This window comes from Pyxicephalus adspersus, chromosome 2 (genome assembly GCF_032062135.1).
Source record: "Pyxicephalus adspersus chromosome 2, UCB_Pads_2.0, whole genome shotgun sequence".
Classification (NCBI taxonomy): Eukaryota; Metazoa; Chordata; class Amphibia; order Anura; family Pyxicephalidae; genus Pyxicephalus; species Pyxicephalus adspersus.
This window is the reverse complement of record NC_092859.1, coordinates 99,318,639-99,390,727: the sequence shown is the minus strand read 5'-3', so window position 1 is coordinate 99,390,727 and position 72,089 is coordinate 99,318,639. Positions and strand designations below refer to the sequence as shown.

Here is a 72,089-nt window from a genome sequence, read left to right as displayed (position 1 = left end):
GTTGGTGTCAATCTTTATTTGTTAAATTTTTAAGCACCACGGTATAACTATGCATATTATATCTGACCATGGGGTACGGTTTACCTCCCAGTTTTGTAAATACCTGGACGTTTGTGCAGAGTTCTCCTTGACCTATCACCCACAGACCAATGGGCAGACAGAGTTAATCAGGCCTTGGACCAATATCTTTGTGCCCTTTTATCTGTCCACCATGACGACTGAGTAGCTTAGCTCTACTACCATGAGCAGAGTTTGACCACAATAATCACAGAACCACCAGCACCAAAGATTCTTAATTCTTCATTGTCTATGCCAAACATCCTCACCTCCCGTCTCCTATATCCTGTTCTCCTGAAATACCTGCACTCGGTGCCCTGCAGAGAGGCTTTATTCGTATCTGCTCTTCAACCTTTGAGCATCTGAAACACAGCTCTCCAACACAAGAAGTGTGCAAATCGGCATCACAGTAAAGTACCTCCTTTCCAACCTGGGGATAAAGTCTGGCTCTCCACAAAGAACATCTATTGCAAAGTCCCTTCTCTGACATTTGCTTCACATTGCATTGGACCTTATGAAATTTCAGCTAAGGTTAACCCTGTAGTTATAAGTTACCCCTTCCACACATCTCAAGTTAATTCTCAATTCTTTCCATGTATCTCTGCTTAAGTCGTTGGTCCTGAATTACTTTTTTTATTCCCCTCCTGCTACTCCTGTACACGTTTCCTCTCAGGAACATGAAATCAATCAAATACTGGATTCCAAAATTTATTGCAAAAAGCTAATATACCTGATTGGAAAGGTTTTTGTCCAGAGGAGAGATTGTGGGTTCCAGCTACAGATGTGTCTGCCTGGCTTTCCTCTTAAACCTCGTCCTCAGCAAGTGGGGAGGACCCATAAAAGGGGGCATAATGTCACAACTTTTCCTCGATAAAGTGGAGGCACCTCTCTCCTGTGCATGCAGGCAGTTCTGATCCTGGGCATGCCTGCCCTTACAAGTTTTGTCAGCATTGCTCTTCCAGCTGGCCAATCAGGAAATAGCTTATTAATCGCCTTTGGCTATTTAGCTGGCTCAGACACTCTGTGTTCATGCAACGTGTCCCCTCAAGTGCTGAGCCCCTAGCTCTGCTGAGCATTTCCTTTACATCTGTTGGTTGACTTAGTGATTACCCTGTCCAGCCATTGTGTTAACCCCTTGTCGCTTGTTGTTTCCCTGTCTGTTTCAGTGTTCCCCTGTATCTGTAGTGACCCCCGTGTCATCTGGGTTCCCCTGTCTCTTCAGTGATCCCGCGTCTATTCTCTGGATTCCTGGTACTTGACCCCTGGCTATGTTCCTGACTTTGCTTGTCTGTTGCCTGCTGCGACCCCTGCCTTTCTTGACTATCTTCTCTTGCTGATTTGGCACAGATCCTTCCCTTCAAGCATAACACAGCTGCACTTCCTGGTCTCACATGTCTGTGGGCAGTCATGCACTCCTTAAAGGGTCAAAGGCTATTTTAGCCTTGTCAGTAATGGTGTAGGTTACTGTGACTTTGCACCAGCCCATTAGCATTAGGTACTTTCCCTGGCGCACACCTATCCTGTACCTGCTTGCTGTTACCTGACTTCTTGTCCAAATACCATTGACCTTTTGCATTTGCCTGCCCTTACCTCTTGCTTGGTTACTGACATCACCCTGATCCCATGTCTACTGTCACTGCGCTACCTGTAACACTTGTATCTGCAACTGCACCTGACTCTCTGGCTGTCTCCCCACTGAAGCCTACCTCCGCTGATCTGCCCTTTGCTGGGGTGACCCCGTGGTCTGCGACCGCAGACTACTTCAATGTTGGCGGTGCAGCAACTGGGGACGCGCCTGGAGCCAATGGAGTGGTGCTTAGGTTTTACATGTTTACACGTCCAGGCCTGACTGCTGAAGTGCCTACCCTTGTCGTCCAGATCGGTAAGCATACAGTACATGCTTTGCTTGACCCCTAGAGCCTGTTCTCCTTAGTGCAGACTAACCTAGAACACCTGACCCAGCTCCAGGTAAGAGTGGTGTGTGTGCACAGGCACTGTAAGAATCACACTACAGCTTTTCTGTCCTTTGTGACAGGAACTGTATGCTATGAGGTTGCAGCTGGCCTACAAAATAACCTTGTTCCACAGCTGTTCCTTTGACCCAGTGTGCACGCTGATATTAGGAGTTTTAATGAGTCCTGCCTCACCCGTCATATTTCAGCTCTAATGCCCCACTTCTGTAGCTGGTTGGTGCCAGTGTCAGTAATCAGGGTACCATTTGAGCATATTGCAATGAACCTGATAGGGCCATTGGTTAATTCTGTTAGGGGGCATCCATACATATTGGTAGCCATGGACTACGCCACTCGGTATTCCGAGGCTGTCCCCTTAAGGACATTGCCCGTGAGTTAACATGTTCATTGGTACAGAAATTCTGAAGGAGATACTGACTAATCAGGGGATGCTGTTCATGTTTAGGGTGATACAGGAGTTGTGTAATTTCCTTCAGATCCAACGATTAGGCACCTGCTTACTATCCCCAAACAGATGGCCTAATGGAAAGGTTTAACAAGATCCTCTAAGGGGATCGGAAAACGGAAAAAAAAAAGTGGTCAGAAAAGAAAGAAATTAGGACTGCCTCATCCCTCCTCTTAGGTTTGCAATCAGGGAAGTCCCCTTGGCTTCTAAAGGGTTCTCACTCATTTCTGGATATGGCAAAAGAGACATGGTACAGTGAGTCTACCCTATATAAGACTGTGGTAGAGCATGTTGCTAACATGCAAGACTATCTGGCTTCAGTCATGCTCCTGGTGAGAGAACATCTGTTCCAAGCCCAGAAAGCTCAAAGCGTAGTGTATAAGAGATCTGCACTTGTCTGAATTCTTCCAACCTGGTGGCTGTTGGTCTTGGTCCCTACAGTGGAAAATACGTTCTTGGTCAAGTGTCAGGAAGCTGAAATTATAGAACAAGTAGGGAAGGTTAGCTATATGATTCGTTAGTTGTACAAGTGTAAAAAGGGGCAGATCTACCATGTAAACCTAATCAAGCCCTGAAAAGATCAAGAGGCCCTGTCTACATACCCTGCAACTACAGTGGTATAGACATTAGGAGTGCAAAAGTTGAAAGAAACTGGTGCCTTTTCTAAGAGTCAGAAACAGGAAGTAAGAGAGTTTCTGGTTCAAAGAAAATATTCTCAGACTGGCCTGGTCTGGTGAATATAATAAAACATGACAATGTGACTGAGCCTGGGTTTAGGTCCACATTAAACCTTACCTTATTCCTGAGGCTCAACGTCAGGAAGTTTCTGAGAAGATTAGGAGAATGGTGATGCTGGATAATATTGAAGTATCCCTCAGTGTGGGGTCTAGTGCCATTGTCCTTGTACCAAAACTAAATGAGAGCATATGATGTTGTATTCATTTCAGGAAATTAAATGAAGTTTCAAAATAAAATGCATACCCCATGCACAGGATGGATGAGCTCATAGAGAGGATAGGACCAGCCAGGTACATCATCAAGGGACCTCACCAAGGGTTACCCTTAACAGATGAGGGCAAAGAAAAAACTGCTTTCTCTCCACAAAAGGGGCATTGGCAATACACAATCATTCAATATTATCATTTGAATTGTACAGGGTCCCAGCTACCTTCCAGAGAATGATAGATTGCATACTTATAAAGAGACATAAAATAAATCACACTTACCTTTGCTTCAGCAGAATTCCCGATCCCAACCACACTTGGTCTTAATTTCATACTCTCTTTCATACTTAGTCTCATACTGTCCTGGAATCCTCCTTTATCTTGGTGGGGAGGAAGTCATCTTTTTTCTTCTTCTGCCTATGTCACTCAATCTCACACAGCACAGGCGTGAGACTGGGTGACAAATCTTTCTGTGAATAGAAAACAAGTGGCGATCTCACTGCGCCTACAGCCTCCTGGTTTATGTGATGAAGGTATCCAAGGAGGCTCTGTGCTCCCATTTAGTCTTTACCGCTGCCACGGTAAAGACTGAAGGGGATGGGTTTCCCTTTTTATTTATTTTTTTTAAAAAACACTTATGGTAAAAAAATTATAACCTTTTATATAAAGTAAAAATTGACGAGTGCAGGCGGTCCTGGACTCAATCTGGATGGCTGATCTAACGGCCAACCCAAAAAAGTGTTCAACGGGGTTGGAGGAGGTCCGCCACCTAAGGTATGTCATTGGGAGAGGGCTAGTTAAGGCCCTGTTGTCAAAAGTGGGGATTATGCAGGCCCCGTCCCAGGTAACTGAGCCCCTGGGGGGGGGGGGGGGGGAATCAGTCTGTGTCTGTCCATAGTTGCATTTTGTTTAGAGAGCAGCCAGGAAGCTGCATATTTTGTTTTTTTATGTACTTTTTATTTTTTGAGGAAATCCAAATGATGTTAGACCTTGGGGTTATAGATGTGCCCTGCAGTCCAGCCCTTATGACCCTATCTTCAAACTAGGCCTCAGGTTCTATAAGGACTTTAGGAAACTGAACAAACTCTGTAAATTTGATACATACCCTAAGCAATGGGTAGATGACCTAATTGAGCGATTTGGGCCAGTCTGTTATAGAACCCTTGACCTCACCAAAGGGTACTAGCAAGTATTATTAACTGACAAGATGAAAAGGAAAACTGCCTATTCTACACCAAAGAGACCTTGCCAGTAAAAAGATTTCCCTTTGAATTGCATGGGGCTCCAGCTTCCTTTTAGAGGATATTAAACCGCAGACTTAAACCCCATAAGAGCTATGGATCCACATACTTGGATAACATGGTTATCTTAAGTCCTGAATAAAAGAGTCACTTGCTTCAGGTGCAGGCTGTCAGATGCCATACGGAAGGTTGGTCTGACGGCCAATCCAAAAAAGTATTCAATTGGCTTAGAGGAAGCTCGTTATCTTTGGTATGTCATTGGGAGGGGGACAATAAAGCCGGATATCACCAAAATGGGAACTATACAAAGATGGACCAGGCTCATCTGAACCCCTGAAGAGAAAAGGTATGCTGTTGGAGAGGGGGTGTATGGCTATCAAGTGGGCCATGGGGAGCCTAAAATACCCCTCACAAGTGGATAGCACAAAATAGGCAAAAAGATGGAAGAGGTCTCTCATTGGTTCCTGACATTGTTGAACTGGTGTGAAACGGTGTCTGTATATAGTGATGCCCTTTTCTAGGCAAAAATCAGTCTTCCCGAGTCACACTTGGGGTAGTTTTTAACTAAAAAAAAAAGCCCACCTACCTTGTATTGTCGCTGTCCCCCGGTGTCCTGCTGGTCCCAGCAGGTTCTGGGGACACGTCCTGCTCCTCCGATCTCCAGCCGCGAAGTGCAGAGACGAGATCTAGGGGGTTTTCCGGTGACATTGGAGCACGTGCGGTTTGTGCGGGAGGATCGGTGGGAAATTTAAATGATTTTGTATCGTATTCAAAACAAAATAGCTGTATTGAGTCTAATACAAAGAAATATTCATATAATATATATATATATATATAATACTATTATATATATTATATATGCTTCTATACACTTACATTACATGTTTGAATATTTTTTTTTTTTTTAACAGATTTTTGTGTTTTGTTATTTAAAGTTTATTACATTTATTAAATGTTGGTGAGTTATGCCTAAGAATTATAGCCTACAATGAAAAATAAATTTCCATGCAAAAAATTGTATCGCTTTTTTGCGTGTAACTTTGGACTGAATTAGACCCCTAGGGAGGTTAAGGGAGATTTAGTTAGAGCCTATCTGCAATCCTTGGGTTTTCCATCTCTCCCAGAGGAGGTGGTGGAATCTCTTGGTGCTCCAATCACAGCAGAGGAATAATCCTTGGCTGTTTCTAAAGAGGCTACTGGGAAGGCCCCTGGACCGGATGGCCTGCTGCTTAAATGCTACAAAAGCTTTCACATTTTTTCTAAGTACTTTTTGGAAGCGTTTAACGCTTTTACTCAAGGAGCCGTCTTACCACGAGACACTCTTTCAGCCCATGTCTCCCCGAGTAAGGATCCCAATAGTTGTGCTAGTTACCAGACAATCTCCCTTCTCAACTGAGATCTTAAATTGTTCAGTAGTATTTTAGCCAGGCATCTTACCCCTATACTTCAAACCATTATTCATTCTGACCAAAGGGGGTTCCTCCCAGGGTGCAAAGCCCTTGATAACACCATCAGAATGCTGAATCGAATTGATTTTGTTTGTGCTAATGGAGTCCCTGCAATGCTTTTGTCAGCGGACGCTAAGAAAGCATTTGACAGGGTGGATTGGGAGTTTTTGCACCTTACCCTGATGTATATAGGGTTACCCCCGGCGCTCGTCCGGTGAATCCTATCTCTGTACTCTGCACCTACGGCCCGAATTCAAATTAATGGATCGTTTTCATGGTCTTTTTCAATAAGTAACAATACCAGACAGGGGTGTCCTCTATCACCACTACTGTTTATACTGATTTTAGAACCATTTCTTTGCTGTATGCGACAGAACCCAAGTATACAGAGAGTTGGTGTAAAGAGGCAACAACATAAAGTGGCTGCTTACGCAAATGATCAGCTTTTTTTTACATTACTTCCCCCAGGACCTCCCCTGTCTAATCTGTTAACTGAAATTCATGAATATGCAAGGCAGTCTAACTATAAAATTAATCTCCAAAAGTCGGAGGCATTGTCTCTTTCCCTCTCACAGAAGCTAATTAATGAATTATCTCCCAGTTTCCCATTTAAGTGGGCAAAAACAGTTACCATTGTTAAATTTGGTCAGGAGGGATTTGCAATGCTTGAAACAACATACACTCTCATGGTTTGGTAGATGCAATGTACTTAAAATGAACATAATGCTCCGTTTGTTATATTTATTGCAAACGATTCCAGTCCACATACCACAGGTGTTGTTGTACAGGTTTTGGCAGAAATTCCTCCACTCTGTCTGGGGGAAGTGACGATCCCTGAATTAGAAGGCAGATTCTTTGCATGCCCAAAGTGAAAGGGGGTATGTCGAGAAGCTACTCATTTGGCCAGATTGACAGATTGGTGTAGATATGGAAGGCTTTGGGTGGTGTTGGAGGATGCTTTATCGTCCACCCTGCTAGCTGGTGTGCTGTGGTCCCCTACGAACACATGTTCGGGGGAGTTGAAACTGCGCATTGGCCCTATAATAAATGTTGTGAAGAAAAACTTTAAAGCAGCCCAGTGGCAGATGAGTCCATCACCGCCATCCCCTATACTGGGTCACCCGCGCTTTTGGACAAGTCTCGAATACCCACGTTTTCGCTTATAGCGGAAACGGGAGTGTATCATGCCAGTCATTGTTACTTGGCGGACTCTACAACTGACCCATTTTCTGATTTTCTGGTTCAGTTTTCCTGTCTGGTTTCTCAGTTAGAATTTTCCTGCAATAGTGAAGGCCGCTAGGACAGTGGGGGACACTGTCATATATGTATCAATTGTTATTAGAGGGATCCCGCACCTTCTTTGCTAGGCCTTTATTACAAAGTGGGAACGGGACTTTGATATGGTCTTTTCACCAGAGCAGCTTGAACAAATTCTTTACTTTGGCCAAAAAGCATTGATAAGTAACTCCAAAATTTACCCTCAAGTTGACGCATCATGCTGGAGATGTTAGGCAGACGTTAGTAGCCTATTCCATGTGTTTTTTGGAGTGTCCCCTTTTACGGCCTTTTTAAAAAGAAAAAGTACAATCATTTGTTACCCAAGCATCTCCGTAATGCCGCAAAGGCATGCATTCCTGTAATATGGAAACAATCTTCTCCCCCAACAATATTCCAGTGGTTCAGTAGGATAAACAAAATCATGTCTATGGAAGATCTCATTGCAATCGGGATGGGCAATCTGATAAGTTCAATAAGACATGGTTTTACTGTATCCAATATACCACCACCCCTGCGTATTTATCTATTAGATATCTGAGTGATGTTGAAGACGATGTATAACCTGGGGCGTGCTCTGATTGTTGCCGGTTCCTATGGCCCGTATCAGTTTATGCTGTATAGCCATTTTTTCCATCCCCTACCCCATATGTCCATCCAGTACATTCTTCATTCTATCTGCTCTCCTCCCCTGTATTTTTGTATGTTTTCCTCTACCTATTATTCCTCATTTGTGTTCTCTAATTAAGTGTTTTTATTATGTAAAATTATACCAGTGACTGGTTACTGCATTACTTGATGCTTGTTTTGATGAGTTTAGGAGCGGGCGATAGGAGCCGACAACTGACATTCTTGGCAAGACTCGCAGTACCGCTTTACCTCAGCAAAATTCTGGGGTCAGAAAAACCTTTGACCTCAAGATACGTTATTGGGTCTTTTAGGCAGCATGGTGACCAAGGGCATGTCTATGGGCAATGTCTAACAGCATCCTTTGACAGGGCTGGGGTAAATTAACTTTTTTATTACTTCTATGCGCACCCTGTCCTCACGATACAACATTTCATTATTCACTGCAAAATGCGTAATAACATTTTTCCACCCCTGTGAACTAGGGAAGCCCATTTAAAACTTATTCTGTTCCCAGGCTCTGGCTAATGTTGAGTCTAAAAGCTGAGCGGTCCCAAAGTTGTCCAGCGAAACCTCCATCCCAAATCTTCATTGTCCAGCATTGCCAACTCCTTAGAAGTCTCTGGCTGCAATGTTGGGTCACCTATTAAAACTGCCATAGGAAAATCAACATCAGGTACATCTGTAGAAACTCCAAAAACATGTGCAACACAGAATCCTATAGCTCAGCATTACACACAGCAGTTTCAGTATTAGAGCTTGCAGATGGGTTTTCTTCCTTCCACAGTTCCCAAAACAGGAAAGTCTCGTCCCAAAATCACACTGTGCATTAGTGTCAAGGACACGCCCACTTCACCTAACTGGAATGCACCAATGTTACAAGACTCGCTGACTCTTGCAAGGCTTGTACTGTCTTATCACACACTTTGACAACAGACATTTGTAGCTCTAGTATCTGTGGTACATACTGGCCGTGAAAAAAGGGACTGCCAACGAACAGTGACACTCCATAGGTTCCACAAGCATGAGGGATCTAGGTGCAACATTGGTTGCATTGCAGCTGACCACAGGTTTCTGTTGAAGGCACATGGGCCTTTCCACCACTATCGGGACTGGTCCACTCTGTTGATCACCTTTAACCTCACAAGGATGAAGACTCTTTCCTGTTGCCATGGGCGATAATGGTTTTTGAGATGCAGGTCATTGAGGGGGCATCAGCGCCAGAAAATTCATGGCAGCTAGATAGCACTCAATTATATCCATTAGCTGGTCTGTGGATCTGCATGCGTCACCCACTTCCTCAGGAAGTGATGCATTGTAACTTTCCTCAGAATCTGAGATGCTGTGTCTCTGGCTGCAACCACTCCCCAGATGAACAAGGTCACGGAGGTAACCTCTCTGGCTGATAAGTCCCTTAATGCACTTGCTGAGCCCTCACAGCAGGAGTTACACCGTCATCAGAGAATCTCCATTTTTAATTTTTCATAGCTATTGGTGTCCTCCGGGGCCAGGTCAAAATATGCCTTCTGGGGGTCACCAGAAGTGGTGTAACCAGACCAGCTCACTAGGCTTGGGGCTAGGCTTTCCTCGCAGCGGCCCACTCAAATTTATGAAGGAAGGCCTTAATACCATTGTGCAGTGTCATTTTTTGAGGCAAATGGCTGGTCAACCAGCCCGCCACTATATTCCAGGCTGCCAGCTGCTGCACAACTCCATTCAGGGTTTTCTGGTTATGTTGTGCAGTTTTGTTTTTTTTAACAGGTGTGCTGCTAGCAACAGGTTGGTCTCTTACTGCACAGTCGCAGACTGTATCAGCTGAGCATTATTTTCTCTTAGTCTGTGCAGCATTAGCCTGCTGGTGTGCAGGCTTCCAGGTAAAACTCAATGCAGGCTCTGGCCTGTTTCTTTATTACAGCAAATGTCAGGAACAAGAGAAACAACAAAAGGTGGCTCGGCTGAGCAACTAACTGATTCACTGAAGTCCCTGGCTCTGGCCGGTGCTCCCTGCCACTGGGGTCCCTCTCCTGACCCCGCTCGGGGGGGGACACTGGTCAGAGCCACAGACCACCAGTTGGCGGCTGCTGATATAAATGAAGCACTCCTTACCCTGTCAAGCTGACCAGATACCACATTTTACTAGGACCAACCAAAAGGAAAATTAATAGAAAATATTAGAAGGGGAGAGATGTATGTGTTGTAGGATATCCAGTAACAACAGAACTGCTTTATGGATTTTTATACCCTACAGAAGAGCTGTTAGAGCTGTTGGAAATGTTTACCTGCAGCTGAAATGTGAAGCAATGAGCTAGAAACTTTTTCAGTTTGGATGAGTAGAATGTAGTCTTCCGCACATCTAGTTCCTCCTTCACTGGTTGCAAGTTATTTCGATGGCCAGATGATGAAAATTAGGATCAGACACCAAAAAAATTCTCAATGAAAGATCACCCCCATGTGTCTAGTTATACCTCTACCTGCTGTGGTGGTTTTTACTGAAGGCATTATTCAGATTGGAATGTCATATTCTCCATCTCCCAAATAGCAAAGTTTACAGGCTGGTTTTTGTACTGTTTTTACAGAGATCTGTAAGGATTTTGCAGGCACAGGATGCCCCAGATGATCTGTAATAGCCAAGAAGCTAAGGAACAGCATTTTCCACCTTAGCTTGCCAAAGGAATGGTCGTCTTTCCACATATGTAGCCTGATGCTGCTGGGCTTTTTTTGCTTTAGGATTTTCTTGTAAAATTAGATCTTACCCTCTGGTCATGTCATATTAAAGACTACTCTAGGCACCCCCACCCTGCAGCACTGGTGGCCAAAAAAAAAAATACACTTTTTACAAGCACACAGATGATAAAAGAAGACTTTCGGATTGTGGAGTGAAATGACTGAACCATTGTGATCCAGATGTGAGCATGCAATGTACAATCATTTGACACTTTATTGGGTAAACCTGCAGATATTGTCATAACTACCAGCTAAAGTTCAACCCAAGCATTAAAATGTGTAAGAGGATTTAAATAACTTTGAATGCGACATGGTTGCTGGTGCCAGGCATGTTGGTCTGTTGTCTATGAACAAATCATTTACAGAACATAAATTGAAAATATCAATTTAGTGGAAGGTCTCTGGGTGAAAATGCTATGTTAATGCCAGAAGTCAGATGAGAATGGGAAGACTGATTCAAGCTGGTAGAACGAATACCATGCATAACTTCTCATTACACCTTTGCAGAAGAGCATAATTTTGAATGTTGAAGCCGATGGGTTACAGCAGCAAAAAATAACACCAAGTGCCACTACTGTCTTCATGTTGGAAATTCTAGTCCGATTTCCTGGCTGTGTGTCTCGAGGTTCTGATCCTGCCTATCTTGGTTATTTTTTTTTTTTCAATTTAAAACAATAAAAGGTTGCTGACATTTTAAGGTTGTTGTATGCTACAGAAAGTAGATTATTTAATGCCTTAAAAAGTACCATTTTCCTGTTCAAATGGCCTGTAAAATCACCAGGTCTCAATTCAATAGAGCATTTTTGGGATGTGGTAAATCAAGATATTCACATGATGAATATGCAGCTGCCAAATCTACAGCAACAGATGTATGTCCAGACTCAATGCAAAAAGAAGTTGCCCTTCACCAGAGGTCAGCAAACCTTTTGAACTACTAGGCCATTTCAGGAGGTCAAGAAGGCACACTAGGCCAGAAGAATCAAGGAGTCCAATGAAAAGGTTTTTATTTAAAAATAAAGTACGATCGATGGGAAACATGGACCTGGCTAGGCCGTATCTGGCCTAAAGGCCGGAGATTGCCAACCTCTGCCCTACACAATACATTTATCACAGTGCCACGGGTACCAAGATATAGAGGGGAGGGCTGACTATAGACTTATCAGCTTTTTCAACAGGGTTTGCCTTTCCTGGATCAGTGGCCTGGATTTGTGCATCTCTCCACACTCTGCCATATAGCAGAGAGAATTCTGTGGGACTTTGCTGGCTGTGAAGTGATGTGGACTATGGTATAAAACAGATAGCAATATTGACAGTTTATTTTAAAATAGAACTTGAATATCAAGCAATAGGAGTTCAATCTGCTTTAAAGTGTAACTAAAATTATATTCCACCTTAAAAATTTGCAGTCAGTGCCAAAATCACTGAGCTGAACATGCACAGCACATCCCTACTTCCCATACAGCTGCTGGGACTAAATGAACTCCTGCACGTCATGACATGAGTCATGACATCTTGTATTGGCCGATCAAGATGGCCGAAGATCTCAACAAGAAAGAAGCTGGTTGCAACCGCAACAGAATCAAGACAGAGGAGTATGAACAGGAGTTAGTTCTGCTTCAAAAAGGAAACTCTTACAGGCATAATGTTGGTCTTCAATGTCTCTGATGGATGTATTCATTCAATTCACCTGCTGCTTGCAAAGTTTTGGACCAGGGACATCACATCCTCTCCCAAGTAAAATATTTTGCCATGTGTCCTTGACCTCTTTTTGTTGTTTACCCAGCATAAACATACATGTCTGGTAAAGCCAATGTAGTTCTCTTCTCTGTTGAAGATTCCATCCTGTACAACCTTAGTATTGGAAGCCTTTCTCACTTTCTGATCTTCCTGCAGCTGATGCTCCTCTGCAATGGTGTAATCTCTTGCCTTTAGGTAGCATGCCTCCTGTGATACTTGCATCCAAAGTGGCTTAAGAACAATATTCACATATGTATGAGCATACCAGCAAAGAATAGGGAATTTAATTTTTTTTCTTACAATTTTGGTACTGGAAAGAAAATAGTACAGGGGATTTCAATATTTTGCAGAAAGGTCCATTTTAAAGTGAAAAAGTTATTACATCACTGCACCAAGACCACCATCTTTTACCTCAGGATTGTGTGGAAGAAAGCATACCATTTCTAGCCCAGTATTAACATTGAGTGAAAAGAATATGAACCTATTACTTCTATATCAAACATTAGTTTACTATAGCAGGGTTTGGAAGCTGTGAGGGCCTACATTCCCACACCAACCTGTTCACGAGGGGGGGGGTGCGTCTGCCATGGCTAAATCACAAAAGTCATTCAATTACAAACCCGTGCGAACAAAAAGGGTCTCTTGAGACTCAGCCTCACCCCACCCAGGGTAAAGGCCAGCAATAAGCCGGAAACCCCATACTGAGCGAAAGCCACGCACCAAAACAAAGCCAAGCAATGTATGTGGTTCCTCCCCTACTCGATGTTTGTATGCGTCACGGGGTCTCCTGGGCGGAGCCTTCCCTCAGGCTGTAGTAGTTTATCTGTCCCTTCCGCGCGTTCTCGCGCCCTACAGCTGCTACTGCCACGCGCCTCCGCGCCCTCGAGGATGCGGCCATTTTGAGAACCTTTGACTCGTTGACGTAGCTGTACGCAAGTTGCGCTCCGCCTCTCGTCTTCATCTCGCCGTCGGACGGAGCGTCGCGGGAACGGGAGGGAGACAAAGCATTAAAGTAATGAATGGGGGCCGGCGAGCCGAGTTTCTTAGCTGCAAGCAGTGAGTGGACGGCAAGCGGCCGCGGCAGCCCATAGCTAGCAGGTGAGTGTCAGGGGACATGGCTGCGTGCGGGACAGGCACGGGCACCTCTGAGACCGGAGTCAGTGTATGGCTGGAGTTCCTGTTTGTGGAGCATTACTGGGAGGAAGGCCTGACCACACACACGTTGTGTGACCTACAATATGCACGTCCCTTTTGTGTGTTCTAGGCACTTGAAGGCTGGCTTGGTATTGATAACACAACGTGCACATGGCTCCAGTATTTACTACTGATCATCGTGTGTGCTGCTGGCACAGGGAAGCGTGTTGTCACCCCCTGTTGTATGGGCATGGAGGAAGAAGCGTGTTGTCACCCCGATCCCATGTCCTGGGATCAGGGGGAAGGCAGCATGTTGTCACCTCATCACCCTGCCAGGACGCAGCTCTGTGCTGCTACATAAATGATTCACAATGGTGTCAGGGGAGGCTTTGTGTCTCCTTGTAGTAAACTCTCTGCTTCCCACCTTCTGGAACTTCTGTTTGTCTCTTTTAGCAAACATTTAGATCTGTAGGTGAATTGTAAGATAACTTGTCATGGTTTAAAATATCCACAGGTAAAAGCGCTGAAAAAGTAAGATTTCAAGTGCAAATTTCCAGCGTGCCTTTATTATAATTTTTTTTGTCTGCAATGTGCCTTTAACATATTTTAGCAAATCTGACAGCTTCTCAAGATTTCATATCTCATTGCACATCAAAGCCTCTTAAGAATGTCTCTGTGCTGACCCAGCTCCTCCATTCACTTGTTTACATTTTATGTAGTAATTGTGAAGATTTGAGTGAGCTCGGCTGGTGCTGCCGACATCACTTTTAAGATGGAGGCACCCAGCTACAGATCTCAGGACTATGTCTGTACAAGGTAAAGAATATCATGAAATACTTGTAAAGTCTTGTTGAAATGATTGCCCCAATAAAGTTACTACTGCGATCTGTAAAGAAAGGAGATCTTTTCCTGTTTGGTTAGTATAGTCATGCTTTGCTGTGTTGTAGAGCTATGGTGGTTGACCCCTACTAATGGAAGTGGTAGGGTCTGACAGATGGAACCATTTCATGAAGCAGGGACCAGCTATAAAACTAACACGAACTTCAAAACAACTTTAAAAATTTAGGCGAACACATGTATGTCAAAATAGGCATGCTGAAGGTATAGGTTGTCTTTGAGTTTTGTCAGGATATATAGATAGTTGTACAGTTAACAAATATATATCTATTTATGCTTACAGTACATACACATTTCTCATCCTATCTGTTAAACATTCAATAGGGACACTATATATTCTATATCAAAAAGAGTGAGGGCACTTTCTATGGTGTCTGTGCCTCCTGGATCTGTGGAGTATGCAGGTACAGATAAACTGCTCAATTCACTTAAGTAGAAGTTGGGGCAGAGTTTGTCCATGGCAGACCTTTGTGGCTCCCCATGGATTTGAAATTACGTAAATTAAAACGATGACCAGGCAGGTCCTTTATAGCAGAAGGGAGAGTTTAATAAAATAAACATACCTGTCTGATTGCAATATTTTTAATACACGGATTTCCCTGTTCTGTTGTGGTTGCCGTTATCTTCTTCCCTTCCTGGTTTCCTGATCTTCAGCCATCTTGATTGGCCAGGTTAGAATGACATTACATTCATTAATTTCCAGCAGCCCCATGCACAGCTCTGTGTTTTTTCTTTTCAAAAGATAGAGAACAGTTAGAAAAGTATGTTTTATGGACACTGCCTTTCCCTTGTGCAATAAAGAGCTGCTTTGATTGCATTTGTTTGAAATTTGGGACAATCTTGTTTAACCTCCCTGGCAGTCTAATTATGTCAGTGTTTTTGTCAAAAGAGGTACATTGTTTTGCATATTGTAGGCCTGTGATTCTTAGGAATAACTCCCGAGTATGATAAAGTTTGAAACACATCATATATTACATAATGAATATAAATATTAATTATAAAAAATGAAATATAATATTTCCCACCAGGCCACGCATCCCCAGTGTACCGACGCTTCACGCATCACATCGATCAAGCCGAGGATGCGATGCAGAAGCTGGCTGGGGATCGCTGGAGGATGACGCTGGTTTGTGGGTAGGATTTTTTCAATGCTACCCTGAGTGTGACTTGGGGTTACTGCTTTTGGTACATAATATTCACCCCAAGCCACACTCGGGAATACCGACAGAGGGGTTGAGCACACTTTGCACCACAAATCAAATCTTTTTATTGCATGCCAAAACAATGTGATTAGAAAAAAAAACTGTGAGGAAAAACATAAAGGGTTTGGAGGGAAAGGGCAAGAATTTACATGGCTGACTTCAGAGGTCACAGTACAACACAGGTCATGCAGGTGGGCTCAGGATACTAGGTGCAGCTTCTTGTTTTAAAAGTTTAGTGTGGAGGAAAAAGTACTATTCCTTAATAAACATTTTAGGCTTCATGTAGTGTGTGGAGAAAAAGACAATTAGGTCAGCATTTAAAAAGCAACCATGTTTTGACCGTAACCTTTTTAATCTGCTTTACAAATATATATTGCACACCACAGTCTTAAATATTTGGCTTGTCATTGTGTTTGCTTTGCAGATATGGGAACCTAAAATGGTGTCGGGGAGTGTGTTTACAAAGTTAAAGTCCTCTCACCCTACATGCTTTCTAGAATTTTTACACTTCTGCCTTGTAATTGTTATTAAGAGGACAGTTTGTGGAACTTTAGAGCACAATACAAAATATGTGAAAAAGCACAATGGTACACTGCAGCGCTATTCATTTTAAATACCATCCCAGTAGACCATCAGTGTAGTACAGTGCACATGCTTTGCTGAACACTGGAAAACAAAAAATATGAAATACTTTTCATTGTTGCACTGCCTTGTGTTAGGAAGTGTTTGGGACTGTGTTGAACAGATCCTAGCCTAAACTGGAGGTAAAAAAAACATAATTGAATTATTGCCAATACTGACCAATCAAATTTCTTACTGCATTTTACCATGACCTTAATAGGTAAACATACAACAGGTCAACTTGTGTGCTAATTTTTTGTGGTTAATAGATGTGTCCATAGGCCCAAAACAGATATGTGCAGTTGTTATTTATGGGTGAGAGAAAGTAATTGTATGTATCTGATTAGTATTTGTACCAGTTATATTTAGAGTAATATGTAAATAGATGTCTTCAATGTAATACGCCATGCAAATTAAAGTTCTTGAAATCACAACTACCCTATTTTGTACATGAAGAGAAGGTTTGACCTTTCATAATACAAGCTGATTGTACAGATATAATACAAGTTTCTTTAAGCCTATTAAAACTTTGTAATATGGATGCCTAAACAATGTATCCAATTTGTATCCAGTGATTGTATCAGATTGTATGGTAAGCATAAGGGCTCATTTATGATAGACTTCCTGCATTGTGTTTTTACACAAATTGTGCTGAGTTCTTGAAACACAATAAAAGAAATTAGAGTTGTTGCTTATATCAATGTACTAGAATTGCTCAGAGGTTATCAGTTTGGCCTTCGCAGGGCTAGGTTCCAGGTTCAAATCTCGGCCAGGGCACTATTTGCGCGGAGTTTGTAGGTTTTCTGTGTTTGCGTGGGTTTCCACTCACATTCCAAAAACATGCAGGTAGCTTAATTGTCTTCGCCCCAAAATTGACCTTAGACAATATTAAGGACATGTGACAGAGGTAGGGACATTAGATTGCAAGCCCCTTTGAGGGACCGCTTGTTACATGACTATGGACTTTGTACAGCACTGCATAGTATGTGGACACTATATAAATACTGTATAATATAAAAGAATGGAAATTGAGTACTATTTATCCACTACATTATATTTGTACTTCTTTTTGTTTGTTGTCTAGTTTTTGATAAATTGGCCAGAGTCTAATGGTTTTTATTTTTTCATCTTTCTACCAGGTGATGCATTTGGACATTGTACCAACATTTTATTGATGATAGAAAATGTCTTCGGAAAAGTTTGCTCTAGGTATAGTATTATCAGATTTATCTGTCGATCATCTTACTATTTGCATACAGAGTGGTGTTTACAAATTGTGGTTAATCAACATTCTTTTTTAATATGAAATCTAGTATCAGATGAGTGATAACAAGAATATACATGCAGTGCTCATCCCAGGAATTTTTTTGAGCTTGGTGGGAAGAAATTTTAGGCGGGTGTCAGCCCCTGTATTGTGACCCAACTCTTCAGTAGCCACATAAAAACAGCCGGGTGGTTACTGAAAAGTGCCGGGTGGTGTGCCCAGCTAAAAGGGGCTGGGGGAGAACACTGACATGTATACACATAATTATAAACTCCTGTTTTTTTGGGCATGTGTTTTGAATAACATACTTTTATAAAAAGTTACACTTACCAATTTGTTTTTCTAAAAATATATATATTAATAAACGTGTTGACTTCACCTGTGCACCTCAGCGCCTTGGTGTAAATGGACCATAAGAGTGAAAAGTTATCAGACTACATTTATACAGTATTGCTGCAAAGTTTTATTCTTAACTCCTGGTAAGGTAATTTTAAACAAGCAAGATGATACTCTAGCATGTTCAGTAGGATTGGTTTTTAATGGTTGCTATACAATACTAAGTTAATTTTTTTTCTCTCCTTTTTCTTTGTGAAGCCTGGAAATGCTCTAGCTGACATCAATACTATTCATGTAAAGGGACTTCACTGGCTAAACCACCCATTGGCTTAAGGCATGTCTGTGTTGACCAAAGTGACTTTCTTCTGGTGACATTGGAAGACAAAACAAAAGATCCCATTATATGTGAAAGACGTTTCAATGACTTATCTTTGGATCTAAGTATAATTAAGGAGCCTCCTTCACAAAATGGAAAAAAGCACGAGCAAAAAAGTTGAACAAGATGAGGAAATGCATGATGATGTCAGCAATGCACACAACAAAATGGAAGCAACTGAAATAAAACAAGAGGAGAGTGGTGATGAACAAGACGACAAGGAACAACATTGCCCCGATACCTCACAAACTTTATCTACTGAAAACGAGGAAGATTATGGAGTTCTGTTTTCACAGTATACTACCACACTCTACGATGCAGCAATGGAAGCTGTTACTCAAAGCATACTTACCAATAAAAATATCAGCAATCGAAAAAAGTCCCCAGCTTGGAACCATTTTTTCATTTCTCCACGAGACAGTACCAAAGCTATATGCATGTACTGTATGAAAGAATTTAGTCGGGGCAAAAATGAAAAAGACCTTAGTACAAGTTGTCTTATGAGACATGTAAGAAGGGCACACCCTAGAGTTCTTGCCTCTGAAAATGGAAATACATCAGGTATCTCATATTCTCCTCCTACATTAGTACTACCTCTGCAATCTCAAGATGTTGTGGACACTAGTATCACACCTACAAAAATGAGGAAGCTTGCAACAAAGGTATCTCCAGAAAAGGTTGTGGATGAGCCTTCATCTGTTATTTCTTCAGATGAAATTTCTTCAGACTTGTCAATCAGTGAAAAAAACAGTAGAGAAGATGTCCCCTCTTCTCCCTCGGCTTTACCAAACAACCAGTCTGATGAAAATACAGAGAATTCCACAGAGAAACAGATTTCAAATCAAAAAAATTCCTCTGGCTCTAGAAGAAGATCTGCTGTCTGGAAACACTTTTATTTGTCTCCACTGGATAACTCAAAAGCTGTTTGCATCCACTGCATGAATGAATTTAGCAGGGGCAAGAATGGAAAAGATTTGGGAACTAGTTGCTTGATAAGGCACATGTGGCGAGCTCATCGTTCAATAGTTCTGCAAGAAAATAGTGGGGGTACAAGTCTGCCACCTCCTTATTCTGTTCCTCCTACACTCTTACCATCTCTTTTACCAGCAGATGGAGAGGTTTCCGCTGCAGCATCTCCAGGGAAAATGGGAAAGGACCCTGTTTCTGTAACGTCATCCCCTGATAGGGTCTCAGAAGATTTGCTGTACTGTACTTCTAATAGTGACCTAATTATTGATGATGGAACACCGGTTCTGCATTCTTCAGAAAATCTGGGAGAAGCTTTGTGTTCTCCTAGTAAGACAAATGAGTGTCGTAGTACATCGGGACATGATGCGCCTGCCTTTCAGCAAAACAAAAAAACTATGAAAAGGTTAAAATCTGAAGTTTGGCTGCATTTCAGCTTATCACCAAATGATAGTTTAAAAGCTGTCTGTAGGTATTGCAACTGCATGATTAGCAGAGGAAAAAATGGGGAATTCGGAACTAGCTGTTTAATGAGACACCTTTATAGACGGCACCCAGAAATAGTTTTAAACCAAAAAAGTTATGATATCAGTTTAGTTAATTCTCCATATGCTACGTTGGCATCTGCCGAATGCTCATCCTCAAAAATGACAGATTTGTCAGCTGTCAGAGTTCACGATAATCAGGTTGTTTTTCCTTCAAATAGTAAAAAAACCTCAAAACTGTGGAATCATTTTTCAATTTGTTCTGCAGATTCAACTAAAGTAATATGTATGCACTGTGGACGCACAATAAGCAGAGGGAAGAAACCAACCAATTTAGGTACTAGTTGTCTTTTGAGACACTTGCAGAGATTTCACAGCAATGTCTTGCAAACCAATGGTGTTTCAGAAGCTTCACCATCTTCTGAAGTACATCTGCCAGTAAATTCTGGTGTAACAGCCTCCTCTTTTGATGAAACCAATGATAAATTTAGTGACTCTCATCCTGTTGCCAAAAAAATTACAAGTCTTGTAGCTGAAATGATTGCACTTGACCTTCAACCGTATTCATTTGTGGACAATGTTGGTTTCAACAGGCTTCTTGAATACCTCCAGCCTCAATATTCATTGCCATCCCCATCCTACTTTTCTAGGAATGCTATTCCCGATATGTATGAAAATGTGAAACACATAATTGTGTCCCACTTGAAGGAGGCTGAAAGTGGTGTGATACATTTTACTGCAGGGATCTGGATGAGCAGTCAGACACGGGAATATTTAACACTTACTGCTCACTGGGTTACTTTTGATTCCTCTTTTAAGCCACACAATGAAGACTACCACTGTTCAGCACTTCTTCATGTTTCCCAGATTGACTGTGACTATAATGGGGTCAGTGTACAAAAACATCTAGAATACCTGTGGGAGTCCTGGATTACCTCATTTGGACTTCAGATTGGCATCACTGTTACTGATAATCACAGCATAGGCAAAACATTAAATGAAAATGACCGGTCAAGTGTTGACTGTTTTGGACACACTGTTGATCTTATAGTAAATGAAGCCATTAAGAGTCAAAGAATGGTTCAAAATCTGCTTAGCATTGCAAGAAAAATATGTGAACGTGTTCACAGATCAACAAGAGCAAAGGAAAAGCTAGCAGAACTCCAAAAAGAATATGGGTTACCTCAGCATCCACTGATTCAAGATGTCCCATCAAAATGGAATACTTCATTTCATATGTTAGAACGGTTAATTGAACAAAAAAGGGCAATTGATGAGATGTCAATCGAATGCAACTTTAGAGAGTTGATAAGCTGTGACCAATGGGAGGTCATGCAGTCTGTCTGTCATGCATTAAAACCCTTTGAAGCTGCCAGTAAAGAAATGAGTATGCACACGGCTACCTTAAGTCAGGTAATTCCAATGATTCACATACTTAACCGAAAGATTGAAATGTTGTTCGAGGAGACCATGGGGATAGACACAATGCTAAAATCTCTCAAGGAGGCTATGGTTTGTCGCTTGTCCTCCACACTTCATGATCCAAGATACGTGTTTGCAACACTTTTAGACCCTCGGTACAAAGCATCCTTATTTGCTGAGGAGGAAGCCGAGGAGTACAAACTAGGATTAATCAGGGAACTGGAAATACTTAATTCTACCTCAGATGATACTTCTGTTTTTAACGGGTGTAACAAACATTCTCCTAACCACAAGGAAGACAATATTTGGTCACTCATGGCCAACATTAAAAAGTCCAAGAATTTAAAAGAGAAATTACCTGAAGATATTGTGTTGGCATACTTGGAAGAGGAAGTCCTTGAGCACAACTGTGATCCACTCACTTACTGGAATTTAAAGAAATCCTCGTGGCCAGTTTTGTCTAAGCTGGCGGTCCGATTTCTTGGTTGTCCACCCAGCATAGTTCCTTCAGAGAAGCTTTTTAACACCTCAAATGACAGTAGCAGTTTTAACCAAACTAGACTAATGATGGAACATTTTGAGCAATTAATCTTTTTAAAAGTTAATCTCCCTTTAATTTACTTTCAGTATTGAAATGCTAGAATTGTCAGGTGCAAATCCTTGTTCTTTACCGAATTTACCTGTATTTTGTACATTTTGTTAATTAGCTCCTATTGGGGGCCATGTATGACACTGAATAAGTGACTAGTTTTTGTGTTACAACGTTTCGCTTTAAATATTGTCTACATGTGCCTTACTTAGTTTTTTAGGCAGCCCAATCTTGTACATTTTTAACACCTTAGAATGAATACTTGGTTATAAAATTCTGTTTAGTTGTCATTTGTAAATATGTATGTAAAATCCATTCTTTTGTTATAAGATGCGGGAAAAGATGTAAACAGTTTTATTCTGTAGTTTTACTTAAATTTTTATGTACAAAATGGAAAGGTACTGTATTTTAGTCATCTTGCTTTTGATAGTGATTTTTGTACTTCTGTGTCTTTAAATATCAGGTTATGAATTCATCTTAGGTGCTCATTTAATGTAGTCTTTAGTAACTTATTGCATTTTTGTTGCCTCAAAGTTTTTTAAAACTAGGTTCACTGTCGGAGTTTCAGTTGCTTGGACTACATTACATCAGTCACATAGGTTTGTATTTGAAATGGAAAAATGTTTACTGCTCTTTGTCAGTATAGTCTTTGGTGCATTTGTTTTGTCTGAAAACAAATAGCCAGAATGTGGATCAACATAATGTGTACAACTTCCTGCATTGAAAACTTCCAGTACTGTTCTACTGTAGATCTTATGTTGGTAATGTCTTATTTAATATTAAACATGTTATTTGTGAAATACCTTAAAAGCTGTGCCACTGAATAAAATGCAAATTCAGACCTGCAAATGCATACAAAAAAGAGACACTCCTTGTATGTATTTTACTATATGTTTGATCACTGCATTGTGCAAATGTTAACTTGAAGAAACATGTACATAGTCATAGTAAATTGACAATTTTTTTTCCGGTATCATTTTCTTTCACAGAATTGTAAACCCCAAAATCTGAGCAAATATTTATATGTGCTGCTTTCACAAACATCAGGAAATCACCATAAATGACCTAACATTTCCTTTATGTTGCTGTATTATATTTTGTTACTTTCTAACTGTATTTTTAAGAAAACTGTACTGAAGTCTGATCTTTTTTTAAACTGTGTATTTATAAACAGTGAACCAATGTTTCAGAATTAAATAATATACATCATTCTGGTGTGACTTGCCATGGTGGTTTTCTTTCTAAACTGCTTTCTTGTTTATTTTGGTAAAAATGGCTACACAGTCTTGAAAGTCACTGATTTATCCACACTTTACCTGCTCATAAGAAAACCGAGTGCAGCACTCAGGATTCATAATTCCCCTGTGGGCAGTGTCCCCGTAATGAAGACTGAGAGAGTGGACAAGACATGTCACATTCATCCCTTTTTGTGTCTACTTCCTTTTTAATGGAACCTGGTCCAGGTGCTGCTGAATATTGATGGCATTTTCTGTTTACTAGAGTGTGTGTAGAGAATATATATATTTATTTATATATATAAGAATTTGTGCAGTGGTGGAAAACTGGACAGTAACTAGTTATTCACCTTTCCGTGACACCAATTGCCAACCCCAGATAAACATAATTTAAAAGGGCAACAAAAGACGTTTTTTTTTTTTTTTTTTAGGCAAAAGAGTGAAGTGTGTGAAGTTTGTCGTACACAATGCAAATCATACAACTTTGTGCATTTGTATTCATATGTAGGCCATCAGCCATCAGGGTAGGTAATACAGTTCAAAATATCTATACAAGAAAAATATTGAAAGTTTGTGTCTGTGAATGTATAATCATGTCAATAGGTAAGTATGCAAAACAGTATTGGTTGGATATGGGAAATAATATAATGAAGGGCTAATCACCAAAAGTCCCATGCTATGAGAAGTTAAGCATACCTGCTGATAAAATGGAGGCAGGTAATCTGGATGAAATGGAGATGATTTCAGTGGTGAGCTGTGTAGCAGGACAGAGTGATCTGATCTGCGTGCAGCAAATGAAACGCTGGGGGAATCCCAGGGTCCGCCCCTATATATAGAGGAAGTGGCGTCCCGGGGATTCCCTGTGTGTATGTGCCCTTATGGATGGATCATGTGTGCCTATGTGACGCCACCGAGGGGCGAGGAGCAAAGTCCGTCCCCAGGATGACATCACAGATCAAAAGATGCCCCTTGCATCCTCTGACTCATTGCATGCACATAAAAGTCCCCGCTCCGCAAAAGGAGAACCAGCTAAAAAACAGATGCTCCCATCCTCGCAAGCTGGGGGAAGAAAGGGGGCGTGATCTGGAATGTTAGTGGGTGGAGAAAAATAAGTATGAATAGATAGAGCTCTAAAGGCTGAACGAGAAATGAATGTTAAGCAAAACCTCTTTGTTTTAAGAAAATAAAGAAATAAAATAGAAATAGATAATGAGATCTTCCTAAATTGTTTCAATAAACCAAGTTTGGCCCACGACTTTGTCTAATTTTTTAATTTTGGCCCTCTGTGTATTTGAGTTTTACATCCATGTTAGGGGGTATGAATGTTCAATAGTTAAGGAGAAATGAGAATGAAAAAAGAGCGGTTTGTGGCTAAAGAGGCTTCAATTTATTATAATTCTGTATTCAATGATACATTTCGTATACATAATTACACACGGTACATAAGGCACATCCATGGCCCATTAAACAGTGATGAAGTCTGGATGTTGGTATTTATTATACATCAGATTCCTCAACACAATACTTGCAACCGTGTTCGTTTTTGGAAGTATTATAACTGGTGAGTTTTGCCTTGGTGGGCTTCTTCAGGGGTGATATTTTGAAGTACGGTCTACATAGATGGATAGGTGATGCATCAAAATCATGTATATGTAGGTTCTCAAAATATAATATACATAAACATCAATATACTGTTCACAGATACCTATACATTGTATGTATTTGTAAAGTGACAAAAATGTTGATTGTCATAAGATAAGCAGAAATGTGCTATTTACATATTAGAATGAATATTCATACTATAGTTTAAGGAAGGTGTGAGGAATATATATATATATATATAATTATTGTTAAAAATTATTGTTAAATATTCCTATATATACATTTATTGCAATGTTCCTAAATACTAAGTTATAATTATCTCTGCTTTCCTTAATTTCTAAACTAGTAAAGGTATTAAAAAAACAAGGTATGTATAAGAAATATACAGGGTGTGTGAACATACATGTATACATATTCAAATAAATGAAGTTCACTTACTTTTATATTGATGTTTCTCAAAGGAAGTACAGGGTAAACTTACACGACAGTTCTTAATCAGAAGTTCAAAGTATGAATATAAAGTTAGCTGTGTACCCGTACTAACATATGTTGAAAATAATATATATCTAAAAGTAATAGATACATTAACTTACAAATGTGTGTGATCATTGGAATTCTTACTCCTAGGATCAGCTGTGTGGTAAATTTTGAGATCTATGAATGAAAAGTGTACATAAGGGGGAAATGTTAACAATCCATGTGAAGTTCCTATTTTTTTTTTTCAAAGAAGTATTAGGAAAGGGTGGAACAATAAATGCACACTGGGACCTGAGGGGGAGCAGTCCGTAGTCTGTGAGGGTATGAATGTTCAGGTTATGACAGTAGGTCAATATGATTACAAATTGTCCAAGCACAAAGTTGTATAATTTGTATTCTGTATGAGAAAATTATCAATAATTCAATACAAATCACTCTTTTGCCTAAAAAAAAGAAACATTTTGTTGCTATATATATTTATATAATATTACCTTTTGTAAACATTAAACAGTCTTAACTGCATAGTCAAATAGGTAAATCACCCACACACTCTATATATGTAATATATATATATATATATATATATATATATATTTGTGTTAAATGAAACTAAAGGCTCTTTTTTGTTTTTGCGTTATTTTTTGCGTAAGGTTTTACTTTGATTGCAACAGATAATACAGCTTCACTTTTTTAACTTCAGGTATTTTGTCTTTATTTGAAACTGCTATTTAGACTACTTATGGGATCAGAGTACTTCTGGAAATAAGAGAATTTTAAAATGAGAATCCGCTTGGTTAGTAAGAGACAGCAAATGAGGCATTTACTTTAGATAAATGCAAATTCACAATTTTGCCTATAAAGGGTACATCTGACTCAAAATAACACATTATGCTAAAAAAGCATAGCATAAGTCTGATTTGTTAAAGCCGAACCATTTATACTTGCCTGTACCTGTTCCGTTAGGGATACTGCCATGTTTTCCTTCTTTTCTTGCTCATTCCAGTGTTTGACCATCTTGATTGGTGCACAGAGTCACAAAATTCAGGCCTGGCCATTCAGTCCCAGCAACCTCAGAGGAATCCAGGACATGTTGGGTATCCTGGCAATCAATACTGAACTGTGCATGTGCAGTCATGAAAACTGCAGCAATTGTGAGGCATCAAACTTTTCCACAAAATCAGATTCCTGTGTCCAGTGAAGTACCATTAGAACAGCATCTGGGCAGTTCCAGCTTAGTTTGCAACTGACATATAGCTAAAATCATATGCTATTTGCATGGTAGAAGGACAGGGAATTGTTACATAGTAGGACGTGGAAAAAAGACATAAATCCATCAAGTTCAACCACTAGGGAAGTAAACATCCCAGATATAAAACCCTCATGGACCACCCCACATAGGAATACCGCCGGTGTAGGCGGCGAATAAGGAAGTTCCTTATATTTTTTTCTAGTTTGCCCTAGACGCCTGGGAATTAGCCCCCCCCAGCCGTCAGTTACCCCCATTTTCTAGTCTCCCCACTTTTCCTACACTTAATATACTCTGCACTTCTATATGCTAACTATGGTATCTGATCAGCTGAACACTTCTAGAAGCCTGAAAATACGCTCTCTTAATACCAAGGGACTTAATAGCCCTAATAAGAGATCGCAACTTTTATACGGCCAACATAAGGCTAGAGTGCATATTTTGTTACTTCAGGAAACTCACTTTTGCTCTCGAGGGATCCCATCACTACATAATTGCTACTATACTACTTGGATCCATAGTTCCAATCCAGCTGGTAAAACTAAGGGGGTTTCCATAGCCTTCCACAAAACTATTCCAATTCAGGTACTGGACACCTGCGTGGACCCACAGGGGAGATATGTTATTGTTAAGATCTCCTTGTGGGAAAAGAAATATACAGTAGCCTCGTTATACTCCCCGAATCACCAACCAACCACAGCGGCTATCCAGTTCCTGAATAAAATTGCTTCTTTTGCGGAGGGCACTTTGATAGTTGGTGGGGATTTTAATTTCCCCCTTGATCCTAGAGTGGATACGTCCTCAGGTCGTTCCTCTGTCTCTTACTCCAAATTGAACGCGTTTAAAGCTAAATTAAATGATTTTCAATTGATTGATGCGTGGCGGGCCTTGCACCCTGGCGACAAAGATTATACATTTTATTCCAATCCCCATTGCACTTATTCTAGAATTGACTACATTTTCATCAGCCATAGGCTTTTAGATTGGCACCCTGAGGCAAGTATTGATAGCTGCCCATGGTCTGATCATGCCTCGGTAACATTAAGTCTTCTAATCCCCTCGATAGGACCACACGAATGGACATGGAAGTGTAACGATTCGCTGTTCAGGGACCCAGTGTGTGAGCAGTTATAGATGCTATAAAAAATTTCCTGAAGGATCATGAGGATGATGAGACCCCACTGCCCTTTCAGTGGGAAGCTTTTAAGGCTGTCCTCAGGGGGGTCTTGATTCAACAGGGGTCTAGACTCAAAAAAATTAGATCTCAAGAGATTGCTCGCACGCTTGACAACATTACGCAACTAGAAAGATTACATAAACGGAATATGTCCCCAGATGTATTTGTTGATCTTACCTCTGCCAGAAGGCGCTTATGGGAGTTGTATGATTTTGCACATCAAAAATATAGAGATAAATAACGCAAACTGTTTTACCAATTTGGGGAAAAATGTGGTCGGTTATTGGCTAGGAGACTTCACCCGAGATCGCCTGTTATGTATGTTCCCCATATTAGAAATAATAAGGATAACATTACGGCCTTCCCTCGTGAGATTTTATCGGAATTTTGTCAATATTATTCTAGTTTATATAATATCCAAGCCGCACCACACACTTCCACTTCCCTCCTAGATTATGTAGAATCTACCGCGTTACCAGAATTAGATCCGGAAGTATCCGCTAGTATGGAATCTGTCTTTACAGAAGAGGAGGTATCTGCGGTAATTAAAAAACACCCCAGCTGGTAAAAGTCCCGGTCCAGACGGGTACACACCCAAATTTTACAAGTTATTTGCTGAACTCCTGGCCCCGTTTATGGCAAGAGTGTTTTCGTCTATTTCTGGTGACTCCTCCTTCCCTCCTCAAAGTTTAGCAGCACATATTACTGTTATCCCCAAACCCGGTAAGGATCACTCAATTTGTTCAAATTACAGACCCATCTCTTTAATTAACGTGGACGCTAAACTGTTTTCTAAACTGATAGCTAATCGCCTGTCTAGACACTTAACGTCCTTAATTCATACAGATCAAGTTGGATTTATTACTGGACGGGAAGCCAGAGATAACACACTGAAAACTATATTGCTCACTCACGCAGCTAAAGTAACCAAAACCCCTATGTGTCTACTTTCGGTTGACGCTGAAAAGGCGTTTGATAGGGTTAACTGGACATTTATGCATCAGTCATTACGCCAGATTGGTTTGGGCCCACAGATGTTAGCTAGGATAGCTGCCTTATACTCATCCCCTACAGCTCGGGTACGGGTCAATGGGGGTCTATCGAATCCATTCTCTATTACTAATGGCACTAGGCAAGGGTGCCCACTGTCCCCTCCACTGTATGCCATAGTGATGGAACACCTTGCGGTGGCGTTGAGGTCCAACCCGCATGTGCATGGGATTCAAATTGGGAAACATCACTATAAATTGTCTTTATTTGCTGACGATCTATTATTATATGTGTCTTCCCCACAGAGTACTATCCCTGCTATATTGGAAGAATTTGAGAAATTTGGGGTTCTTAGTCATTTCAAAGTGAATTTGGATAAATCCGAAATACTTAATATCTCCCTCAATTCGGTCCAGGTTCGATATCTCAGAGACCATACGCCTTTCCGGCAATGCAACGACAAACTCAAATATTTGGGAATTTTCATATCTGATGATCCAACTAAATTATTTAAGTATAATTATGATCCTCTGCTCAGTAAATTGAAGTTAGAATTGGCTAAATACGATTTACTCCCATTGTCCTGGTTTGCCAGAATTAATAACCTTAAAATGGACACCTTGCCCAAGTTGCTTTATATCTTTCAAACAGTCCCGATATACTTGCCCCAGGCCTTTCTTAATAAGTTACAGCTGCTCTGCAGGAGGTTTTTATGGAAATCAAGACGTCCCAGGATAGCCTTTGGGTACATTACTAGACCTAAAAATTATGGCGGGGTTGGGGTTCCCGACCTCAGATCTTACTACAGAGCGGCCTTACTAACTCGAGTTGTAGATTGGTTCCAAAATGGCGTGAGGAAAAGTTGGGTGATATAGGAAAATGTTTTATCCCCAATTGATCTTCGTTCTATACTCTGGGTGAATAGGTCTAGACTGCAAAGTCACCCTCCACTACCAGGTATTACTGTAGATCTTTTAAGAGAATGGGACAACCTCCTTAAGACAGATGGTGTGTCCTCCTTAGTGGGTCCTTTGACTCCTTTATTTGACAACCCCTCTTTCCCACCGGCCTTACATGCTAAAAAATTTCTCTCCTGGTCTGCTCAGGATAATAGGCAGATATACAGTATACTTCAGAATAGTCAAATCCCACCGTTCTCGTCGCTTGACGCCAGGATGCAGAGGTCTCCCTCAGAATGGATACATTATAACCAATTGGCTTCTTTTCTGTCTTCCATTTTGGCTCTGGGTCCCACGCAGCGAAGCCTCACGGCTTTTGAAAAGGTTCTATGCTCGCCAAACAGACCGATTCATGTGATATCACTGTTATATGAGATCCTGATAAAACATAACATTAGCAACGCCCCCACATACACTAGATACTGGGAAGCAGAATTGGGGGAGGCAGTCTCTCCATTAGATTGGGAGAAAGCTTTCACCCTGACCCACAAACTGTCTCTCCCTTGTAAGGTCCAAGAGACTAATTATAAAATTATTTCCAGATGGTATTTATGTCCATCTGATATTCATCGCATGTTTCCCTCCCTATCTGATAGATGTTGGCGCTGCCATTCCCACCGAGGTACAATGTTGCACATATGGTGGGACTGTCCCGCTATTCGTAAGATGTGGTCCCAGGTGGGAGATATTTATAACACTGCGTTTGGATCTGATTTGAGGATTACCCCTCAGATAGCCTTATTATCTATCCTTCCTGGGTCTATTAAGGCTAACAAGAGAGATGTATTGCGGCACTTTTTTGCGGCCGCTAGATCGATCATTCCCAGAAAATGGAAACAGACTGTAGCACCCTCTCTGAAAGATTGGTTTACAGAACTAGAACAGATACACCATTTGGAAAGGCTTGTAGCGGAGGATGACAACAAATGGGAACAATACAAGTTGGTTTGGTCCGCATGGGACTGGTTTAAGGAATCCACTCAATTTAAAGGTCTCTGGCAAGGTTCCCAATGAGAGCAGTGGTGCAGATTAAATTGTTTTGCATAAGTGTATGATAGTTAGTTGGAGTACACGGGCGCGAGGCCAGTCGGGTACCCCCCCCCCTCCCCTTCAGGGCTATTTTGTTAGTTCCACCCTTTCCCCTTCCCCCCTTTTGTTATTTTATCTCTACACCAGTGCCTTGTTGAATGGCTCCTCCAGTATGCCGGGGGCGCTATTGCTACTCGACACATCAGATCTCCATGTTTGGGTGGTTTTCCTGAGTCATTCCAGGGAGGTTATATGTTATATGTATTACATTTAGAGTTTCAATTACCCCCTGATATTTTGTATTAGCAGCTGTATTTCTTGACATCAGCACTGCCACATATTTAGAACTATTTGTACAAGTGTAAAATATTATTGTCAATTTTGCTAATGGATGTACATGTTGGACCAGTGGTTTTACTGGCCCTTCTTCTCTCCTTTTGTTTTTGTATTTGTTTTGTCCATTACTTGTACTGTATAAATATATGAAAATTCAATAAAACTGATTGAAACAAAAAACCCCATGGACATAGTTGGTCCAGAGGAAGGGATAAACCCCCCCCTGGTACAACTTGCTTCAATGGTCAAAAAATTCTTCCTGATTCCATGAGGCAATCGGATTTTCCCTGGATCAACAGTCTCTGTTATCTTTACTTAAAAGCCTTATTACCTAGTTATATTCTGTGCTTCTAGGAAAGCATCCAGTTTTTTTTTAAAGCAATCTATATTAGTTGCTGAAACTACTTCCTGAGGGAGCCGATTCCACATTTTCACAGACCTTACTGTGAAGAATCCCTTCCTTATCCGGAGCTTAAACTTCTTTTCCTCCAGATGCAAAGAATGCCCTTTTGTCCTTTGTAACAATCTCAAAGTGAATGCACCATTTCTATATTCATACAGGGTGATTATATCCCCCTCTTAAACGTCTCCTCTCAGGGGAGAATAGATTCAGTTCAGCTAATCTCTCCTCATAGCTGAGCTTCTCCATTCCTTTTATTAATTTAGTTGCCCTTCCCTGCAACCTTTCCAAGTCCACAATGTCCTGTTTGTGAACTGGTGCCCCAAACTGGACTGTATATTCCAGATGTGGTCTGACCAATGCTTTGTACAGGGCCAGGATTATGTCTCCATCTCTGCAGTCTATTCCTCTTTTACTACAAGAAAGTACTTTACTAGCTTTAGATATTGCAGTTCGGCATTGCATGCTGTTATTAAGTCTATGATCTACCAGAACCCCCGGATCCTTTTCCATTCCTGACTTCCCCAAGTGTATTCCCCCAAGACAGTATGAAGCATGCATGTTGTTAGCTCCCAAGTGCATAACTTTTCAGGTATCTAGATTAAATGTCATTTGCCATTTGGCTGCCCAATCAAATAGTACATCCAGGTCTGCTTGTAGATTATAGACATCCTCTATGGAATTATTTCCATTTCATAGTTTGGTGTCATCTGCAAACACAGACATTGTACTTTTAATCCCAAATTCTATATCATTTATAAACATGTTAAACAGTAAAGGTCCCAACACTGAACCCTGGGGTACGCCACTAATAACCTTAGACCACTCAGAGTATGAATCATTAACCTCCTGAGCGGTTCATTTCTGTCTGGATTTATATGTCTAAAATTATAAAAATTTTAATTATAGATATAATAATACTATGAGTATAAAAAAAGTTGGAAACACAAAATCATGTCAAAATAATAAATAAATAAATTTTTTTTTGTATTTTTAATTTTTTTTTAAATAAATCATATACTCATACTATTACATTATACTGTAAAATAAATGTTCATGCAAGACAATCCCTATTTAATGTACATCGCTGCATAATTTGTTGGCGCTATATAAATCCTGTTTATTAATATTAATAATAATAATAATAATAATGTACTGCTTTTACACATATAAATCCACTGTATTGCATTCAATACAGTTATTTAGTATTAAATGCAATACAAATGGATTTTGAATTTCCCGCCCCGCTGGCAACGTATGCACGCACCGACGTGACTCACCGGGTGCAGAAGACGCCGGAGGAAGAAGCAGAAAGAGAGAAGACGCAAAAGACGGCGCAGGACGCCCGTAGATCGGGTGGGACTCGATTTTTTTTTTTTTCCCATAGGTTTACCTCGGGGGGCTTTTTTCTACCCCGAGTCACACTCCAGGTTACTGTTCAAGAGGTTAATCACTACTCTCTGAGTGTGGTCTTTCAACCAGTTCTCTATCCATTTACATATTGACTTTTCTAAACCGATTGACTCTAACTTGCTTATTAACCATCTGGGGTACAGTGTCAAATGCTTTAGCAAAATCCAAGTACACTATATCAACTGCTACTCCACTGTCTACCTGTTTACTTACTTCCTCTTAAAAAGGGAGTAAATTTGTTTGACAGATTTGGACTTTCTTGAACCCATGCTTACTATCACTTACAATATTATTTTCTAGCAGAAACACCTCTATGTGGTTCTTTAGCAAACTCTCCAGGACCTTTCCAACTACGGATGTTAAACTAACCTGTCTGTAGCTATTTGGTAATGACTTTGCTCCCTTTTTAAAGATAGGAACCACATTGGCCTTAGGCCAATCCATTGGTACCATGCCAGTGATTAAGGAGTTTCTAAAAATTAGAATTTGTGCAGCAGATGATTTTGTTATTAAACACTCCTAATATCAACAACAATATACCATGTAAGAACCTTCACTGATAATCGCTGCTGTGTTAAAAGCAAAGGGTCCTTATGTCCAATATATATATTTTTTCTATACTAGACAAACACATCCAATTCTAATATATATATAAATATACACATTTGTGTTCTAAAAGCAACAAATGTTAACACAGCATAATAATATCAATCTTTCTTTACACCAATGTTTTGCCTTTTACATAATAACCACCTGGCCCTTAAATCCGACCTTGGTTTGGGGTACAAACACTTGCAAAAAGTGTTAAACCCGAACTTTTCTCAGGTGGTTAAACAAACGTTATATTGCAATCCGATCGTCATACATTGCATGACAATCGGATTACAACTGTAAGAATATACTTACCCGGTCCCCGCAGCTCCTCTAATTTTTTTTTTTTTTACATGATTGTGTGTTTCAAACATTTTTTATATTCATGATATCTACTAGAACCCTGTTCGGACATATTTCTGTTTGAAAAAAAAATTTCATGAAAAACAGTGTACCGCTTTTGGTACAGAAATCCAGACATCAGGGAAACACCCAGGAGGTTAAATGTAGCATTATTTTCATGAAACTTTCAATTGCCTTCTTTTTATTCATACATTTTCTTTTTTTTACAGAAATACGAGTTTTTCAAGAAGTTGTTTAACCCCCCTAGCGTTCTAATTCTGTCAGTTTTTGATGCAAAAAGTGATCCTATTTTTTTTGCATATAACTTTTTGTTTATATTGTGCGCCTATAATTCTTAGGATTAACTCCTGGGTATGGTAATTATATTTATGATATTATAATCATAAATTATAATAAATAATTATAAATAATAATTATAAAAAAAAATGAAATAATGGACCACAACAATGTAATTTATAAAAAAAAAAACTAATTTATCAAAAAATTTCAAAAGGTCAGGGTTAATAGTGGGCAAAATGTAAATCAGGGCAGTGGGCAATGATGTTTAGTGCACTTTATGTACTTTTATTTTTATTATATGTTGTGTGTTTTTTTACTGTAAAAACTATTTAAAAGCAGATTACATTGTAATCTGCTTTTAAGTTTCCAGCCCGGGCCACACCCCCCGAATACATCACAACTCGCATCACCAGGAAGATGTCACATCTTCTGGGTGATGTGAGTGGCGATGTCCCATCTTCCCTCATCCCCTGCATCCACCAACGCTGCTGCTGCTCGCATATCCAGGGAGATGCAAAGCACAATGCAGGACTTCCAATAAAATGGGCCAATCTCTGGGCCATGGACCAGTGCCGGTCCATGGCTGGTGAATTGGGGACCACAAATGTTGTGAAAGCAGGAGTGCAACGAGTGGGAGAGCAATGGCTCTTCTCACACTGCTTACACAGAAGCTGCTGAGAATGGTAGAGCATTGTATGTAAGGCTTACACTTCTGTGGAATTCCCAGCAGCTCTCTTACACTAAATACTATGCTATTCTCAGCTAGTTTGCTGACAGGAGGTGGAACTTCTGAGAATAGCAGAATAGTGTAAGCTGTACATATATTTTGGAGAAATGTATTTTATGTTACTGGGCCCTGCTGTCAGAAATGTTGGGGACCACTGTTGTAATGGGTAAGTTCTTTGGAGCATGGTGTATGTTCAGATCGCCTTTTTTGCTGTTGCCAAGTTTTACTATCCTTTATGATTCCGTTACCATCTTTCTGCTAGGTTTTCTGTTTTTGGGCTGAAGTTGGTGGGTCATAAGGGGAGGTGTAACTTTTTACGCTCACTGGCCTAAGACGTATCAGGACACCGTTTGGGTCCCAGTCTTGCCACTTACAGCCACAGTTGTTTAGCAGCCTGACTATCCCGCCACTGTCCTAAGCCACGGGCTTGTTTTTCTACTAACAACCATAGCTCTGTGAGTACATCAAACAGTATTTTGTTGTGGCAGGTGATGGTGTCCTGCAAGAATAATTTTGCATATGTTAGCCTTTTTGCCCCCATTAGTTTTGAAATGTCTGGCACAAGACAGCATTTGCCATGCAGATGCAGTGGAATATGTTTACTCCCCTTTATGTTACAGACAGAACTAAAAGTTCTGTCTGTAACATAATGACAAGGACAGAATGTTTGTTTTGTACTTGTGTACAAGAACTGTGCTCATTTTTGCATACTAACCTTTCCACCTGTTCTCAAAGCCCCTTACAAGCCTTCTTTGTTACGAAGGACCTTATGTCCAGGCTTTTGCAACTTGTAACACAATTTGGCAGAAGTGGCAACAAGTTCCATTTCCTTGTAATGTCAGACTTGGATATGATGATACTAAATCTGAAGCTGGGTTGTCAATGGAAACCTTACGCGGTCTTAGCTGAAAGGATATAAATAGTAACCTGCAGTCCTCTGGCATTGTCAGTTTTTTTTCTACTTATTAACATGGTTCTATGCACACCTAAAGGAATAGGTGGATCATTCAACTTATCTAGTAGAGTTTATGATACAGTAATGATTCTCATATACCAAAGCTGTCTATTAGGGTCACTTGCTTTAATGACTTTATCTACACTGGCTGTATAGGCCATACTTAGCTCGAACTTTTGTTAACTTTTTATCCTTGAGGTGGACTTTGTGAAGGTTTGGGGTACAATAGGCTGTGGAGCATAATATTCCTCAACCTGTACAAAGTTCTGAACACCTGCTCTTAATAGTTGGTGTCATACTTTAAGTGCTATGAGGTTGTTCTGTAACCACAAACCTGCCCACCTTTTCCATGAGGTACGAGCTGCCTTTAAACTGCACATGTATTATGAAAACCTGTAAATTAAGATGACTCCTCTGCTTCCTAAGTTACAAATCTCATGCCATTTGTTTGGGTGACATCATATAGGCTCTGCATCATCCATACTTATTCTATCATAGTCCAAAATGTTATCCTCAAATAAATATATAACATATTGATATCAAAATATTTTTATTTTATATATTTTAATTTAAAAAGAAAACATACTAAAGCTCAATAATCATAAGTTGGATGAATTGCTTAAATAATATTTGCTGCCTAGGTAAATCTTGTAAATCGTCTCTTCATCGCACAGTAAATCAATACCATCCAATAAACAAAGCTGATCCAGGAAGTCAGAGGTATCATTACTCCTGTGTCCACGGTTCATTGTGTGTTGTTTTCTAGAAAGTGCAAAGTGCTGGAATTCCACATTCTAAACCATTCTAAAAGTGACTTTACAGAGCTACATTGTTTATTTGGAGACCTTTATTAAAGCAGACCTATCACCAATTTGTTTACATTATATAAAAGGGTGGCTTACTACATATACATAAATATATATATATATATATATATATATATATATATATATATATATATATATATTAATTAGATTTGAAGGGGAGGCCCCTTCTATACCGACTGCTGGACCAACTGGACTAGGATCACAGAGGGATCAACATTGTTCCACCTATGAAGGCAAGTGTCTCCCGTGCTTGAAAGGCCCCACTTGAAAATCAAAAGTGTACAAACTTTAAGGAGCAGGTACAATAAACATTAAACCTGGGGCCTCTGTAAAACAATTAATTTTGTTACTAATTTGAGAGAAAAAGGTGGAAATTTATCAAAATTAAACCCAAATCCATCAAAGCCAGATATATGACTTAATACTTTGTAAGTCTTTTTATACTGAGATAAATGTGCAGCATCAAATTCCATTATGATGTGTGAGTAGAGTTTCATAGCTTCATCTGTTGGAGAGACGTCTTCCCTTTTGTCATACCTTTACAGCAAAGACAAACTTGTTAGTGTCATAATCAATATTCACACTGACATGAATTCACTTTATACAGCTCAAATGAAAATGGGTAAATAGTAGTGTATTAAAATGACAGGTACTTTACCAGAGGAGTGTAGCTTAATAATGCTATAATTTACATGATGCTACACACCTCTCTTTACTAGAATAAAAGAACAGTACATATGGGTGAAGTCCTAAGAATTCAGACCTGTCAGTTAAACTTAATGGTCATTACAATTTCTGCTGTGTTTTTCGGTAAAAAAAAAAATACCTGGCTGTATTTATCCTGACCACAGGATATAAAAAAAAAAAAAAAAAAAAAGGAAAGATACCAAATCCCAACATATACATACGGTACACAGGCTGGAGTGCTGGATTGGGTATCAACCAACATTTTGTGTCTAAAGAGTGGACGAGTGGCATTGGAAGCATCTAAGTGTGGCTTAGTGAAATAGACATCCTGTGTAGTTGAAATTTAGCTACAGATCCCTCTAGTCTTTTTCTTTTGACCACCATCGAATATGCTTAACCAAACAACATCATAACCTATAGAAAAATGTTATATATTTTTTTTTTTTAAATAACCACATACCTCCAATGTGAGTGAAATTGTAAAAATCGGGACACTCCAGTTTGGGAAGCTGCCACATCTATATGTACAGATACATCTAAAGGTATACAATAAAGGAAGTTGTAATAACTCATTTAACCACGTTAGCCTTTTTTTGTAATTTATGAAAAAAATGTATATATTTGTGAATTTTGGCAATATTTTAGTCTTCTGTATATTTTAAGGCAAACATATCTAAACAATATATAAAATACACTGTGTCAAAAGTAGACCAGTGGCAGTTTATAAGTATTCTTACTATAAATACACATTTTATTTATCAATGTCCAGCTAATATCAACTCACACCAGTATATTTTTAGTACAAAGTCTAATAACGGTAATTAAAACAGATATATATATATTACTGTAACATGTACATTGTATTTAGTTGCTAGGCTCAACAAATACCAACTCGATTCATAGGTAGTTGATAACCAGAAGATGTAGCAAAAGAAAAACCACCAGTTTAGGAAGAAAACCATACCTGTTGAAGGAGTCACTAGTTTATGTAAGGCATCCATTGCAACACCTCCAGGATAATTGAAATGGGACACATATAAAGATCCTGCAGAATAGGCTGCATTACCCAGAAGATGGGCTATTACACATAAAGATCCAAATTTAAAAAGCCAGGATTTATGGTAGTTTTGAAATCTGAAAAATAATACCACAGTTATCTATTGTATTCATTTACTTTAGACATTTCCACTACAATATATAAGCATATGTTATGATTCATAAACACATCTTTAAAGCAGAACAAAACCTGTGGTCACAGGGTGCTGCCATCTTCCTCCTTTGCGCCATGTAGATGACTTTTTGGGTATCTTGATTGACTGCTCCAGGATGAGCAATCAGGCAGGAAAGAACAGCTGTTGCAGAAGGGACATCTCCTGTCCCTTCCTGCAATAAGCACCTGCCTGAAATGCTAAAGTTGCGCTTTACAGACCAGCAACTGGCACCCTGATTATTAATGAGAATAATCAAGGTTGTAGATTATAACGTAACTATGACATTGTGTTTACAGAGAATAAGACAGAGACATAACCAACTAACTATGTGTCTTACAGAGAATAAGACACAAAGTTATAGCACTACCTGTCATCCAGCTACTCCCTGTAATTTCTGGAAGCAAGGAATAGTAATCTATTAACGACGGATTTCAGATCAAATTCTTATGTAAAGCCTAGTTCAGATAATTATTAGTTACTAATGGAAACAATCAATGGTAAGCAGATATGAATGGATGTTGGATCAACAGGGTTGTTTTGCAATATTGAGAGGGAAGGGCGACCCCACTGCTTCCTACCCACAGCAACAATATCAGTTGTTAGTGGTCTGTTTGGCAATCTGACAAAGCAGTTTGTTAAAAAACTTTGTGCTATTACTGTACCCACACTAGATTTTCATTGATCACAATTAGAAACAATCATCTCAGGCACCAAAAGTATAAGATCTGTACAAGTATATTGCAGGAGCAATGGAATTTGTACCTTTACACTTTGTGCCTTAATATTTTGTAAATCTTTTAAACCTTTTGCAAGTTAAATTTGGTAAATACTTGGAAATGTGCAAATTACATTAATATTGAACTGGGAAAAGATTACAAACATTCATTTCCCTACCTTCATGCAATTTTATCTAAACAACACCTAAAAAAAATAAAAATATGTGTATTTATATCTGCTACTAAATATGCATGTGTGCTAAATTTGCACTCCAGCCACCATATCCAAGGACTGGTAAAGTGACATCAATAACAAGTTCTGTTCTTGGGACTAGATACATCGAGGTTGCAAGCCAAGCACCCCTTCTTTAGATTTAGGTAGAGAACACACGAGAGAGAAAAATGTGCATCTATTGGTCTATTTGTACTTACTAGGCATCTAACAGAGTAAACCTTCTCTGCATTGAGTAAGTTTCCTTTGTACTTACATATATGAACATCCTTTAGCAGCCACAACGTTTAAAACAGGAAATGTGTAAATGATAAACCGTAGTTCTTTGTGGGGAAGGAAAGAGTACAAAAATATGAAACCCACAACTGGTGCAATCAGGATACGCAGTCTTCTGTCAAAAAGGCCAAATGGCAGGAAGAGAATGCTTAATGCCATTGCTCGCGGTATGACTGAATATAAATACCACAGAAATGGTGAAGTCTTAAAGATATCAGATAAGGAAATCTAACTATTCAAGGTGTGAATGAACTGTTTAAATTTATCTATATGAACATACAGTTATTACACCTAGTGCATTCTTCAGGCATTAAAACAAGTCTAATGATCAACATTTAACTGTCATTATTTTCCTTTTTAAAATTTTTAAAGGAATACAGATGTGTGGAAACACTATTCATTGCAGTTGACCAGTCCATAGCTGGGTGTTCGTGTGCAGCATGTTTTTTAGTTAAATAGAACACTCCTTGCAGAGTTTTAATTTTTAATTAGCTTGAAAGCACTTATAAAAGAAGAAACCACGATAGGATACATTTTGCAGATGCAAAATGCTGCACCATCTAGTCTTTACATCATTTAAGAAAATTGACAATAATGCAACACATTGGAAAAAAAAAAAAAAATCAACAATATGACAACATGCATACATCGTAGGCCGTCTATAGAGGATTGAAATGTTCCTGCATGTTTAGGATTTCTATTTTGTCAAGAGAAATCTAAATAATCCTGATTGTAGGATGACCCAATAAATGTGAATTTGTGATATGCCTTAGATTTCCTGGTAACAATGGCGTTCACTCACTCCCTTGTAGTGAATCTAGTGTTTATTCCCCAGCTACAGTAAACACTTCATGGTTGTGGTATAATACAATACCTAGCTATAACAGTGTACATCCATGTGCCAATATTAATGTAATCACCATTACCTCACCATAGGGATGGATGCATCACAAATTTCTGATATTTAGTCAAAGCAATACACTACACAGAACAAACAATTTTCTTGACCTAATAATACCCAAGACAAAAGAAAACAGACAAGGAGAAAAAAAGCCAGATGTAGGATGTCAGCATCCGTTGGTGATAACAGTCAATGTATGACTATTTTCTGAGAAATCCATATTGGGTGCCAACTGGTTATATTTTAGAAACGTAGTTGTGTGCAAATGTGTCTTTTTTTTCATTAGAGAGATATCCCATCACATCATAATTAGGAGGAAGTGAAGGTAAATCTACCCAACAGAAAAACAAGCAGCAAAAATTCCTGACAGGGCTTCCCACTCTCCCCAAGACAAATAATGCTTGAGCTGGGCCTTAAAAACCAGAACATCACTAGTACGAAATACTGGACTTTCAGGCAACTGAATAATACAATATTTTTAAAAGGATACTCCCCAGTTTGAACTTTTATTCAAAACTGTGTTATACCACAAAACTTCTCCCTCTGGCCACAAAACACGTTTCCAGAATACGGAATCTACAGCAATGGTTAAACCTAAAGTGACAGAAAACAAAATGTAAAATCTAAAAGTGGTTACTGTATAATGAGTACCTGAATATTTCTTTATATCAGCTTCCTGTTATCCTAGACAGCAGAACTCTACTGGGAGGGGAAGCAGTCCAAGCCAACCATGACTGTATTGTACTGCACATTGCTGTCAAGACGGGAAAGAAGAGGCGACTTAACAGTGTACTGCTGCTACCTCACTGTCCAATCAGTTGACTTGGGCAGAGAGGAGACACCACTCGAGTCCTAAAAGTTTATTTCTATCTAAAACTTTGTTTTTAGTTTTGGTTAGAATAGGAAATGATTAGAACTCTTATGTGTGTTTGCTGCTGTTAAATGCTCTGTTGCAGATTCCCTTAATTTCTGTCTATTAAAACAGTTGTCCCCATGGCAGAAATAGAGAGATATATTTTCGAACATAAACACACAAGAAGAAATGCCCTTATTAAGTTAAATATGAAACTACTAGAACCTCCATGAGCTTTGAATTGTTGTCAGCTTTTTCCTTATCTCCTGCCTTGAAAAAGGCTGTGTCATGAAGTGAGGGCAAATTTCCCAGTTCACTAGCAGTGCAACATGACAGGGGTTCTAACTTTTCTGCATTCTATCCAAATCAAATAAAAAAATGGGGTATAGATACACTGTGCCCCAAAAAATAAAATGAAGCAACACTGTTCTAGCCTTGCAGTGTGGCTAAAGTATTTAAAAAGTGGCCAAGTGGAAGCACACTTTGTAGCTAATACATTTCACAAATGTTAGCAATGTATGAATAGTAAGTCATGTGACTGCAGTTTAGTACATTTATTTGAACTGCAATAAAGCATGAATACTCGCTTAAGTGGAAGAGACTTCAGGTGGTGCAGTGGTTGACCTGAGGGCAGTAAAAATGCAGTTAATTAAGGTAAAGTGTTTTGCTAGGCTCAGCTGTACACAGCTGCTGTCCTGGCTTTTGCCATTTATTACTTGTACAACTTTTAAATTTTCTATAATTAATGGGCAAATCATACAAAAGTTCAGTCCCAAAATACCTTGCATCAGATTGCATACTGCATTTGAAGTGCCTTCCTGCAGGTTTTTTTTTTGAAACAACCAATCATTTTTTATTATAAAGGTCTGATGAGTGCATCTCATACCCTAAGGGCTATATAATGCTGGATGTCCTAAAGGGGTAAAATTAGCCAAGCTCTATTTGACTTACTGCATCCTTTTCCAAACTGTGAAAAGCTTACAGTGCACTTTAAAAATCAAATCTGATGGACTTCTGAGAATTATGGTTGGAAACAATCTTTTGTGACCATTTACAGTAACAAATGAATGAGCACTGTAGCACTGTACACAGAATTCTGTTCTATAGAGAGGGGAGTTGAGCAAGAGGCACCCCTGCTGTGCTCTTCTCCACAGAAGTGATAAGCAGTCATTACTGACTGGTCATTTATGGATTAATGGACAATATCAGGGAACTACTTTACACATGTCAGGTTTTCACACGAGATGAGCAGAACCATTTACCACTCTCCAAATGGAGTCATTTAATCAAACATTACTGTACTGGTCTAGCTCCCCCGTCATGGCTGGGTTGTATAGCCTCGATTAAGATGAATGTCTTGCGTAGGATTTTATACCTCTTTCGCACACTCCCAATTCATGTCCCATTCTCGATTCTCAATTCCCTTCAATCTAAGATCATGAATTTTATCTGGGGCAGTAGACGGAGCAGAATCTAAAAAAACACCATGTGGGCTCCCAGGTCTCAAGGTGGTTTGAGGGTCCTCCTCCTCAATTAATACTATATAGCAGCTCAAATCGCACAATTATGGCGTTCCACGTTACAGGGGGTGAGGCCACAATGGGTAGAGTTGGAAGAGTCTGCTTGCACAGACATGGGGGAATCACCTCCTGCATTTGGTCCCCTAAAGAAAAAACTAAAGTGGTCCCGGGGTGCTTCTCCTTGTCCTACTCTCTTTTAATTTGAGGTAAGCTCCGACACTTTGAGGGTTTGATCTGCTCATGTTCGCTTACTCCGCTATAGACCATTATTTGGTCAGGGAAAGGGAACTCCCGAGACAGGAATTCTTCCCTTACAGACAAATTAAATCATTCATCTGCTCTAAGATCAGACAGGCCCCTATGTGTTCTACTCCATTTGAAGGTTCCTGTAGATCCATTGCTGATACCAAGGTCAAATCTCAATAATTCATGCTATCCTGGCATCCCCACGAAGTAGCCCTCACTCTTTCTAAACTTTCTCTCAATTCATCATTAGTAGAGGCTAATTATAAAGTTCTCCTCAAATGGTACTTAGTACCAGACAGACTTTATAAATGTCATCCCTCTACCTCCCCACTGTGCTTCAGAGGTTGTGATGCCAGGGGCACCATGGTACATATGTGGTGGTCCTCCCCTACAGCCCAGAACTTTTGGTAAAAAATATTCCAAATAATTTTCAGGGTTTTAAAGAAAGATGTACCAAGTACCTCGGAGAGTGCTTTAATTTAGTAAATGTGATGCTGGGGTTTCCAAATACTCTTTGAAATTGATAAAATGTATTCTGTTAGCAGCTCGCATCACTTTGGCTAAAACGTGGAAATCTAATGTGATTGATCGAATGTATTGGCGTCATAGTATCACATAAACAGTCTCCATCCCAGTGTTCTGCTACCTTTATTATTAGCTGGCCAGCAGAACAAATGCCTTTACTTTGTCCACGTTGCTCTCAGCCAACAAAGGAGTGAAAGGAACCCGGCCCCAACAAGTTTAAATTAAGAAACTTCCGGAATACATTTGAGGAGGAGGCTCTTACTCTTATACCTTTTTTTTGCTGTGCCCAACCAAGGCAGTCAGAACTTATGTGTGAACAATCAAGGACACAGATCATGTCATCACAAGAAAGAACCAAGGCCAAGAACAAACCTTGTGGTAAGTTTTAAAAGGTCAATGATACAATGTTTGCACACAAAGAAGCATGTTTTGTTTTCTCTGTGGCATTTGCTAGCTACTTGGCACAAAGCACAAGATTGTAATAGCAACAAGAAGGATGTATGTTGATGCTAGACGATATAACCTTGGCTTAGAAAAATATAATGTGAGAATTGAGTTGTGGCAGAGATATAGGAATACAGCATCACATCAGAAAGGGATTTAAACAATAACAACAATGAGATGTTTTTTTTTCCATAATTGCAATTAGACATGATAGCTGAATCAGGACATGAGAAGCACCATCAGACCTCCAGAAATACATGTTGTTTCATGTAACATGTGTTGATTTGTCATGACAGCTTATTAGACCTTTATTTGTTCTAGGTCCTACTCTTTCAAAAAACAAACAAGGGTCCAATAAGTACCTCTAAGGCAGATATCTACACCTAGATATTAAAGTCAATGCAGGTAATAAAGACTGTTAAAAGAAGTTTCACCCTGCTTTAAAGTATAAGTATTAAAGTAAGCCAGCATAATTTCATATACCCACCAAGGGAACCCTACACACCTTTAGAAAAAAATCTGCTCCAATACTCTTGTATTTTAGTTACTGAAAAAATAAAATAAATAATATCTAGGCAAACATATTTACCTAACCAGACAATTCCAGCAGGCACTGCATGTGAGAGGGCTGTAAAAACTGAAAAGCTTCTCTTCAATAGAGAGATTAGCAGCATGAGTCCCATTAATATACTCAGTTCAGATCTGAACACAATGATGGCAAATGCCGAAAGCCAAATAAATGGACCAGGTTTCTGTTTCATCCAGTATTTGATAGCCAGCAGCACTAAATTTTAGGAAACAAAAGAACAAGAAAAATTGTAAATGCATCTATAATTATTTGAAAGCAATCAAAAATAAGAGTTGTTTTTGGAGCAAGAAATGAGGACAAACGAACTATGCAAAAGTCCTAAATAACACTTCATCTCACTTTGAGCAACTACCTCTCATGTACTGCTGCATCCCCTATGGCAGGATGTCAACTGAAATCTAGAGCTTTTTAGTGGCAGATCAGGCAGCAGGGAATGGTGGCAAAACAAAGGCAAAAAGAACCAGTCACAAATAATTTTTGCACATTTGTACAGGTAAAAAAATGTTTTATAGTATGTCTAAATCTAATAAATAGACCAAATGAATACTTACCAAAGGGAAGTGCAAATATATTAGGAAGAGTTCGAGTACAGTAGAACATCAAATGAAATTGGGATGTTGTTATTAGGCAGAACAATGTAGAGACAGTGGATCCAAACTGTTTCTGGATCTCTTTCTGTAATTGCCATAGTGCAAAAATCACAGTCACACCCAAAGATCCTCGAACTAGTAAAAGAAAAGCAAAACAGTTTTTCACATTGTAATACATTTATAAAGTTTAAATCAAAGAATGATCCAGTCATACTTTCCCATTACATATTTGTGTTTCTTTTAGAGTTTTGCAATAGAAGAGACAGCAAAATACAAAATAGGACAATTAAAGAACCAAAACACATAGGGCCGAGGCGATCGAGACAGAAAGGGGAGGTGCTGCACCTTTTTGTGGTTGTCTACCCTTTGATGTAGAGTAAAGTTTAGGTCCGCTTTAATATGATCTGAAAGAAGACCTGTGGAGAGATTCTGGTAGAGGGAGAAAGACAGATCTGTCAGGGAATTTTAGACAAACTGAATAGGGGAATAATTTATAAATGGAGCCCATAGTTTTAAAAAAGACTTGAAAGAAAAACAGCAATGACAGAAACAAAGTAAAATGTGTGTCTCCTCTCAGAACCTAGGCCAAATACTAGGACTCAAAACAGATCAGGTCACATATACATGTGTATACTGTACCATACAAGCATAGCAAATGATCAGCTTATACTAACATAACCAAATACCTATCCAAAGTAGTGGCAGGTTAACATCAAGAAATATTTAATTGATTCATATATGCTAAGGACTCCACATTTACCAGCAAAGTATTTTAATTTCTGAAAATAGCTGAAAAATGAGCTGAGCATATGTAGAGCAGCGCTGGTTGTTGGGATATCTGGCACATCCTGGCTTCCCTTGCAGTTGCCCAAAATGAACTCCCATGCGCCTTTGCAGAACTTACATTACCCCAGCACAGCCACTCAAGATGGCCAATGATCGAAACAAGGAAAAGAAAAAGGAAGATGGTGGGGCCCCCAGCAGAACACGTGAGTATAAAAAGAGTTCTCCTTTAAGGTTGGGACCTGGCTAGGTTAGGTGGGTTAAGGTTTGATACCAAGAAGGGGAGTTAGGGGTTAAGATTAAGCAACATCATGGGATTCTAGCAATGGATGTAGCAACAATTGAACACCTTCATGACAGATCACTAAATAACATTGGGGGAGCAGGAGATAAGAGTGCTTTCCTGGAGACATTACCCTGATGGTATTTTAGGTAATATTTCCAGCATGAAGTGCACCTTGTGGTGCTGGCCCTGTGCATGGATAGGATGGAAAGTAGAGTCATGTGATCTGGTGAAGTCATGTGACAAGATTTCCTCTCCATTCATTAGAATGAATAGTGCTTTGATCAGAGTCCTGCCGCTATCACATAGCGAATATTAGACCTCCTCCAGACACATTCCACCCCCCATGTCTGTGAAATGACAGAATGATCTCACCTATCAGCTGACTATAGAACCTGGACAGCTGGAACATGGAGGACACAAACACGGCCGGAGCAGACAGAAGAGTGAGGAGGATCGGGCCGAGGAATGTCCTGGGTACCACCCCGGGGAACTCCAGGTGGTCATACTAAGGGGGAGAAGACACAGGAGTTATCAATATGGTCGCTATACACCGCCCCCCCCTCTCCCCTCCCATTACAGTACCTGCTCCAAGTCCAGCCTGTGATATAAGAGGTCATGTGAGGCTTGCAGGTTAAAGCTCTCCTCCACCTTGGTGTACGGACACACGCTCAGGTGTAGCCATGCCACGGCCAGGTAAAGCAGCAGCAACACGCGCCCGCCTCGTCTCCCCTTATCGGCCATATTGGACGAGTCAATGCACCCCATCTAGTGGTGGCATGGTATACTGCACCGAGACTTTAGCCCAGAGCTTGAATATTACATACAGCACAGACAGAGGGCACCAGAATCATCACACCAGGGACAGATAGAGGGAAACAGGGATACTACCCCAACCACAGATATGGGACAAGGGTTATTAAACCAGGCACAGACAGAGGAGAACAGGGCTAATACCCCAGACACAGACAGATAAAGGGAAACATGGATAATACCCCAACCACAGATAGGCGACAGGGATTAATATACCAGGCACAGACAGAGGGGTCAGGGATATTATATCTGATAAAGAGGGCACCATGTACAGAGGGAACAGGGATAATTTAACGGGTACAGAGGGGACCAGGGTTAATATAACAGGTACAAAGGGACCAGGTTTATTATAGCAGGCATAGAGGGGACCAGGGATTTTATAGCAGGTATAGAGGGGACCAGGGTTTATTATACCAGATACACAGGGACCAGAGTTTATTATACCAGGTACAAAGGGGACCACCGTTTATTACACCAGGTAAAGAGGAGACTAGGGTGATTTTATTATACCAGGTACAGAGGGGACTAGGGTGATTATACCAGGTACACAGGGACCAGGGTTTATTATACCAGGTACAGAGGGAACCAGGGTACACAGGGACCAGACCAGGGTACACAGGGACCAGAGTTTATTATACCAGGTACAGAGGGGACCAGGGTACACAGGGACCAGGGTTTATTATACCAGGTACAGAGGGGACCAGGGTACACAGGGACCAGGGTTTAATATACCAGGTACAATGGGGGCCAGGGTTATTATACTAGGTACAGAGGGGACCAGTGTTATTACACCAGGTACACAGGGACCAGGCTTATTGAAAGGATCTGCTTTTACTTCTAGTTCCTCGAATGCACCCTGACTTCTCCTGCACCAGAGAGACAGACGTCTGGAGAGATATCCCAATAACACACACGCACACAGTATGGTCTTAGGAATAGTCTCTGATCTTGTCACGGTGGTCTTTTTATACACATTCAGTTTTGTTATTTATGTACAGCTATTTACGTTTTAACCATATATAGTGTCACTTGATACATTGCAAGGCTTACATTGTACTTCAAAAAGCTTTCGTCATCTGGTTACCTGTACACAACACCCAGCACAGATAGGGGGCAGTGTTTTTACCCAGTGTACAGGGGCTAAGGATTATTAATACCAGACATAGTGGGGATTGGGATTAATATACCCAGCACAGAGTGATTTTAATAGCTAACATGTGGGTGGGGGCAGGAATTATTCTACCAGGCACAAACAGATGAAGACCAGGATTATTATACTAGATACAGACTGAGTAGGTCTGGGATTATTAAACTAATAAAGCAGACAGTGATTTTCAAACCTGACATAAAGGGTATTATATCTGGCATAGTGAGGACCATGATTATTATATCTGGTGGGGAGGGAACAGAGAATATTATATATGGTACAGAGGGGACAGGTATTATTATTACCAGGTGCAGATAAAGGGCAATTGGAATTATTTTTCCCGGAACAGATTGAGGTCAGGATTATCCCCAGTACAGAGTAGACTGGGATTTTTGCACCCAGTATAGCAGGGGTAAAATTATTGTTTAACCAGTATAAAAGGGAGTGGGATTATTACATACCCAGTAAAGCGGGGGTATGGATTATTATTTTACCCAGTAAAGCGGGGGTAGAGATTATTATTTACCCAGTATAGAAGGGACTGGTAATATATACCCAGTAAAATGAGAAAATGGATTATTATATACCCAGTATAGTGGGGGTATGGATTAATATATACCCAGTGTAGAGGGGGTATGAATTAATATATACCCAGTGTAGAAGGGGTAGGGTTTAATATATACCCAGTATAGAAAGGACAGGGATTATTATATACCCAGTAAAATACAAAATGGATTTTTATATACCCAGTATAGTGGGGGTATGGGTTATTAATTACCCAGTAAAGCGGGGGTAGGGATTATTATTTACCCAGTATAATGGGGGTATGGATTATTATTTAGCCAGTGTGGAGGGGGTATAGTTTATTTTATACCCAGTATAGAGATGACAGGGATTATTATATACCAAGTAAAATTAGGAAATGGATTATTATATACCCAGTATAGTGGGAGTGTGGATTATTATTTACCCAGTAAAGCAGGGGTAGGGATTAATATTTACCCAGTATAGTGGGGGCTATGGATTATTATATACCCAGTGTAGAGGGGGTATGAATTATTATATACCCAGTGCAGAGGGGGTATGGTTTATTATATACCTAGTATAGAGAGGACAGGGATTAATATATACCCAGTAAAATTAGAAAATGGATTATTATATGCACCCGACGCTGGAGGGGGAGATCGACGCTGGAGGACGACGCGGGAACACGGACCCGACGCTGGATGAGCACAGCGGGACCAGGTAAGTGAGATTTTAATATAGTGAGAAAAGTACGGGGTTAACGATAATTGCAACTTTTTTTTGCACGGAAAAGTACGGGCTTAACGGTTGGGAGGTTAATATATACACAGTATAGAAAGGACAGGGATTATTATACCCAGTATAGCGGGGGTGGGGATTATTATATTCCCAGTATAAATGGAAGTGTTTTTCCTAAATTTGAATACATCAGTTATTATAGGAAACAACTCCTGTCTGATATTCTCCATATTTAATGATGGGAATGTGTCCCTCCAGTTGTGGTATAACTATCAGGTTTGACATGATACAGTGGGGGTTAAATTCCCACAGCAGCTCTAGAAGAAACAGCACAGTGACATGCATGATAACAGCAGATATGATTTATGTGGATATATGTATTTGCTGTTTTTATTGCTGAGTAATTTGGAAGGTGCTGGGGCTAAACTATGACTGATTTGACCTGCAGCATCCTCTCCTCAGTCAGGTGTCATGAAGGAGTTTATTCTGTGTCTATTCCGTATTATGTTAGGATGGTATGTTATGTCGGGGCAGTGTGTTATGGTATGTTGGAGCTCTGTCAGCCTCTCTCTGGCTGGTTGTCCTGTACAGACATTTTCCAATCTCCCTCCACACGCAGCATCCTTTGGGTTTCCACACACAATCTCTCAGTACGCGTGGGAAGATGATTGGCCCGAGCGTGGCGGCAGCGGATTCGTCCACATCCTGGATTATTATCTCAATCAGCCAATCAGGGTGCACAGAGGGCGGACACGGAAGTGACAGGCCGGCTTGCAATGAATCAATGTCTGTGTGTGCAGAGTGTGTAGTCGGGGTTGTCGTGTCACCTCGGTGTTGTTTATTTGTGTGACCTATGGGTTTCCCAGGTCGCTGCTAATTATCCCCTATTATGGCAATCAGAGGAAGTAATAGGAGTGCTGTGTCTATATAGCTGGCCGCATGGCTCCTCACTGTGCTCCTCTGCACCTCCACAGCTGCGAAGAAGGACCCGTGTGACACGTGTAGAAGGCTGGTGGACAGGTTCCACAAGGTAAACAAACATCCCTCGTCATTCATGGGTGATGTACAGGCAGGCACATTAATCCAATTGCTATATATACATATGTATGTAAAGCAGGAGCTTTAATAACATTTCTTTTCCTTGTTATTAACATGGCAGGCTGCATCATCTTTGTTCTTAAAGCTGAACTCCGGGATCTTGATTTAATTTGTGTGTCTGATTTGCTTTACATCCAGTTTTGCAGAAGTGATTTGTAATAAAGACCATTCCCTCCTGCTGTCCCTGTGTGTGCTGGGTGACTGGTCTTGTATCCGCCCCTTTTATAGCGTATATTTTCTCTGCCCCAGCTATATGTTAATTGCAGCAATGGTGTCACTGCCACTTTTATATATGGGTTTGCAAAGACAATGCACACAAAGTGAATTTATCCTTTTCAGCTAGTTTTGCTGAAAGGTTTTTGTGCACAAAGTTAAAAAGTGAAAATGATATATATATAACATGATATAAAAGATGGTATCAATTAAAACAAAAACATTGTAAAAATCAGAATATGAGTTTTCTCTTCCAGTTCCCATAAACTTTCTACACTTTAATCTTTTGTGCTTATATTCCGTGTCAGTCTGTGTAACAATTTGAAGATAATGCCATTTCAATCAGATTAGTATGTATGAAGTGTTTAAGAGGTTTGGCTTAATCATCCATGCACAGCAGGCTTATTTCCTAACGCTTAATAAACATTAATAGCTAACTGGAACTAGAAGAGTTTCTAAGGATCCTTCACTTATGGCTATTCCGTCCTTTACAGAGACGCATGCAGCCTTATGTGACATATTAGGTCTTGTCCCATACATACTGGTTGCACGTTGGTGATCAAGTCTTGGTGGGCACTAGGAACACTGAATTCCTATTATTTCTTCTAATAATTATTTAATCAAAGTGTTGTCATTGACACTTGAGAGCTAAGTCATTTGACAGTTTTGTAAATCTCAAGGTGATTTCCTGGTCACCCTTCTGTCCTAGCCAATATGAGGGGTTCCATCACAACCAGTATTTTTTGCAGTAACCAACATATGATGCAGCGCTTCAGAAGTCATGTCACTAGCTGTCCATCTAAAGGGACTCACAATCTAATGTTCCTACCATAGTGATATGACTTTCATACAGTCTAAGGTCAATTTCGGGAGAAGCCAGTTAACCTAACTGCATGTTTTTGGAATGTGGGAGGGAACCAGAGTAGCCATGCAAACACAGGGGAACCTATCCATGCAGACAGTGTTCTGGCTGAGATTCAAACCTGGGCCTAGAACTGCAAAGGCCAGAGTGCTAACCTCCGAGCCACCACACTCCCTGGATAAGTTATATTATGGAGAGTGTAAAAGGAGAAATGAGAAGGCTGACAACCCCCCTTTAAAAGTATAAGCTATGTGTGTGTTTTAGTTTTGAACCACAAATCATGGTGCAAGACCAGTAGCTTGGGACAAATATTGAAATTGGGGCATGAAAAGGTTGGTTCCTATAAGGCATGCTAGAAGGGGTTGATGTCACGATTTAGGTGATAGGAGATTGAAGGTTAGGTTTTGGAGTGTATCTTTTTGTTAAAACCTAAGTCCAGGGCAGCAGCTAAAAAAGATGAAATACATATGTAAACTAACTCCCAAAAATAACTCATTATTTTGCAGTTAAGCAATACATCTTGGTCCTCCATATGGATTGCAGGCTCAGGGCGCTGGGTGGGTTGTGTCTCTGGACTCAAGCCGCCCACCCTCCCATCGCAGGTCTGAGAGTGGGTGGGTTCTGGCATCATGACGTCACTCTGTCGAAAGTTTCTTCCCCTTTGGTTGACACAACTCCCTGCGTGGTACTTTTAGTGGTTCATAGGTACCAAAAGGTTGGCGACCACTGGTCTAGTATACACCCCAGTCAACAAATGGCCAAGGATGGAGAATCTACACACAGAATTGGGCATTATCTTGCTCCATATTATTTTCAGGAAGCTCCCAGTGTTATATAGACAGCACCGTGCCATATAGTATACCCCTGACTGGCTCAGAGTCATTTCAGACCTGTAGTGAGCCACGGGAAGAAGAGGGATTGTTTTTGGTATGTTTAAAGTAAATAAGCCCTTAAATGCTAAACTAACTAGTGCTTGAATAGAATGCTTACTTGCCAGATAAGGCATGTGAGGGTCTGTTACCACTAGTGCATTGCACGTGTTAATGCAATGCAAAGCACATAAATTTGTATTGATGTACTTGTTTGCATTTTATGTTAATAACTTTTGTGTGTTATGGTTTATGGGCGGCAAATGAATGGGCTCCCCTAACAAAGTGGGTCTCACCTATTTACATTCTTCAAAACTAGAGAATATAGAATATCATAGGTGCACCTGGGTGATCCAGCAAACCTGGAATCAGTCTGGTGCAGATTTTAAATAAGGGGTTTTTAAAAATTTTATTCCAAAACTGCTGGATCACCCAGATCTTTCCACGATAGTCTATCTTCTCCAGTCTTTGAGAGCTTTAATAAATCAGGCTCAATGTGTACTAACATTGTGTGTTGCCGGTTGGCAGCAGCAACAGAAATGGCAGCATGTCACAAAATGCCATTTTCAGTCTAGGTGGACATTGAAACTTTTATAAGCTTAGTCAAGCATCCCAAGATATATCACCAGGGATACAGGCATAATAAAGCTGATTTCCAGAATTACCTTGATTTAGAGAACAATTGTATCAAAGTGACCATGGTCATCTTTTGCTCAAATTTATCAGTGCCACCTTGCTATAAGTTTCTTACACATGGGCCTTTTGTATCAACAGGTGCTATCAAACCATCAATGACACATACTAACATAACAGGCTCCTGTCCAGGGAACTTGGTCATTTTGGCTCTGATTATCTATTTCACACAAAAAACACAAAGCAGCAGGGAAATGGTTACTCAACAAGGACAGATTACAGGAAAACCATAGATAATATTCTAATCATAAGAAACACTGGTTTACGGAATCTCTTCTAGGTTGGGAAGGTTTGGAGTCTTGTACTTTGTTGGCTATTGATTAATGCAGAAGGTTTGTAGGTCAAGCAATGCCCTTTTTTGTTAACATATGATTTTATAAATGCAATTTCTGATGGCTTAGATGTCTTCTTCAGGTATATATACCTGATTTAAATAGGATGTAACTTTTGGATTGACTGCCATTTGTAAGTATAACTAAATACTGGAACTTGATAGGGCACACTCATAAAATTAAGGTAACTAGGTGTGTTTGTCCTAAAAGCTCAGCTTTCAGCACTTGACTGACTTGTGCAGTTGAACAAATTGAACCATTTATTGTCTTTACTTTTTTACAGGGTCTTGAAGAGACATCAAAAAAAAATTTTGGAGGAGGGAACACTGCTTGGGAAGAAAAAACGTTATCAAAATATGAAACTAGGTATCAAACCTAAAAATTACAAAGTAGCATTAGTATTGTACATATTTTGTACCAACTGGAGATGTATAAACATTATTTATATATTTTATTACTTTATTATGTCTTTATAGAGTTCAATTAATTTCCTTATTCCTGTGTTTTTTCCATAGTGAGATACGCCTTGTGGAAATTATAGAAAATCTTTGTGACGCCAGTGACTTTGAGTGCAATATTATGGTAGAAGAACATGAAGAACAGATTGAAAAATGGTGGTTCAAAATGTAAGTTGTGATTTTGTGTTTGGCGTTTCTAATTTGTTTGAACTTGTTTGAATGCCTAGGCATAGGTAGACTAAATGACAGATTGGGTCTGGTAATGCTGCCCATGTTTTCATATAATTTTCCATATCTTTTAGTAATTGCAATAAAAAGAAAGGCAATTTGATCAAAAAAACTATTGTTTGTCAAAAACAAAAAAAATATAAAAAGGATAGTTGCTCCTGCTGGAATGTCTGATCCTATTCCTCTTGTCAGGCAAGCATTTCACATCAGTCAAAAGTTCATTTAAGACTGTTTGGTCAGTTTATATGAAATAATTGTGTATGAACAGAAATTCCTATTAACAAAAGTTGTTTGAATTTGTATAATCTATAATATTGGTTTAACCTCCTGTACCTATGCAAATAGAAGGATAAAGTGCCTGGGCGGAACATTTGCCCATTTCTGTGAAAAATTACCATTACCACCTTTCATTCTCACTCTCTTCAACTCCTTTTCCCATTAGCTGAAGGGTTACTAAAGTTTCCCTTTAAAGTTACCTTGTCATGAAGGAAGTTTAAGCTGTATAAGTATAAGCCAACCTCCTTCTGAAAAAGCGGGATGCCTGGTGACGACTAACTTTAATTTGTTTTAGTCAAAGTCCTGGAATGCTGCAACTCAGTATCAAAAAAGTGTCAGAACTGAGCAAAGCAACAAGTGTTCTCAAAGGAGAGTTCAGTTTTGGTAGTCCTAATTTTTCTGTAATGATAGTTTTCCTTTAAAGAGCATGACAGAATAGCTTCACCTTAAAACATTGCTTTTTGACAGTATTACTGTCATTTTAAATCACATTTTTTTGTATTTTCACAGGAGGAAGAAGTATCCAGATTTACAGAAATGGTTTTGCATTGAGACTATAAAAGTCTGTTGTCCTTCTGGGACATATGGCCCTGACTGCCTAGGTAAAATGAAAGTATAGACTGCAAGCTTTGTAGGGATAAATACATGCTGCATCCAGCTGTGTTAAAATAGAATGTATAATATTATGAGCATGTCATTTTAAAGGGTCAGCAAACTCAAAAATGATATTTTATTTTTTGTTACATGCCAGATAATAGAACCACTTTATATATTAGTCTGTCAAAGATTTAGGAGCCGAAAGGTTTGCACGCCTTCTTTAATGATTTAAAGGAAATGGTTCATTTTATTGTGTTTTATATATTGATATTGTGCAGTTCAAAGACCAGGGCAGCCTACATAGACAATAAATCTAAAACAAATGCAAATATTCCATGATTTCACAAAAATTCCAGCATTGTTGTATTAGCCTTGCCAGTATGATTAATAGACAGAAAATGTGTTTGCAGACTCCCCTTCCCCAGTAAAAAATACATTGACAGCTGACATGTTGATCACATGATCAGTTTGACTGGTTCCTGAACTTCAGTAGATAGCAGGAGCTGTCTCTGACAAAGCAGTCTTGAAGTTAGGAGCTTTACGCAGATTACATTGATTAACTGGGTAATATTGAAATAATATGGTACTTTTTGTTAGCAAAACAGACCATTCTATACTCTATGTTGTGTTTTAGCTTGTCTAGGTGGATCAGAACGTCCATGTCATGGGAACGGTTTTTGCAGTGGTGAAGGTACCAGGGGAGGAGATGGAACTTGCAACTGCAAGACAGAGTATACAGGACCATTTTGTCTGGAATGTGCAGATGGATACTACAGCTCTGAAAGAAATGACACTCATTCTGTATGCAGTGGTAATTGCTGTTTGCATTATTTGTTAACTATTTACTTGTAGCCAGGCACATGTGGGGAATAAATGACTATCACAGCTTCAGAGGAAAAAATAAATAGCTTAAAAGGTGCTGCACTTAGGAACTAATTCTCTTCACAGAATCAAGATCACATTTTCACATTTTAATAAAATTAGTGGGATCTAGAATCAAAGTATACATTCATTGTTCACGGAGCTGAAAAACACTTACTGATTATACATATACAAAATATACATATATTCTGAATCCTTTAAATCCTACAAAAACCCTAAAGTTTCAGTACAGTACAGATCTTCTCCCCTCTCTGTTTTTGCTGCCTCGACTATATAAACAGCCCAAGAAGATGAATATAAGACTTTATAACTGTTGTAAAATCTAAGCGGTGATTTATCAGTTTCTCACTGAGAAAGGAGAATCATGATGTCACATGCCTTGCTTCAGCATGCACGGTTGGCAGTGGAAAGAGGAAGCATCCACTGGGTCACCAACAGTTGGAAAATCTCCATTATTGAAAAAACCAATTGCCTTAGAAATGACCAATTTTGGTCTCATGGTGCATATATAAATGTCCCACTCCTCAACCAAACAATGTATAGGAGGCATGGTTGAGCCATATAGCCCACACCTAGTCCACATGTTATCTACCCTTACTAACTTTAAAGGGTTCTTTCCAAAAACATTCTTTAGCAACCCTGTTTCTATTCCTAGAGAAAGGAAGTTGATAGGAAAACTATACAGAAGTACAAAGGTAACTAAAGTTAATTACAGCTTATCACATGAATCCTGCTTTACCCGATTAGAAATAGTATTAGGACTTCCCTTTTTTTTCAACTTGATTACTTTAGTAGTAGAAAGTTACAGATTTGCATTAAAATGTAGGTACTTTCTCATTTGCACTTAAAAGAAATGATGCACAATGTTTGTCAGTTGACCATGAACATGACTTGGAACGCTTGTATTGCTTGGGAAAGGGGGCTGATGCACAAAAGGAACCAAAAACCAAAACAGTAAATGCTTAAAGCAACTGGAGTTTCCAGTAAAATAGCACTGCTTCATCTGCCAAAGGTCTGTGGACTGACATTCAAACATCTTTATCTCAAACAAGAACTACACTGGATGTCTGCTGTGTGAGCTGATGAATAGTATGTTTATCCTTGCTGTTCAGTTTTGATGTACCTCTCCTACTTTTTTTTAGCTTGCCATGAAGCATGTCAAACATGCCAAGGGGCAACTAATAAGGACTGCAAGGAATGTAAAGAAGGATGGACAGAAGAAGATGGAAGCTGTGTGGGTCAGTATCTCTGAAATTTCTTTGAAGTAATTTAGTTTTAGCATAAATAGTATTTCAGAGCGTCATGTTCAGCATTAAGTGAATGTTAACTAGGACTCCTAAATAAACCAATAGGTGTAGGCTAAATACTCCCTTAAAGGGTAAGTATACCTAGAACTCATATTCCAGTGATATATCAATGCTGGTAAGTTGTGTCACCATAGGATTCTAATCTGAGCTGAGAAGTTCTAAACTATGCTTCCAAGTTTCCTTCCTCCTCTCTTCCCTACAGACGATACAAGGTGTAATTGAAACAATAAAATGGCTGGTACCCTAACAAAATCTACATCTTGGTTAGCTGAAGCTTTTTCTGTTGTACAATGTATATTCATATAAATAGATTGACTACCCACCATTTTATTTTGTAATAGACCAAGATGAATGTGCTGCAGAAACATCTCCTTGTAAAGAAAGTCAGTATTGTTTAAACACAGAAGGATCATATTCATGTAAAAGTAAGTGTGTTACCAATATCTAAGATCATGGGTTCTCTAAGTTAAATTAGCACAAACAGAAGGACTGGAGTCAAAATAAAGCAACTGAACATAACAGATATGACTTCAGACAGTTCATGCACTTATTCTAGATATGTGATAAGGCACTATGACTTTTTCAATGAGCCATAACACAAGGGCGAGAATTTCTCAATGGGACTCCAAAATGTTCCCAAATATTGAATATTGAATTGCAATGTGGAGTATAGTTTTACTCCAGAGGGGGGTGGTGAATGTAACTGTACAGTGGCATTAACAAGAGTGTGTTTAGTGTTTGTGTCTATGTAGGTGTGAGCCCAGAGCTTTGAAAGTTTGACATTTTTTTATACATGATATTGATTGTGCTTACACAGATTTGTTGATGATTGCTTTGCTATTTTATTAGAGTGTGATGAAAGCTGCTCAGGGTGTACTGGCGAGGGTCCAGAGAAGTGCACAGAGTGCTCAGCTGGGTATGTGTTAGAAGATAACAAATGTACAGGTAAGAAAACACTTGCAACATTACTTGTATTCCTTTTTTCCTAAAGACATGATAGATAAATTACCTTATTCACAATTTAATCTAACATACAGAACAAGGAAAATGGTATACTCTACTATATACTAAATATTTTACTGTCCCTGCTGATCCAACATAGGCAGATTTTATTTTGATATCTTGTGCTTGGCCTGTTCCTGCTTTTTTCTTGTTGATCATTGCAATAGCAATATATTACTGGATGAAAACAATGAGAGGTAAATCAGTATAAATCGCTATTGGGAGCTAAAAAAAATATTAACTATTTCCACCATAAATTAACCAACAGAAACTGCTGATCTCCTGTTGCCTTTTATAATAAATATTGATAATATTGTGCTGGACTTTAATATTTTCCGATACATTTAAGTGGGTTGTGTTGCTCAACACAGCCCCAAAACAAGAACATAGCAGATAGCTGCTTGAAAATAATCCTAATTGTTTTCCTGTGTTTCCCATAACTACCTCTGGAATGTATTTTTTTTCTAATCATCACTAAAATAGACATCTTCTCTTTGTCAATGATAACACTTTTTTTACTTATATGCATGATATACTGTGTTTTTGTACATACTTCATAGTTTTGTCCTACGGATAAGCAATCATGATTTCTGCTTTCAGATTTAAATGAGTGTGAGAGTTCTGAGAAAATTTGTGTCCGAGAGAATGAGGACTGTATAAACAATCCTGGCAGCTATAAATGTGTCTGTGCTGAAGGATTTGAAGAAAAGGATGGACAATGTGTACCCATTCTAAAGACAGGTATTTTTTGTGCAAACTCCTTGTAATAGTGTTGGTGTAAGAACGCATTTACCGTAACTTCAATGACTATATTTTGGCTTGTGTACACAGGCTTGTACTTGTATCTGCAGGTCAGCAGATTGCCATCAATGTCAATGGTGTAGTGTGGGTGACATTTCTAAGAATGCTTTTGACCTGCTTTGCGTTGCGTTTCTATGAACACCGAATGCCCTTCAGAGATGCAATTGCATTGCATGCAAAGAAACTTTGTTTTGTGAATAACAGGCACTGCTTGGTTCTGATGTAAGACAGCATCAGGTTTATTGTCAGAACCTACCTACTCTTAATGAATATCTGGTTTTATTTTTTTTTTTTGCCAGATATTGATTAATAGAATAGAAATGGCCTTGACTATGTTATGGCCGTTTGTAGACCAAGACATTCCCTAGGGCCCTGTATCGAGATTCATATCCATTGAATATAAACATGTTGTATGTATAAGAAAAAATACATTTAGCCTAACATTTTTTTGGTTCCTTTTGTGCACTGTAATTATACCCAACAGGCTGAAAATCTGAATCTGTTTTATAGCTAAAGTTGGCCAAGGGGTGTAACAGAATAGTTTACTGACTCCCCCCACCTATATTCAATCTTTTCTTTCAGGTTTAAACATAGCAGAGAAAGGGAAAATTCCAAACCAAATTTAACTTTTCAAAAAATGTTTTGAAAATACATATTATTTAAATATAGAAAAAGAACCAATACTATTTCTGTTTGTGACTTACCAAATAAATAGCTAAAATAATGTTTTAGGAAGGTGTTACAGTAGATTAGTGGAGTTAAAATTTCCTTTTATTCTTTCTCATATAGTAAAATAACATTTATTAACTACATGATCAGACATGCTCTTTTTGAATAATTGTAAGAATACCCTTCAGAAATATGTGTAAAATAGATTTATATGTTTGTAAGTCTAGATAAATGTAGGGTATTGTTTTAAACCTCCGGCTATTATTTTTACTTTATAGACGAAGAAACTGAGCAGAACATAACATCTGATGCAGCACAAGAATCAAAAGGTGTACATGAGGACCTCTGACCCACATCCTTAATTTAAATATCATTTTAAGTTATTGGACTCCATCCTGTTATATGAGTAACAAGGTTGCCAACTGTTGGTATTTTATCTGGTATTCAGATGGGATTAGCGCTAATGGATGCACAGGTTAATTTGCATAAAAACAAGATGTGTCTTATATTTTGATAATACTTTCTAATAAATGTTTCTTCAGTGAAAATGTGAATTTGAGTTTTTATTTAGAAATATAGGCAAGTCCAAGTTACTTTGTTCCATCAGTAATTGCGACTTATTTACAACTAATAAAGACACAGAAGAAGTGGGGTTAATTGTAGTGGCTGCAATGGAGTGAGCAGAACAACTCATACGTGTCAACATTTTTGTTGGGATAGGATAGACAGATCTACTGTATTACTAATTATATTCATAAAAAGTCTGGTACATTTCCTATTCCTATTTTACCTCCCTCAGCACACTTCTTGGTATTTTCACCAAGGCATGTTTTCTCTCTATGGACATACCAAATTTTGGGGGTATAACATCATGAGTTACCACACTGATTGACACCAAACCTGGTGCAACAATTGATCAAGGGATAAAGAGTATGACTATACCAGTACAACCAGGAGGAAGGACCTGACATAAATATACCAGTAAACAAGTTACCAGGGCACTTTGGCCTACCATGTTGGCTGCATCCCTTATATGATGTCTGCTTCAAGATGCATTTACACAAAATTCAGAAGTTGTTTAACTTGTTATATCGAACACCTGTTATATAACAACTAATTTACCTAGAGTCCAAACTCTAATACCACCTGGGACTCCCATTCAACTTACATACATGGAATAAACAAACTACGAAAACTGTACATTACATGGGCATGTGTTCATTTTAGAACTGCTTCTCTCCCCATTCATGTCCATAGGAATTGAAAGGCTTGATACTGCTTTAGAAAGAAATCCGAACAGCTTTAAGAAATTTTAGAAGCATTTCAGACTGAACTGACATGCAAACTGAATGTACTAGATACTATTCTGCTTTTGCACTTCTATAAATGCCCTAAGGATGAAGAGGGAGATACAGTAGTAATAGGGAAATTATGAAGTTTTAGGGGTAAACGTACTGTTTTACTCAAGAGGTAATATGAACTATTGGTGGTTAGATTTAGATAAGGGGTTGCCTTGGTGTTTTGTTGAAGGAAAATAAAGTGTTTTATGATGTGGGTCAGTGTACAGATCATTGTGCTATGGTAAGAATATCCCAACTCCATTTTACCATGTTTATACTTTTCAGAATGTGCCTGTTAAGTCACCTAAATTGAAAAATACATTTCTTGCAATACAATCAGTCAGACCATGCTATAGGTAAGGTATTGGTACAATGGTTCCAAATAAATGTCATTTAATGCCAAAGAATGGTACACTGGCGGAGATATGCTGATAACAGTTCATACAGGCAAACATACTGCAAGTCGCCCTTCATCAAATGTTTGGGCTAGGTGAAGGTCAGGGATTTATTTGAAGTATGAGCCAAGTAACTTGGCTCATACAATGAATATCAGGCACTGTAATGATAAGCTGCATTGTGGTTTATATCTAAGTTACATATGAACCTTTGTTACTTTTGTTTTGTTTTAGGGATAGAAGAATACATTTATATATTTAATACTCATTAAATCAAATTGTTATGTTATGTGAATATGTTAACTGCCTTTTTTAGCATTTTTTGGAAAACCATGTATTTTACCTTGAAAATGCTAGATGCCTGGCTGTTATATTGATTGGATGGCTTCAAAAATTTGTCAATAAACCTGAAAAAAATATGCAAATTAAGGGTTATTTTCCTATAACTTATTTACATGTTTGGTCAGGTCAGTGATTCACAACATTTTAATGCCATAGACAGCTGGACAACAGAAATGTTCAGAAGTAAGACAGTTTTGGGGTTTTTTCCACTAATTTGGACAAGGTTTGCTGGATCACCCATTTCACTGATGAAAGTGCATATTCTCCAGCCTTGGAGAGCTTTAATAAATCTGGCCCATTGTTCCAGGTTTCTTGTGGTTAGTTCCGATACATCTTAGCAAACCTAAGCCACGTTCTTTTGAGAGAGAAAAGAGTTTCTCCTGGTAACCTTTCCAAACAAGCCATGCATGTTCAACCTTTTTCTAATTTTAACGTCATGAACTTCACATTTAACCTCCTTGGCAGTATGAATAATAAGTATTTTTAAATGTAAAAGAGGTACATTTAAAAATATATAGTATTTAATATTTTCGCCTGGCCATGCCCCCTAGCCACATGCTCGCACGCAGATGCCTGGCCGGCATCTGCTTACTCTGGCCTCACGTCCCCAATGTTCACTTGCCGGGAATGCATATGCCGGCTGGGCATCGCCAGGTTACACAGATGCCCAGCCGGCATCACCAGGAGAAGTGTGGCTCGGGGACCGCTTTAGGTATGAATAATTCAACCCGGGCCACATTCAGGATTACTGCTAGGGAGGGTAACATTCTAACTGAGGCCTGTAGATCTGAGATGTAGCTTGTGGATTTTTAACAATTTCATCATAGCACGGTCTGACCTTGGGGTAAATATGTTGGCGTGTTCATTCCTGGGAAGATGGGCAACTGCCTTGAATGTTTTCACTTATTATTAATCTTTTTAACTGTAAAATGAGGGACTTCAGTTTTTTTTGTATTTAGCCTTCTCAGATTGTTGGGTAACTATTGCTTCTCCAAGATGATTGCTGATGTTTTTCCTCTTTAGCATTGTGTACACACACATCTGAGTGCTGTAGACCGGCAAACTGCCAAACTAATGCTTTACAGAGGTGGTCATACTTGCTGATGATAAATTAACCAAGTTTTTTTAGACACTGTTTCTGCATTTAACATGGCCCTTGTTAAATAAACACGTCATGTGTTGTTGTTTATCTGAGGTCGTATTTATCTAATTGTTAGATTTGCTAAGAACCAGATGATTTTGTATTATGTCCTTAAATGCAAAACCTTACAGTTAAAAGTACTTTTTTTTTCACACTACTGTAAAAGGATAAACTGTAAAGAGAGGGGTGCCAGAACTTAATTTGCTATGGTTAAAAATAAAACTCGTTACATTGGTCTGATCTGCATCAGATGTTATTTCTTTTGCTGGTCTGTTGTGTTTACTTGACATGGACAGGTTAGGAAGATCCTAGGTTTAAGTATTTAGTCTCATGTTACTGAGGAATTATATAGTCAACAGCAGTATATAAAGAATTACATTCATGTAATTTATATATTGTATAATGTATATAATGTATAATGTACATACATGATGAAGTTCCATGATTAACCACAAGATGGCACCAAATAGTAAGACTTGACACTAATGTCCTAAAGTTAAAAGGGAGAATAGTTATACCAGAACGGGGGCACTAGGCACTGGCATCTTTCATCCATTTACTGGACTCTGAATAATGCAGCATCTTACTTCAGTTGTCAATATTAGCTTAATAAACTATATATATCCTAGACATGTGCAAGCTTTCAGTGAAGTGGGTGCCAAATGTTTGAACAGTGATCAGAAGAAGGAACCAGCTGAAGCATCCAAAGCCTTTTTTTGCCCATTGTGAAGCTGCACATGACTTTTTGGCTAGGTTAGTGACTAAGGATGAAACCTGGCTCCACATCTATGATTCTGAAACCAAGGAACAGTCAAAGGGATGGGGCCACAACGGGTCCCCACAGACAAGTTCTGAACCCAGAAATCGGCCAAAAATGTCATGGCGTCCTTTTTCTGGGACAAAGATGGTATTCTGTTGGTGGACTACTTACCTCAGGGCTCTAGTATCACAGGACAGTATTATGCTAACCTCCTGGAGCAGCTGAAGGAGGCAATTAAGAGGAAACGCTGTGGAAAGTTGACCAAAGGGATCCTTTTTTTTTGCAGTACAATGCACCTGCACACACGTCCAACGTTGTGGCTGCCAAATTGAACACCCTGGGTTTCCAATTGGTCCACCACCCCCCCCTACTCACCTGACCTGGCCCCTTCAGACTAATATCTGTTTCTAAATTTGAAGAAACACCTGGAGGGGCAACTTTTTGAGGATATTACTGAAGTCCAAGATGTTGCTGCGAGCTGGTTTGCAGCCCAACCAAAGGACTTTTATTTGAATGGTCTAGAAAAGCTGCAACTACGCTGTACCAAGTGCATCAGTCTCAGGTGGGAATATGTTGAATAAATGTGTTGTTTCATAACTCTCAGCACCCCCTCGTGTATATATATATATATATATATATATATATATATATATTTGTAATTTCTGTAAATGAAGCATTGCATGGCAATACACATTTGTGTACTGTGGTTGTAAAGAAGTCTTTAAAACTGCATTTCTGCAGTAAAAGCTGCCCTAAACAATAAAAAGCTCCAGTATGACATCTTCCTAAATTTGTCAGTGTTGGTGTTACAGTGTTTATCAGCTGTTCTGTTGTGACTTAAATCATGTTCCCAGCAATTTTCTTTCTTTTATCTAGGAATATGGGGGCTTCTGATGCTGACTTTCTTCTGGAAATCCTAACCTGGCTAACGTGCTCCTTTGCTAACAGAAATTCATAGTCAGTGCCTCGGCACAAGCATGTCAAAAAACAAGTCAAAGTGGTAAAGTATATTTCCCAGCCAGGCAATGAGCATTTTTAGGAGGGGTTATAAATGTCATCTGTCGTATTTCTTTCTATCAGTTGTCTTTATTGTCACCTTGCTAGACTTTCTCCTAAAATAGACTGCAAAGTGTGTGCTGATGCACATTGCACAGGCATGTTTCATTGTTGTCACCTTTAGGAACTCTGCCTTGAGAAATGCTATGCTGTCATAACTGCAATACAAGAAGGGCTACATCTGCGGATATGCAACAAAAGATGAACAAAAAATGGTATGAATGAAAACAGACTTTCACTTACAGAAATGACTATTGCTTATGACATGGTGTCTCAGTAAACTAAATGCTATTCTAGTGCAGGTTACATACAGTCTTTAGCAGATTTCAGCTCAGTATAATAATGGCATTTTGAAAAAAAATGTTGTATAAATATTCCAAGCACATACTAGGAAAGTGAGATGAAGCTGCCGTTGTCATTATTCAATATTGTTGCTCCCTATTCGACCCTTGTGACACTATGATCTTTAGGAAAAAATCGGCTTGATTTAATAAAGCTCTCCAAGACTGGAGAAGATAGGCTATCATAAGTGAACCTGGGTGATCCAGCAAATCTGGAGCAGATCTGGCACAGGATTTAAAAAAAATGACACTTTAGCTTTAAAAAAATTGCCAAAAAATAGCAAAGTACTTTTAAAGAAATTAATTTCAGGTTTACTGGATCACCCAGGTTCTCCCTTAAAAGCCTATTTTCTCCCGTCTTGGGGCGCTTTAATAAATCAGTCCAAAAGAGTATATGGGCTGTTGTCCTGATGGTTGTAGGGAGAGACTATGTGGATTCTCCACCAAAAAAATGGGGAGGAATGTATGGTGGCTGCATGGCAGGGGTGTTTTTAATATTATCATTGTTATAAAAGAAGCCAACAAACAGTATTAGTATAAGGGTCAGTTTAAGTTCAGCAATCAATATCTCCTTGAAGGTGCAATTGATAGGCGATCCAATTTCTGCAGAAATTTAATTGAATATTGTTGGAAACTAATGTTGCTATTGCTGTTGCTTTTGTTGTGTGCAGTGCACCCTAATTTATACAGGGGGACTACTCCCCAGCCAATAGCTCCACACTGTTTTCCATATTTACATTTTTATTGGTTGCTGGTTGTCACCACTCTCTGATCAATATTCATTCATTAGACCTGATTTATTAAAGTTCTCCAAGGCTGGAGAGGATACACTTTCATCAGTGAAGCTGAGTGATCCAGCAAACCTGGAATGGATCTGGTCCAGGATTAAAAACATTTGCTAACAAATAGCAAATGACTTTTAGGAAATCCATTCTAGGTTTGCTGGATCACCTAACTTCACTGATGGAAGTGTATCCTCTCCAGCCTTGGAGAGCTTTAATAAATCAGGGCCATTATTTCAATATTAATCAAGAGTGCCCTAGTTTTTAAAATATTTTTTATCTAATGTCTAGCCCAGGGTTTCTTAACCAGGGATCCACCAGAGGTTGCTAGGGGTTCCTTGAGCAATGAGAAATTTGTACCTCTCAGATTAGTTTAATGGATATCTTTTTAGATATCTGTAAAAGTGACTTTCACTGACCAGCAATGTAAGAGACATTCTTCTACTGACCACCACACTAATATACTGTGAGCTGTGGATATAGTAACTATAGTAGATAAGACCTGAAAATTATTTCAAGGGTTCCCCTATGGTAAAAAAGTTAAGGAACACTAATCTAGTCAACTAAAAAGCTGGTGTATGATAGGATTTAGAGCTTCATGGGACAGGTCTATTTTGCATACAGCGGGGGAAAAAAGTATTGAATATGTCAACATTTTTCTCAGTCTATATATCTCTAATAGAGCTAGTGAAATAAAATTTACACCTGATATCAGTAAAAACCCAAATATTCCACACAAAAGGGGGTGCAAAAGGGCATAAAGCCAAGAAACCTTCTGAAATCTTTCAGTATTTAAAAATAAAGTTCAAATTATTATTAGCTGGTTTAGTTCTAATTGCTGGCCTATGAAAAGGTATCACACAAAAAACATCTCATGATGGGTAAAAGCAAAGAGCGCTCCCAACACTTTAGCAACCTTTTTGTTGCAAAACATACTGATGGCATTGGTTACAAAAGTATTTCTAAGCTTCTGAATGTTCCAGTGAGCACGGTTGGAGCTATAATCCGGAAGTTGAAAGAAAACCATTTTTCCCTAAACCAGCCATGGCCAGGTGCTTCTCTCAAGATTTCTGAAAGAGAAGGCGAAAGAATACTTACAAGATTCGCCCAAAAGCCAAGGATGGCTCATGAAGAGCTTCAGAAAGACCTGGAATTAGCAGGTACAGTTGTTTAGAAAGAAATGATGTAAGTAATGCACTCAATCAACATGACCTCTATGCACGCTCACTGAGCAAGACTTCACTGCTGAAGAAAAAGTATGTTGAAGCTTGTTTAAAGTTTACTGCACAACATTTGGACCAGCCAGTGAAATACTGGGAGAATATAGTCTGGTCACATGAGACCAGAATTTAAATGTCAAAAGACCAGAAGAAGAATTGGCACTTCACATCACTCAAAAAACACCATACCAACAGGGATGAGCGAGTGAGATTTTAAAATTCGATCTCGTGGCAAATCGGGCCTGTGTAAATTCGGTCGTCAAGATCAACTTTTTGGGACCTGCAAGAGCAGTTAGGGGAGCGGAGCTGACAGCTCCGCTGTCATTCTCTATCCAAGAACACAGGAGTACCGTGGCTGTGCTCACCATGAGTGAATGCAGCTGTGGGAATCATCCTGTGATGATTTCCACGGCTGCATTCATTGATGAGCACAGCTGCGGTACTCACAATGACAGGAGGTGTACGGCGGCTGCAATCATGAATGCAGCAATGGGAATCATCCTGTAATGATTTCCTCGATCTTCTGATGGAAATGAAGGAAACTCTTTACCATATCACACATGATGACCCATTGCAAAAGAGCTAAAATCTTCTCTTCTTACAACAATTTTCATCTTAATATATCATCTAAAAATGACCACCAGCAACCATCATTTAAGTAACCTATAGTTAAGAATAACACTAGTAACTTTATAATCTAATTCAATGGAACCCAGCTATACATTTGCCGTGATTATCTCCCTCGTATTGTTTCAAACAATATATGGATGTGTTCATTACCACCAATCACCAACATCAGATATTTATTTACTGAGGATCAAGGCCTAACACTGAAGGATATGTAATATAATATTGTGTGACCATACTAGCACTGAAGAGGGATTCAATCAGTAACATTTTATATTTATTCCCAAGTGTACAATTTCCATGCATATCTGTTTGAATCAATAGATTTTTACTAGAGGAATTGAAACTTTGGTCATTATATTAGTAGTGTTTATTATGCAATCTCTATTTTCAAGAAAATAATAAAAACCTTTGCGTTAGTTGAAAGTGTAAATAATGCTTATTTTAAAAAGATTTAGGTATATTTAATGCACATTGTAGAATGTCTCAATATTTCTGGTTATAGATTATAATTTAAAAAGATGTGTGTATGAAATGTTGATATTAATGAATTGTGTTGACATTGCACATGTACAAAAGAATATTGTTTTATACTGAACTGATGTTTAGTTTAAGCATAAATAGAAAAATTATTAGCAGCATTATTAGTCTGTTTGATGTATGCATAAGAAAAATATTGGGAGTGTATTTTTTAGCAATCAAATTACACAGTAATGTGAGATTATTTTTATTATTAGAAACAATAGATACAAATGAAGCATTGTAATCAGCTCTGGACACATTTGCAGCAGTTTCTGTTCTAGCTTGTATCAAAATGCTGAAAATTGTAAAGCTAAATTCAAATCATGAGCATTTGTTTAATGATTGGAGCAGTGTGATGTGAAGCAACAGCAATCAAACGACAGGAAAAGTTACTGTTAAATTAGGAATTATGGGGCCTTTTTATAGCGAGTGGCAATCTGAGATTATTTTTCTACTTGGAGAGCAAAGGAGCAACCTGAATAATGCCTTTATTTTGGCAAAAATATTCACTAAATCATAACTGTCCACTGGGTAATCCTTTTAAAAAGAGTGTAATATGGTGCTCTACTTATATATATCTAAGCAGTAAATTGAAGCTGATCAGCTATACAAGGGGAACAACAAGAAAATACAACTGGTATACCTGGTGTTCATGTAAGTTATTTACGACTTTCATACCTGTCCATAAATCCATGCCAATGAGTTAAACCCCTGTTTTCAGACACCATAAGATGACTAGCAATTGGAAATTTCATCCGTTTCATCCTAAAAGAAAAACGTAAATGTGCTTTGTCTGTAGTTTTTAGTTTTTGGGTACTTGTATGCATTTAATAATCTACTAGCTTTTAAATTCTCATTACAAAATCACTGGATATTTATTGTCTAGTAATTCTGCCAGACGAGATTTTCTCCTAAACATTGCTGCCTGTGTGCTACCAGTAAATGCCAAGCCTCTCTCTTGTCCTATGGCAGGCATATAAGTTGGAGTGGGCACTGCTTGCCAGGCAGGACAGGGGCATTCCATACAGTGTGCTTCCTCATCCCAGTCATCCGTGACTCCACCTCACTCTGCAACTTCTGATTAGATTGTCCTTGTATATGATCACATTACCAATGATAGTCTAGTGTTGCTAAATGTATAGGTGTACATTTGTTCCTGATTATCTGTTGTGGACTTTTCTAAAGTTCAACTAGAAAGTTTAAAGTAAAGAGAAGTAAGACGAGGTTTATGTTCCTTAAAAAAGATCAAATATAAGCTTACATGTAGTGAAAATATTATCACAATTTAAGTAGATACTTTAAAATTTATTTTATTGATCTATTGAGTGGACATAAATGGTAAAGATGGCAAGCAAATGTTGTAAATAAATATGATCATATAATCAGATATTACACTTATATATACTCCCAGCAGCAGATGATTCTCTTCTACCTAACATTATGTTAACATTAATGTTAACTTGAGGTGAACTGCTATAAGATATGCATAAGCTCAACCTCAGGCTCTGCCAGGGAATCCATGTACCCTTTAGAAGGAAGAGTGGAGAGAATATCACATAGGTCATAAGATTTCTATCTTAGTGGCAACAAGTCAAGATTGGATGGAGTAGGGAAAGACCCAGCACTGTGAGAAAAGGATTGCACGTTGGGATTGCTGCCAGGAGGGTCCCAGACCAAAGCCATTATAGCAGTGGAGGAACAAGTAGGTGCCATCTTGAACAAAGCCTGGGGTAATCCATCCATGGCAGTAAAATTTGGGTTTTACCAAGGGTTTGAGGGTAGAGCTCCACAGATGTGCATGCTCTTTCTTCCATTGCCTAGCTGCATCCCCTATCTACATGATCTAAAAGAAAAATTGACTTATTATTTCAGGCCACCTTCTTTCATTGCTCTATGGTCCAGTTCTAATAAGGGGGTTTCAAAAAAAACTTGTATACACTTTAAATAGGGATGAGCTTGTGCCAAAGAATGCTTGTGTTTTTCTGATGGAAAAATCCAAAGCCCTTTCATAGTAAAATAACATAGTATGAAGGAACACACTGTAGTCTATAAGATACACAAACACATGGCAATTGTTGCTTAGAAACTCATAAAAATCTCCATCAAATTGGACATATAACAGGGGTTGTGACACATGACAAGAAAATAGATACAAACGAGTCCTATTACTAATGACATATTCATATCTTAAAATTCGGCAAAGATGGTATATCTTCTCTTTACTTGGGATGAGCAAGAATGCCTCTAGCATACTCTGCAAAATTTCCTTGAACGTCCGATGGTTCTGCTAAAATTTAATTAACCTCTAGTGCCCCGGGGATCGCACACTGTTCTCAATGAATGCAGCCGTGGCTGCATTCATTGAGAAGATCCCCGGCACTGGAGGTTAAATAGGGACAAGTCTTCCAATTCAAAACCTCTAGTGCTCCCAGATTGGCTGAGGAAAGAGAGCACTAGAGGTGCACTAGAGATGCTAGCACTAGAGGTGCACTAGAGGTGCACTAGAGATGCTAGCACTAGAGGTCAGAGAGCACTAGCGGTTTTGAATGGGGGTACATCCCTATTTAACCTCTAGTGCCGGGGATCAAACTCTGAGCTGGCGCTGCTTTAATTCATCAGCACAGTCAGGGATCTTTTTTTTGTTTTGTTTTTTTCTTTAAATTTGAGCTCCATTGGCAAATTTTCACCGGACATTCTCGCTTACAAAATCGGTAAGCGAGAAGGGTTGAATTCGCCACGAGATCGAGTTTTAAAAACTCGCTCGCTCATCCCTACTCTTTACTATAAAGAACACACATTCATTAGATTCTTTTGGTTGAATGTAATATGTAACAAAAACAGCTCTATGAAACAATGGCCTCTAAGAACACACAAAACTAAATGAATTCAAGTTTCCTAATAGAAAGATAAATTTATATTTTAGTGTCCATTTATTTTTAATGACAACAACCGCCAAAAGGCATTTAACAAAGGTTCATTCTGCCTGATGGGAAGAAGAAGGATGTCGTTATCACAATGACGCATTTCAGACTCTCATTTAGTCCAAGATTAGAGCATTTGCTTGATCCTGCAATTAGAAGGATGACTCTTGTTGCTTTTTTATTAAAAGCTACAGCCATGACATAGGGCGGTGATGTCACACCTAATCTGGATAGCTTTTTTTGATGAGCAGCTATTGAATGAGTCATCTATTTGTATGCACATGAATCTATATAGTACTTTTTCCTGTGACATCTGTTTACTTATATATGGTGCTTTCATTATGAAGAAAATGTTTTCAATCAAGTACTACTGACAGTACCTGTTAGTGAAACCTGAAAAGTGAAGATACATTTGGAAATGTTCCCATGCCTAAGCAGAACCCTGAAAGATTTACCTTTTGTTTTGAACTTCTGAAAAAAAGCAGTTCTGTTACTGGTATGTAATGGTACCTGCATATCTTTGTTATGAGATCTATGAGACATTGCTGCCTTAGATTGCTGGTCTCAGGAGGCTTTGTGCAATATATAGTGATGTCATTCCTGTCCTGCTCACTGTTCCGATTGTTTCTGACAGAATAAACATAGCCGTACCTCTCGGAGGATGACCAACACCATTCAGAGATACAGTGCAGACCAAGCCATGGTAAGTCAGTAATGAAAAAAAGATTCACAGAAGGGAGCACACAAGCAATCCTGACAACTAGTTCTTTGCCCTGTGTCCGCCTCTGAGAGAACAGCTTCAAGTTTGTTTGTGCAGGGTCATGTATATAAAATAAATAATGATAAAGCTAAATATAATAATGTAGTTAAAGCCGTGTAAACCCTTTGATTTTCCTAAAATACAAGG

The 72,089-nt window shown here is 39.2% G+C and overlaps 3 protein-coding genes across 3 annotated transcripts; 2 read left to right on the top strand and 1 right to left on the bottom strand.

The window, feature by feature from the left end:
* Window positions 1–13,332: 13,332 nt before the first annotated feature.
* On the top strand, window positions 13,333–22,988 carry ZBED4 (zinc finger BED-type containing 4). The gene is made up of 3 exons (XM_072401621.1): window positions 13,333–13,569; window positions 17,465–17,534; window positions 18,184–22,988. Exon 3 carries the CDS (start codon window positions 18,394–18,396, stop codon window positions 21,805–21,807), a length of 3,414 nt encoding a protein of 1,137 aa, XP_072257722.1. The 5' UTR covers window positions 13,333–13,569; window positions 17,465–17,534; window positions 18,184–18,393; the 3' UTR covers window positions 21,808–22,988.
* A 13,087-nt stretch (window positions 22,989–36,075) lies between these two features.
* Window positions 36,076–46,978, bottom strand: ALG12 (ALG12 alpha-1,6-mannosyltransferase). Its single transcript, XM_072401620.1, has 9 exons — window positions 46,811–46,978; window positions 46,601–46,733; window positions 45,121–45,294; window positions 44,570–44,764; window positions 40,883–40,986; window positions 39,472–39,695; window positions 38,021–38,190; window positions 37,517–37,592; window positions 36,076–36,906 (listed from the first exon to the last, which is right to left on the bottom strand). Exons 1-9 carry the CDS (start codon window positions 46,967–46,969, stop codon window positions 36,681–36,683), a joined length of 1,461 nt encoding a protein of 486 aa, XP_072257721.1. The 5' UTR covers window positions 46,970–46,978; the 3' UTR covers window positions 36,076–36,680.
* Window positions 46,979–50,195: 3,217 nt separating this feature from the next.
* Window positions 50,196–60,283, top strand: CRELD2 (cysteine rich with EGF like domains 2). The gene is made up of 10 exons (XM_072401619.1): window positions 50,196–50,478; window positions 53,799–53,881; window positions 54,031–54,141; window positions 54,988–55,079; window positions 55,709–55,885; window positions 57,099–57,194; window positions 57,605–57,688; window positions 58,113–58,208; window positions 58,866–59,006; window positions 60,014–60,283. Exons 3-10 carry the CDS (start codon window positions 54,095–54,097, stop codon window positions 60,082–60,084), a joined length of 804 nt encoding a protein of 267 aa, XP_072257720.1. The 5' UTR covers window positions 50,196–50,478; window positions 53,799–53,881; window positions 54,031–54,094; the 3' UTR covers window positions 60,085–60,283.
* Window positions 60,284–72,089: the final 11,806 nt, after the last annotated feature.

Bases quoted from the DNA above. Each gene is read 5' to 3' on its own strand.
- ALG12 (XM_072401620.1), bottom strand. From the start codon at position 46,969: ATGGCCGATAAGGGGAGACGAGGCGGGCGCGTGTTGCTGCTGCTTTAC. The intron at 46,734-46,810 runs GTACTGTAATGG...TCTCCCCCTTAG, and splicing joins ACAGGCTGGACTTGGAGCAG to TATGACCACCTGGAGTTCCC. The intron at 39,696-40,882 runs GTATCCTTTTAA...GATATCTTTAAG, and splicing joins ATAAAAGTTCAAACTGGGGA to ACTTCACCATTTCTGTGGTA.
- ZBED4 (XM_072401621.1), top strand. From the start codon at position 18,394: ATGGAAAAAAGCACGAGCAAAAAAGTTGAACAAGATGAGGAAATGCAT.
- CRELD2 (XM_072401619.1), top strand. From the start codon at position 54,095: ATGGTAGAAGAACATGAAGAACAGATTGAAAAATGGTGGTTCAAAAT. The intron at 55,886-57,098 runs GTAATTGCTGTT...ACTTTTTTTTAG, and splicing joins CACTCATTCTGTATGCAGTG to CTTGCCATGAAGCATGTCAA. The intron at 58,209-58,865 runs GTAAGAAAACAC...TTCTGCTTTCAG, and splicing joins AGAAGATAACAAATGTACAG to ATTTAAATGAGTGTGAGAGT.